This window comes from Diabrotica undecimpunctata, chromosome 7 (assembly GCF_040954645.1).
Source record: "Diabrotica undecimpunctata isolate CICGRU chromosome 7, icDiaUnde3, whole genome shotgun sequence".
In the NCBI taxonomy this organism is placed as follows: Eukaryota; Metazoa; Arthropoda; class Insecta; order Coleoptera; family Chrysomelidae; genus Diabrotica; species Diabrotica undecimpunctata.
This window is the reverse complement of record NC_092809.1, coordinates 35,093,239-35,159,426: the sequence shown is the minus strand read 5'-3', so window position 1 is coordinate 35,159,426 and position 66,188 is coordinate 35,093,239. Positions and strand designations below refer to the sequence as shown.

The 66,188-nt window shown below is 34.1% G+C and overlaps 2 protein-coding genes across 3 annotated transcripts; one reads left to right on the top strand and one right to left on the bottom strand.

Annotated features, from left to right (window-relative positions):
• Positions 1–15,867: 15,867 nt before the first annotated feature.
• Positions 15,868–34,669, bottom strand: LOC140445184 (uncharacterized). 2 transcript variants are annotated; one of them, XM_072537061.1, is made up of 5 exons: positions 34,335–34,669; positions 34,081–34,284; positions 32,946–33,199; positions 25,967–26,153; positions 15,868–22,643 (listed from the first exon to the last, which is right to left on the bottom strand). In XM_072537061.1, exons 1-5 carry the CDS (start codon positions 34,456–34,458, stop codon positions 22,342–22,344), a joined length of 1,071 nt encoding a protein of 356 aa, XP_072393162.1. In that variant the 5' UTR covers positions 34,459–34,669; the 3' UTR covers positions 15,868–22,341. The 2 variants fall into 2 exon arrangements, with proteins under 2 accessions (XP_072393162.1, XP_072393163.1); XM_072537062.1 differs by lacking the exon at positions 34,081–34,284.
• A 4,881-nt stretch (positions 34,670–39,550) lies between these two features.
• On the top strand, positions 39,551–64,203 carry LOC140445183 (uncharacterized). The gene is made up of 6 exons (XM_072537060.1): positions 39,551–40,003; positions 41,185–41,512; positions 41,719–41,842; positions 42,073–42,395; positions 49,021–49,187; positions 57,803–64,203. Exons 1-6 carry the CDS (start codon positions 39,884–39,886, stop codon positions 57,986–57,988), a joined length of 1,248 nt encoding a protein of 415 aa, XP_072393161.1. The 5' UTR covers positions 39,551–39,883; the 3' UTR covers positions 57,989–64,203.
• Positions 64,204–66,188: the final 1,985 nt, after the last annotated feature.

The window sequence follows — 66,188 nt, the reverse complement described above, 5'->3', positions numbered from 1 at the left end:
TTAAAAAACGATTAGAAATATATATAGAGAAGAATCTAGGAGAATACCAGGGAGGATTTCGGAAAGGAAGATCAACAACCGATCAAATTTTTATGCTAAAACAAATCCTGATCAATTGCTATGAATACAATATTTCAGCACAAGTACTTTTCATTGATTACAAAGCCGCCTACGATACCATAGATAGAAACAAATTAATAGAAACGCTAAAAGAATTCCAAGTGCCAGAAAAAATAATAAGATTGGTAAAAATGGCCATTAGACAAACTATTTGTGCTGTGAGATGCAACGGTACAGTCTCAGAAGAATTCGAAGTAAAAAAAGATGTTCGCCAAGGAGACCCGTTGTCTACATTGCTATTCAATATAGTTCTAGAAAAAATTGTAAGGGTTAGTGGGATAAATAGGTCCGGAACTATTTTATATAAGGAGCACCAATGCTTAGCATACGCTGATGATGTGGTTCTCATTGCAAGAAAGGGAAAAGAACTATCAAATATAGTAAAAAGACTGATTCGGAAAAGCTCTAAAATGGGACTGAAAGTTAATATTAATAAATCGAAGTACACGGAGATCTCGAGCAAAAAGGGAATAAACACCAGGTGATCCTTTAAATTGGAGGTGGAGGATGGATCAGTTGTAGAATTCGAGAAGGTGAATGAATATATGTACTTAGGTACTCTTATTGATCAGACATGTAAGGAAGAAACTGAAATCAACCTGAGACTGACCAAGAGCAACAGGTGTGCTGGAGACATGAGCAAAATAATTAAGGCGAATGATATATCTCGTAATACAAAAATAAGTGTATACAAAACCATAATTAGACCCACAATGCTATACGCTGCCGAGATATGGACATAAACAAAACCATACAGAAAACATTGGAAGCATGGGAAAGAAAGATACTTCGCAGAATGTTTGGTGAAAAAGTAGTAGAGGGAGAATGGAGAAGACAAACTAATGCAGACGTGTACCATTTGTATGCTAACTGTACAATAACAAAAGTGGTGAAAAAACGTAGACTAGAATGGCCCGGTCATCTAGGAAGAATGCAAGGTAATAGACTAGTCAAGAATATTGCTTGGAGAGTGCCTGAGGGCAAAAAAAAAAGAGAGGAAGACCAAGAAAGAAATGGAGAGATGTAATGATGGAAGATGTCAGAGAGATGGGAATCAGAGATTGGAAGCTGATAGCTAAGAACAGAAAACGATGGAAATTATCCATCCAGCAATGGACCTGAAAGGTCTGTTAACGCTGTATGATCAATCTTAACCCTGACTAATTCGGTAAGACAGTTTTTCGAATTTTTACAAAGAGGTGAGATTGATCATGCGAGGTGAGAATGGTCACACTATTTTTATTGTACTATTCTTTATTTATACAAAAAAACATATTTTAATAACTAAAAATGTAATTGGAGGCACAGAAACTATAAAAGAAGCCGAGGACGACCACCGACTAGTTGGACCGATGATATAAAACGTGTAGCGGGAAACTGGCTACAAGCGGCCCAATGTAGAGAACACTGGTAAGAACTGAGGAAGGCCTATGTTCAGCAGTGGACGCCATTGGCTGATTGATGATTTGAATCATCACTGGACTCCTCTGATGGTTTAGGTGCTGTAACACTTTGACCAGGTTCAGCTGCTAACAGTTTTCCTTTACGTCTAGGTTTTTCAGAGCCGGAATTGTGCCTCAATTCTTTCAAAAAGTTAGTAAGAGAGCATCTAAGCTCGGCTTCTCCAATAGCGTCTTGTGGTAGCTTTTCCAAAACTCGATTGGGGTCGAATGGTGCAATGCCACATGCTTCAAAACCAGAAAGTAAATTTCTTTTTACAGCTCCTTTCTCTCCGTCTGGATTTTTAGGTGGTACTTTATTCATGATTTTAAGTGTTTGCTTTAACAGCTTACGAAATTCATTTTTCGGAATGCCAGAGGTTTTGGAATTTTGCATTTTCCATGATGTTAAAGTTTTCCTCCAGCTTTTTTTTAAGAGCCTGAAGAATGCGACATCCAATGGCTGGCAAATATTAGTAGATTTGGCTGGTAAGCATGCAAATATTATATTATTTTCTTCATATTGTCTCAAAACATCTGGATTAAAATGAGATGCTAGATTGTCCCCTATTAACACCTTTTTTCCATCGAGTCACCTAGCATGTGGTAAGAAGCAACTGACAAACCAATCATTGAATGTTGACATATCAATTTAACCAGGGGAGGTTCGATTATATCGTGTCCCCAGTGAGCAACATGGCTGTTCGCAGCATGGGCTGCCCTTGGAACCATTTTCTGTTTAAGTATCCCATAAATTTTCCGCCTTATATATGACGTAAAGTGGCAGAAGTATACCTGAGGTGGATCCAGAAATCATTATCGATGTAGCAGATTTTGAATGGTTGCATATTTTTTCGGGATATTTAGTACCTCTTAGGTAGATGCACAATTTTTTGCGGGGTCATCTGAGACGTTGGACTCATCGTAATTAAAAATATTTTCAACTGGAACATTTTCAATCGTTTGTTGTAAATTGTCACAGTATTTTTTAATAAGGTCCGGAGATACTTCTGCTCGGCTTTTTTAAATATTAGTTGCTAATCTTTTACCAGCAATACCTCCGTGTCTCTTCAACAAGCTATTTAACCAGTCAATTCCAGGAATATTCTCCTTAAATCTAGTTACACTTCTACCAGTTTTGTCCAAAAAACTTTTGACGAACATTCTCAAATCCATTGCACTTAGAGCTGCACACGTTAAAATGCTATATGTATATAATGGCTACTTCTTCTTCATATGGGAATACATATGTTTTCTTAATCTTCCTTCCTTGTTATTTAACGTTCCGTGGGACAATTTGTACTTTTTTGTGGCTTTTCTTAGCGATAATCCATTTTCCAATATATCGTGCAAAGCCTGATTAACTTGTTCTTTATTAAAATTGTCATACGTTCTACTCCCTAATTGCCTTTTGTACGTTCTTTCCATTTTGATTAATATTCTTAAATATCAATCAACAAATCATCTTAAATATCAAATCTGTAACAAAAATTATAAATTAATTTCTGGAACGTACGTAACGTGGGGTTAGATTGATCACTTGATCAATGTCACCCCATTCAATATTATCCGTCATCTTAAAAAAGCTGGCGTTAGTTAGAATGCTAGATACTTAAAATTATTATTACAAAACCATACAAAATAATTTTATAATACTAGAAATAGCGAACTTACCTCTGTTCTTTCTCTACCATCAAAAGTAAACAAACTATAAAAATAGGCCAAAAATTATGGTTAATTTCAAAGCCACATAATTTCTTCCCAATACCAATTGCAAACTAACAACGACGTGAACTGTGAACTGATCATAGTCAAGATCCAAGAAATGAATAGTGCCACGCCCAGAAACAATTTTACAATTGTTGCCGGTTGTATCTACATATTATATGTGATACAACGACAAATAATCAATGTCACCCCGGGAGATCAATCTCACCATATTTTACGGTATGGTTTGAATTTAAAACAAATTGTATTATTATTTCTTTATATACATATTTTCTAAACTACCTACAGGTTTTGTGACAAATAAAACGGCAAAATATACAATATCTTAAAATATTCTATTTTAACCACAAGATAAATGAGAATACAATAAAACAAATTTACATATTTTATTGTTATAATAAATAATTATATATTCATTCATATTTTCAAAATTAGAATAAACAACACATTTTTTGGCCGCAAAGACCAACACAAATATACAGTCAACAATACCCGTGGATAAAGATCTATGATAAATTATGTTATAACCAACAGAGATATACATCTATTAAAAATAATTGACTAAGATGCCTCAACTCAGCAGATGTAGGTGACGACTATAGCCTAGTATTATGTAAAATAAGAATCATCATGAAATACTTCACACTCAAGAGAGCGGGGTCAACACAAACAAAAATCAGAGTCGAAGGACTAAATACGGAATCCACGGAATACTTATACAAAACAAGAATATCAGAGATTGCTGGAAATGAAATATTAGAAAACGATAAGATCGAGGATAGCTGGGAAACTCAAAAATTGAAAAATAACATAATTGACGCAGCAACAGAATCACTTGAAGAAAGAAAAATAACGAACACTAGCATATCAAAAAAAACCTGTTGTTTAGAGAGGAAATGAAGACAAAATGTAAAGAAAAGAAGAAAGCCTTTTTTCAATAGAGAACATAACAAACACTACAGTCATACAACCACTGTATACTTTATACTATAAACGAATCAGAAATGAAACGAATTCGTTAGTTAGACAAATAAAAAGGGAACACTGGCAGAGCTTCTCAAAACAGATGGAACACGACTTTTACGAAACACAAAAAGAAATATGGAGAATGATCAGAGGACAACGAAAAGAGATAAACGAACTAATAAAAACTAAACACATTCAGAAGGAAACATAGCTAGACTACTTTCAATCCCTATTTTCTAAAGGTAATGATAATGAACCACCAACACCAGAGGTGACGACAAACCAGGAAATAAATATTCAGAAAGAAAAGGTAAAGGAAGCAATAAGGAAATTAAAAAAAAAAGAAAGTCACCAGGAGAGGACAGAATAACGAACGAAGTCCTAAAGTACGGAGGACCAGATTTGACCAAACAACTATTAAAAGTAATTCAAAAAATATTAGAACACAAAAAAATATTAGAATTCCTTAAAAATGGAGATCAAGCAACCTAATACCTCTAAACAGGAAGACAAATTGGTCCCGGAAAATTACAGAGGAATTGATTGATTGACTGATGACACAACACTAAAATTAACAAAATTATAACAAATAAATTGAATGAAATTATAACACTAACAGAAAAACAAGGTTTTAGGTCGGGAAGATCATGCACCGACGTTATATTTATAATGAGTCAAGTACAAGAGAAATCATTAGAATACAATAAACCGGCATATATATGTTTCGTGTACCTTAAGAAGGCATTTGATCGGGTCAAATAAAAGAATGTTATCCACTTATTGTACGCAAGAGAGATCCTCTGGAATAATCAAAACGATCGAAAATATCTACCAAAACAACACAATAAAAGTAAAAATAGAAGAACTAAGTCATCCTATTTAAGCTGGCAATGACGACGGAATACTACTCTCTTAGAGTGAAGATGATTTACAACGTATGCTGCATCAATTTAATATAACCTTCAGTAAATGTAACATGTTAATTTCCCCAAAAAAAAGACAAGATGCATGGTTATAACAACAAATTTACTAAGATGTAAATTGGAACTGGAAGGTCAGATAATAGAATAAGTGATGGAGTTTAAATATCTAGGCATCACTTTATCTAGCTACGGAAAGCTCGAAACAGAAGTGGAAAATCAAGTAAATAGATCAAACATAATAAGGAATCAAATTGATTAAATAATGGTGAATAAGAGATTCCGTAACAGTTAAAAGTTAACTCGGTTCTGACGTATCGTCAGATCATATTCCTGTAAAACAAAAAAAAAGAATAGTAACAAAATATGTGATATGAGAAGACTAACAGATAAGGAAACAAAGGAGAAGTCGCACGGATTCTTTCAGAAAAGCTAAGCAACATGGAGCAAACATATGATCCAGAAGAATCACTCCAGAATATAGTGAAACCTTTAACAAGAACAGAGAAGAACATCTAATAGAAAATAAAGAGAAGAGGAAATGTTGGATGAATGACAACATACTGCAGCTCATGGAAGAAAGAAGAAAATCAAAAAATAACAAAAGAATGTACAAAAATATTCAGAGACAAATAAGAACCGAAATACGAAAGGCCAAAGAAAATTATTTAAAAACGCAGGTGATAAAATAGAGTTGTTGGAACAAAAACACGACACATTTAATATGCATAAAAAGGTAAAACAAGCAGCTGGTCTTCAAAAATCCAACACAGCTAGCAAACTGCAAGATCAACAGGGGAACATCATCACAGAGGAAAATCAAGAAATATGCATATGGGACAAATACATACAAGAACTCTTTGATGATAATAGGTCCGAACAACCTCCATCCTACATATGTAATGACCACTTACCAATCACATCAGATGAAGTGGAAAAAGCAATATCACAACTAAAAGATGACAAAGCTCCTGGACCTGACAATGCATATTCTGAACTCATAAAGCTATTTAACACCGACGGTACTCCACGACTAACAAAAATATTCAATGACATATATTTAAATGTAGTAATACTAGGATCATGGCTGAAGTCAACGTTTATTGCTCTACCAAAGAAAACACAATCTGTATTCTGTAATGATTTCCGGACCATCAGTTTAATGAGCGACATTTTAAAGTTATTTCTAAAAATGATACATCAAAGGATATATAGACTATGTAAAGAAAAAATCAGCCGTACACAATTTGTAGAGATGTGAATTGCCATATTTATGCATTCTTCATTGATTACCATAAAGCATTTGATACAGTAAAACAAGACAAGCTGATGGAGATATTAACAAATATTGGAATAAACACCTGTGATCTAAGAATTATTAGCAATCTTTATTGGAATCAAACATCGTCTATCCGTACAGAGGCAGAGAATCCGATGATATCAAAATCAATCGTGGAGTCCGACAGGGATGTAGACTATCACCTTTGTTGTTTACCATATACTCTGAGGAAATCTTTCAAGAAGCAGTAGAAGATGTTGAAGCCGGAATTCAAATTACCGGAGAATGTATCAATAACATAAGATACGCGGATGGCACGGTGGTATTCGCTGACAGTTATGAAGCCCTGCAGGAGTTAATGAATAGAATCATAAAAGAGAGTCAGAAATATGGACTTTTACTGAACATTAAGAAAACAAAATGTATGATAATCTCTAAGAAGGAACAGCAAATTGAAAGAATCAGTGTGAATGGACATCCAATAGAAAGAGTAGAAACATACACCTTGGTACGAATGTCAATGAAAATTGGGACCATTCCCTAGAAATAAAATCTAGGATAGAGAAAGCAAGATCTGCATTTCAAAAAAATGGCTAAGCTATTCAAATGCCATGATTAATCAGTATCCATAAAAATTAGGTTACTACAATATTATATCTATCCTATACTGTTGTACGGAGTTAAGTCGTGAACTCTCACAGACGTTACCTGTAAGAAAATTGAGGCTTTCGAACTGTGGCTTTATCGTCGGATCCTAAAGATATCCTATACAGACTATAAAGAATCATGAGTTGCTGCAATTAATTGTTCAAGGAAAAGTAAAAGGAAAACGTGGACCAGAAAGGCCAAGAATTTCCCGCCTGAAAAATCTACGTACGTAGTTCAACACAACAACCACAAATCTTTTCAGATCCGCAGTTTGCAAAATACAGATTGCCATGATGATCGCCAACATCCGAAACGGATAGTCACTACAAGAAGAAGCTGTATGTTTAATTGTACTAACCGCGGAAAGCTTTTCGGGACATTATATATATATATATATATATATATATATATATATATATATATATATATATATTATATATGCGAAGAAATATAAAAATTGAAAATTACAAAGATCCCAATGAAGGCTGGTAAGCTGTTTTTAGGCGAGATAATGTGCTGATGATTATCATCGAGATAATGATTACCATCAATGAAAGGCTAAGCCGGATAAGCGAAAAATTCGGACTTCAGATCAACACCGGAAAAACAAAAATACTGATCGTAGACGGAGCAAATAATAATCTACCGCATATACACCAAGTGGCGAATTTCGAAGTGGTAGACAGATTTGTATACTTGGGCTCCCTGATAACCAACAATGGCGATTGCTCCTCAAAAATCAAGCGTAGACTAGCAATGGCCCGAACCGCATCAGCTGATTAAAATATGGAAAGACCGAACAATAACAAGGAATACTAAGCTCAGGTTGGTCAATGCCCTTATTTTTCCCATTGCTACATGAGCAGCTGAAACATGGACTCTCGAAAAAAAATCGATAGGAATAAGATCGAAGCCTTCGTAATGTGGGCCTATAGAAGAATTCTACGCGTGTTCTGGACAGAACATAGAACCAACCTGCCAATTCTAGAAGAGCTTCATATGAAAGACAGGCCATTAAAAAAAAGTAAACCGAGCATACCTAATTTACTTCGGCCACTTAGCTAGAAGAACGGGGACCATAAAATTATTGGTAGTAGAAGGAAAGTTAGAAGGCCGAAGATCAAGCGGAAGATCTCCAACACGATGGGTAGACCAAATAAAGACTCTGGTGGGAAAATCCCTACATGAAGCCCTCCATACGGCACAGGATCGCAGCCAATAATATTTGGGGAGTGTCACCACGCCCTGACAAGGGCTCAAGGAATGAGGGGGAGGGAATGTGCTGATACTCTGAAGTTTCGATCAGTCTCATTCGTAGTTTTCGATGCGTTTATAATTTTTTTCGTTTAGACATATTTACACGATGTGTAATAAGACATGTAAATTTCAACGGGACATCCCTTCAAAATAGCTACTGAAAAATTGTTAAATTTATTTTTTAAAATTTGTCGTTAATAACTTTGCGAGAAATAAACATTTTATAATTCTGTTCTAAAACTCATTTTGCTATTAATTTTTCATGAATTAAAAATAAGTAGGATTATATTTGATTTTAATTTATGTTTATTTATTAAAAATAAGACTTTAAATTGCGGCAATAAATCATTCAACCCTTAATTCACCCCTCTAAATTGATTCGTATTTTTAATATGACTAAAAGCTTTTTGCATATAATGCTGTTGTATATTGGTATATCCTTAAAGTGATATAATCATAAAACACATTACAAATTACAAAGCCACTGGTAAACACGATATTCTATATAGATGAAAAAGATATTAGCAGTAAGTAAAGATCTCGAGAGAAAATTTCTAATATTTGTGTCCGTTTTATGTAAAAATGATTTCTTCATGGTTTTGGTAATCTAATAATTTTAACCTAGTTGTTGTCATTCGAGCGTTCATGATTTCTAGTAAAAGGTCAATGTATCTCGATATTATAATAGAATAATTTTTTAAATGATTTATACGCCAGTGATGCGAGGTGCAAAACGACAATTTTCCTATTTTATTTTAAAATTGACAATTAAAAGCCACAAATGAGATGGTCAGATGGCTTGAAGAAACAAGCAGGCACGAAGTGGACATAAACTGCCTACAATAGAGAGACGTGGAAGAAGGAAGAGGAGGTCTATGTCCAAAATTGGACAGCAAGGGCTGTATAGATAGATAGATTTTAAAATTATATATCTTATCAGTTACTTTCAAATATAAATAAATGTTTAATATCTCTATTAAAAAAATTAGGAAACTGATGGAGATCGGTACCAATCGGAACCAGAATATTGGTTTATATACAAACACTTGTTCTTAACCCTGCAGTCGTGACATGAAAAAAGTTAAACCAGTCATCACTATGGTCTCTCAAACCGTGTTTATGTTTTAGCCTTGTATTTGGAGAAAAAAGAACAAACATATATTTTTCTTTTTTAAAATATTTATTATACGTAATAATTTATGTGAAACACCTTAAGTTATTATTTAAAAATTAAAATGTTTTAAACATGTGAGTAATGTAAATGTATAATTGAAAAAAATGAAACAAAAAATAAAACTAGGCCATTTGATCTGTTTTTTGCGTACTTTGCGCAAATACCGATCAAGTGTACAAGGCATAGAGATACACTTGCTACAGGAGAATTACTTTTTTGATTTTTTTCCAGTTGCATATTACACAACCCTGTTTTCTCTGGTTCGAGTTGTAAATTGGACTCTGAGGCACCAGTCAGTTCTCAGTCTCCCCCTCGTTATCTTAGGCAAATAAATATCAGCTGACCTTCTGAGCGTGTAGATGTGTCAGTTGATTGACAAGTGTATATGACAAAGTTCTTCGAGGTACGAGATTATCTTCTTCAGTGTTGAAATTATAAATAACGTAGCTATCAATTCCTGATACATTTATTAGATTGTAAAAAATACCATTGGCCACCTTATATTTCTCGAGACATTATATTTTCCTGCCGTCTGATCAAGTTTGTATGATTATCGTCAACGTCATCGTCATCGTGTCTCATGGAAGAAAAAAATGATCAGGACATCTTACCTTTTTTTTTTTGAGACATGAGAAGTTACGAAACTGCGGTTTTTTTGGAAGGTAAACATGTTTCAAAGCACCGGCCTTATGCTTGTTTCCAACTGTGGAGGTAGTTCTGTTTTATTACTGCGTATAGTTCCTATTATAGTTAGCCCATATTCATTCAACAATGTCTAGCAGAGGGGAATACTAGTAAACCATATATAAACAGATACATTGCGTTTGCTTGCTCTAATCACATTATGATAACAGGATCATAGCGACAATGCGCTGTCCTGAGTTTTTGCAATCGGTTAGGAAACCATGTTGGGGTTCTATTACCCAGGACCTCCACATGAAGAGCATTTGGCTGATAGTTGTGCCCCTATCGCGCATCAGAGTGCTATAGGGGGAAAGGGATGGTCTAGACATTGGAGCGCGGTGGGGTGACTCCTGTATTTACACGAGTTAACACACCTCGCTCCAATGAATTGTTACACCCGAACGTAATTCTTAGGGGTGAACATGTCTCATAGGCTGGGTTTAATCAAATTGCTTGCTTTCTTGCTCTAATAGTTTTAACCAACCGAGTAACTACGTCCGCTGTGAAGTTCATCATCATCACTTGTGACCTCTTTAACGATAGAATAGAGGTTACACAAAGAACGGTACTAGGCTCGGGCTTCAGTCTGGTAGAGGTCTCTTGGTCGGGGCTCTTATTACAGCTCAAATACAAAGAATCAGTTAGAGAAGTACTGAAGACAAAAGGAAGAGAAGTTAGAAGATAAAGAGAAGAGAAGTTAGAAGATAAAGGGAAGGAAAATAATTGGGCAGCACCCTATTTTTAGAGGAACAGAGGAACCTACGACATATAAAATAAGATAACGAGAAAGGCAAGGTACGGTTAAGATAATCACGCGAGAACAAAATAAACCGTGAGAGAAAAGTTATTATGATTTTTCGGTACACACTTAATATTTAGACACATATGCATTGTTTATATGATAAATCAAATAGTAATATGTCTGAAAGAGATACATTATGCACAAAAAAATAAAATTATATACATAATAAAAAAATAAAAGGCAAATAGTTCATCAACAAAGTTATATTGAGGTATAGTTAAGGTAAAGCACTATAGCAATTTTTACTGAACAGTTAAATGACACAAGATAAGTTATGGCACAATTTATTATTAAACACAACAAAAAATATCTTTTTGAAAAATAATTATGAATAATTTAGTATCCTCAAGAATAAGAAAAAAGCAAGGAATATTATAATTGTATCTACGTCAATATCTGATAACTTGAAATAAAGCAAATAAGTGATTTTTACGCCTTGAGAATACGTAAACATGAAGTTAATAAAAGTTTGGTCGTGATCACCTCAAATATGTGTATAGAATTTATCATAAAAATATAACCTACATATAAAACAAATTGTTCGTAATTTATACGTGTATATTATACCGTAGTTTTATACTCATAACGGTTCGTTTGTTGGAGTTAAAGTAAATAACCATAAATAAGTAAGATACACTGAACTGGAGTCATAAATCAACTCTTAACGATTTAGGTAAAAATGTTGGTACTCACAATTGAATAATCTGTATTGTACTTGGTCGGCAGCAAGTAGGCACAGGTAATGACGTCTTTCATAGAACGGTCTCAATAATAAAGGCACTTGACGCGTTGCCCTCGCAACAGGTACTTTGGGACAGCTCAAGCGGCGTGGATGATTCAGGTACGGTAACGAACCACGGCGGCTTCAATCCGCAATCTCTCAAATTGATGTAGGCAGAACAAAAAGGGAAGAAAGAAGAGCAGAAGAGAAGTAGAGAAGGTAGAAGTACAGGTAGTAGTAAATATGGCAAACAGAAGTTACTTCGTGTCCTCGAATTGGATGACGTCTGTTTGACAAAAGAGAAAATAGTTAATATAGGAAGCACTGTATGAAGATATATATTATGGATAATGGTAAATTGAAAATACACTTTCAGCCATTTGATGAAGACAAAACCGCTTGTCACAGGAACCAACTCGGAAATGAGCTCGAATTCTGATCTTAGACAAGTTAAGGATAAAAAAAGAGTGGGAGTATTGGCCGAAGAATGCCACGCGAAAATGATACTTAAATGACAAGGGGAGTGTGGTCGTATTTGTAACCTAACCACTTTCTCTCGACGGGAAAGATTATTTCATCGAAAACCAACATCTCCGTTTTTCTTAGAAGGTAAGCCGGGTACTCGACAATAGAAACTAAATTCTTTGATAAGAGGAAGGGAAGATAAAACGAGCAGGGAACATTTGGCGAATTATTTCGTTCTTTCGTAAAAAAAGGCATGAAAAATCGCTCGTTGCTTTAGGGTTATTTTTAAGGCTTCTAGCAAAATATATATACATAGGTGGCGTGAAAGTAATTTTCTAAGGGGAATAATTTAAAGAAATTTTAAACATGCTTCACACTGCTGGACATAGGTCTCCCTCAGCTCTTTTCATCTGTCTTTTTCTTGTGCGGCTTGCATCCAGTTATTGCTAACACGCTTCAGGTCGTCAGTCCATCTAGTTGGTGGGCGTCCTCTGCTCCGTATTGCTTCTTGCCTTGGTCTCCATTTTAAAATACGTTTTGTCCATCGGTTGTCTGATAATCTGGCGACGTGTCCTGCCCAATTCCATTTTAACGTCGCGATATTTTCGATAGCGTCTTTTGTTTTTGTTCTACGACGTAGAACGTCGTAGATTTCGTTTGGGATCACCTCAGACACCCTATCTTAATATCTTTTACGATATCAGGTACCTGGTATATTCTATAAAGTTCGATGTTGTATCGTCTTCTCCACACTCCATTGTCATTCACTGCTCCATAGATTCACCTTAGTACTTTTCTTTCGAAACATCGTAACATGTTTTCATTATTTTTTGTTAGAGTCCAGGTCTCTGAACCATATGTTAGGAGTGGGCGTGTTATTGTTTTGTAGAGTTTTATTTTTGTATTTCTCGATATAATTGTGGATTTAACGAGGAATTGAGCCCAAAATAGCATCTGTTGGCCGTAAAAATTCTGCGGTTTATCTCTGCGGTAGTATTATTTTCAGTGTTAAAGAGCGCTCCCAGGTATACAAATTCGTTCACTGATTCGATGACGTCGTTTTCTATAATGAGTGTATTAAAATAAACCCATTTTTGTAGCTGATTCTTTTAATGCTACATACGCCTCTCGTACAGCGTTTTTCGTTCTCCCAACAATATTGATATTATCAGCATATGCCAGGATTTGGACTGATTGATTATATATTGCACCAGTGGTTGTGATTTGTGACATACAGGAGTATACAGGAGAGAGGGTCTCCCTGGCGCAGCCCATTATTTGTTTTAAAAGGTTCAGACAGTTCCCCCTGAATTCGTACTCTACATTAAACTTTTTCAAGAGTTAGTTTTGTTAAATTTACCAACTGATTTGATATTCCTAGCATCTTTTATTGCTTTGAACATTTCTCTTCTATTCACAGAGTCGTAAGCTGCTTTAAAAGTCTATGAAAATGTGAAGAGTATCAATGCCATATTCCAGTGTTTTTTCCAAAATTTGTTTCGGGGTTGCAATTTGATGAATTGTCGATTTACCACCTCTGAAACTAGCCTAATATTTACTGTGAAAAATATTTTATACGCTGCATTTAGAAGCGTTATTCCTCTGTGGTTAGAGCATTCAAATATATTTCCTTTTTTGTGTATGGTGCAAAGTATTCCAATATTCCAATCATTGGGGAGGGATTTCTGTGTCCATATTTCTTTTATACTCTGCTGTAATGCCATAATAGTATCATGGCCACCTTCTTTATATAGTTCAGCTGGGAGATTATCTATTCCGGGTGACTTGTTTCTGGCTAGTTTTTTCACTGCATCTTTAACTTCAAGAATCGTCGGTGGCTCCTCTTCCTTCTCGTCTGCTCCGCTTACCTCATCTCTGTCGTCTTCCAGGTTTTCTGCTTCTTCCTCCATATTAAGTGCCTGGTTAAAGTATTCCACCCATCTATTCAATATATCTTTTCTTGTTGTTAATTGGTCGCCATTTTGACTTCTGCATTGTCTTGTGGTTGCCTTAAATTCTTTTCTGTTAATGTTAACTATCTTATAGAATGCTCTGAATTCTTTCTCTCTGTTAAGGTTTTCTATATATTTAAGTTGCGTATTTAGGTGGTTTCGTTTTTTTCTTTTGTGTATCCTCTTTTCTTCTTGAACAGATTCGAACGTAGTTGAATCGTTTTGTAATGTCCTTTTGTCCGCTTCTTCTCGATCGACGATGATAAATACAATAAAACGTTGAAGTTGTGGAGTAAAAATTATGGTTTTATTGACAGCTACTAATAATTACACTATAGATGTTAACTGGTTACTTTCTACAATAAACTGCGCTCAAATCCCAATTTATAATCTCATAAATAATGTATACCTCAGCACAGAGGTTATTGCTTCTATCATACTAACAAACTTTGAACTATGAGCTTACAATACAATTTAATCTAGGCCGTAATTGCAACACTTAGGAAGTTCAGTTGGAAAATATATTATTCGGCAATTTATTACGTTGTAGGTAAATGAACTAATTATTAAAATCCACAAGAAAACTAAGTTCCTGTAGCTGGCTGTATACCATGTATGACAAAAAATTTGTTAAAATCCTTTATAAAAGGTTTATAAATTAAAAGCATGCCATGAAGACAAAACGTTTTCGGAAACTATGTTCCATCATCAGTGTCTAGGTGTACATATTTTGAGCCACTAAATATCTGGGTAAAAACCTGTTAAAAGTTTTAACGTGAGAGCCGAGGGTAGGAGTGGTAAACTTTTTTGCATCTCTTTTGGGGTTCCAAAACTGACATTATCAGCAAAATTTAGCGTGTTCGTATGATTTTTGGTTCCCCCTCTAAGAAAGTTTGGGAAAAACTGATCGAACTGTATCGAAACGAATTTCTATTTATAAATATTAGGTTAGGTTTAATATGTGTGGGGGCTTAACAACCCTTCCACTCGACCTAAACTTTTTGAACATCGTCAAAAAGTGTGAAATAATGTTGAATACGCATCAAAAACGTTGAATATGCAAAAGCCACGAAAAACGGGGTCGGTGAATAATAGTTCTTCTTCATGTACCATGTCCTTTCAGAACGTTGGTTACCATCATAGCTATCTTAATTTTATTCACTGCTATCCTTAATAGCATGCTTGTATCAACACCATACCAATCTAGCAAGTTCTTCAACCATGAAGTTCTTCTTCGTCCTGGACTGCGTTTGCCTGCTATTTTATAGCAACCTATCCTCTCATTACATGTCCGAAATACTCCAGTTTTCTCTGCTTGATGCTTTTTATGATCTCAGTAGTCTTGCTGAGAGGTTCTAGTATTGTGGAGTTTCGATTCTTCTCCACCCAGAAAACTTTTAAAATTCTTCTATAGCACCACATTTCGAAAGCCTCAAGGCGATTTAGATCGATTTTACTCACAGTCCAGGACTAGACACCATAAAGTAAGACCGAGAACACGTAGCAGCGAAGTAGGCGATTAATAGTTGCGACATTTAAATACTCGTGTTTCTTTTATCGTGTTCCAAAATAGTCTTTCCAATGTTTTGAACATCGCTGATAGTAGATACTTAAGTGTGTTTAAGTTAATTTCTGTTTGCGGCTTTTTTAATTTTTGCGTACTTATCTTTGTGGGAGAATAAATGTAGAAGCGAAAATAAAAACACTTTTCATTCAAGCATATATTTCCAAATTAAAAATAACAAAAAGAAAACATTAGAACAACTACGCCGTAGTCTTAAATATACAGAACTTGAAATGTAACCTTAACGCTATAAATATATAAATAAATAAATGATTAATTTCTAATGAATAATAAATGATAAAATTACCCTTTTAAATGATTTGTCGTTAAGTAAGTACATTTTTAAAACAAAATATACAACAACAACGCTGCCTTCAGTCAATAATTATCCTCATCTCATCATTATCGACTACCAGATAACTTTTTATATACAACAAAACTGCCCAAGACTTTATTAATGTGAGTATCTCCAGTTTATAATCAGTTGTTCACAAAAATATCGAAGATTCATCTACCTGATAGCTGTATGGAGCCTTTATTTACCACAAATTCGGATTACTGATCCAAATAAGTGCAAACTATTATTAGCTAACCACAAATAATCGCAAGGATTTAAATCTGAACATATTGGAGGATAAACTGCTAGATTACCTCTATTGGATTGGCGGATGGCCCAAGGTGCCGTCTATGTGATGAGAAAGACAAAACCTCCTCACATGTTCTCTAGAAGTGCTCGGCATTGGATAGAGGTAAAAGATCATGTTTATGGCTTTTATTTACCAAAGGATAAGACGTTAGGAACGGTAGGAATTTAAAGGCCCTGCTGAGTCTTGCAGATATGAGAGCCTGAAATAGCCTAACTCCCAGAAACGCCGAAAACCAAGTCCTTATAGGCCTAGTCCGGACGATAGCGGTAATATAACGGATCCGCTCTATTAAGTCTAAGTGTCTGAAGGGCTCACAAATGGGCCCTACCCTATGCACCATGACCATGACTAAGAAACAGGAGTTAACTGTCTTCAAAATTAAAAATGTGACAATTTTGTACATTAAACGATTGAACAATCTATATAAACAAATTTTTAATATTTTCACGTATTTCAAAGCAGAAAAAAATAGAATATGCTAAATACTTATCCTCTAGTAAACAATAGAAAGGCCTGCAAATGTTTACAAATAGTACCTGGATATAATATCAGGCTGTGTCAAAAAGATATTAAGTTAGGCCCCAAAAAGTCATTGTCAATAGTGCGAATAGATGTTCACAAAATTCTCAAAAGATGGTCTGGAAAGTTATGTGCTGCTATCTACAGTGAAATTATTGCTTTTCTTGTGCTTTTTAAGGTTCTTAGGTACTTAAGACTGAAAAACATTGCCCCATATAGGTTAAGCTCAAAAATAAAAGCCACAATGTCATAGTAACTAGCCTATAACCGGTGGAGTGCCACTACGATGATATTAAATAGAAACAGTCTGAAAAGATGGCCTGAGAGGTATGAACTGCCACATATAGTGAAATAATGGCATTTATTGTACTTTTTGGTCTTCTTACGTAGTTAAGACGGAAAAATTACTGTACATTCATTACATTTGAATGCCCACCTAAAATTAAGAAGAAAAACAGATGGGTTAAACAATTCGGCTTTAGTAAACTATAGAAATGGTTAGAAATGGGTATAAATGATATCTGGATCTGAACATCTAAGTATAAAAACTATTGAGTTGGGCCCCAAAATGAAAGCTAAAAAACCATCGCCAATAGCTATTGAATACCACAACGATGATATTATTTCGGAAAAGACCTAAAAGATGGCCTGAAATATAGCATAATCTACGAGGCATGTTTTTTAAAAAGTACCGTTTTGCGATTCCGCCGCCGCAGCGCTACGGTCGGCGTTCCGCGCATGAGCGCTGGTTACCTACATCTCTTGTCTACGCACTGACGCCATTACAGTCTGATTCTTCATTGTATACTTGTTTACTCCAGTGTTTAAGATGTCTCCAACAATCGTGAGTCACGCTGATTGTGAAGTACGGGCTGTTATACGATTTCTTAGTGCTAAAGGCGTAAAACCGATCGATATTCATCGTGAGATCGTTGAAGTTTACGGACAAAACATTATGAGTGATGGAATGGTAAGGAAATGGGTGAGAGCATTTAAAGATGGCCGCACAAATGTGCATGATGAAGAACGGAGTGGGCGTCCTTCGGTCGTTAATGAAAATTTGGTGCAGAAAGTGGACGAAAAGGTGAGAGAAAACAGACGCTTTACAATTTCATCATTGTCCGACTGCTTTCCTCAGTATTCTCGTAGTGTTTTGTATCGCATTGTTACCGAGAACTTGAATTACCGGAAATTGTGTTCACGTTGAGTTCCAAAAATGTTGACGGATTTGCACAAAACCCAACGTTTAGGCAGTGCATTGACTTTCCTTGAGCGGTACCACAGTGAAGGTGAAGATTTTTTAGACCAAATTGTTACTGGTGACGAAACATGGGTGACCTACGTCACACCAGAATCGAAACAACAATCCATGGAATGGCGACATTCATCATCACCCAAAAGAGTGAAGTTTAAGCAAACAATTTCTGCCCGGAAAATCATGTGCACAGTTTTTTGGGACAAAAAAGGAGTATTGCTAGTGGAGTTTCTGCCTCGTAATGAGACAATCAATGTAGCGTCAATTGTGAGACATTGAAAAATGTGCGTCGTGCAATCCAGAACAAAAGACGTGGCAAGGGTATCGTTTTGCTGCATGACAATGCCCGTCCACATGTGGCTAATCAGACCAAAGATCTCATCAAATCATTTAAATGGGAAACTCTAGATCATCCTCCATACAGCCCTGATCTGGCGCCCAGCGACTACCATTTGTTCCAGCACTTGAAGAAACACCTGGGCGGTCAGCGTCTTAAAGACGATAACGAAGTCAAAACATTTGTGATGCAGTGGTTAACAAGTCAGGCGGCAAAATTTTATCAGGAGGGTATTCAAAAACTGGTGCCACGTTATGACAAGTGCCTCAATATTCACGGAAATTATGTAGAAAAGTAGATTAAGGTACAGGCTTTCATGTAAAAATAAAATTATTGCCATATCTTTGCACGTCTTTTTTTAATTCCAAAACGGTACTTACTTAAAAAACACGCCTCGTACTTCCATATAAAGTGCATCTCACGTTTTATATTCAGTATGAGTTAAATACTTATATTCAGTATGAGTTAAATACAGATAATAGATGGACAAAGCGGATACTGGAATGGAGACCAAGAGATGATGCCTACCGAAGCAGAGGTCGTCCACCAACACGTTGGACTGACGATCTAAAACGTTGTCATAGGAATTGGATGCAAGAGGCACAAGATCGAAATAGATGGAAAATTATGAGGGAGATCTATGTCCAGCAGTGGATAAGCGAAGATTGAATGATGATGATGATGATGATGAGTTAAATAGGAAAATTTAACAATGTTGCTCGATGTAACTATTATAACCACTTCTGTCTGTGTTTATGTTCTGTGTCAATACAGTTATAGGTTCTATTATAATTGTGTCAATGCAATTATAGGTTGTTATTGTGAATTCAAATAAAAACACCCGATTTAAATTTATTCGGGCTCATTAAACTCATTCAGCGACGCGTAAACTATTTTCTGGAATATACGTGTAAAGATATATTGAACATGAAATGTATTAAGCTGGAATAACATTTGTGATTTGTAGTATACTAAACTTTTATTTATTTAAAATTAATTTTGTTAATTTCACTCATCAAAATGGAACTGGCAACAATACAACGAATAGTAAAAGAGACATATAGTTCATAAGTACCAGTAGTGAATATACTGAATATAAAACGTGAGACGGACTTTAAAATTATTTTATTTCTTGGGGTTTATCTTAGAATATCTAAATATAATCGGAGAAAACAAATTTTTAACCTCTATGTGTTTATTTTTATTATTTGATTAGAATTTTGACACACTGAGAAGAATAACAATGCAACAATGTTACCAAAACCTGAATAATGTCTAAGACTTTCCATAACACAAAAAAAAAGAAAAATCTAGTGAACACTGCACTTAAGCTTACCACAGAAGTCCTAACCAACATAAGCAATAAACTAACAACTTTATCAGATGAACAAGGATTCAGATCCGGAAGATCCTGCGTAGACGCCGTATTTGTACTAAGACAAATTACAGAAAGGCCCATCGAGTACAATAAGCCAGCATATCTATGGTTTATAAACCTGACAAAGGCTTTCGATCGCATACAAGTCGAAGACGTCTTACACCTACTGTATAAAAGAAACATACCAATCAATATTATACAAACCGTCGAAAATATCTACTTCCGTAATCGAACACAGGCGAAGATAAATGGAAAACTAACACAGTGTATACCAGTACAAAGTGGAGTCAGACAGGGTGACTTGTTAAGCCCACTTCTCTTTAATATAATGGACGAAAAAATACAAGCAGTACGTGAAGGTCATGGTTACAGAATGGGGAACAAAGAAATCAAAATATTACGTTATATAGACTTCTTCTTCTTAAAGTTCCATCTCCTATCGGAGGTTGGATATCATAACGGCTATGGTCACTTTGTTGGCTGCTGCTCTGAAAAGTTGTAGTGAACTACAGTTAAACCATTCTCTAAGGTTCTTCAGCCAGGAGATGCGTCTTCTTCCTATGCTTCTTCTTCTTTATATAGACTACGCGGCATTAATCGCTGAGACAGAAGACGAGCTCCAAAGATTTACACATATCTTCAATACAACAACCCAGAAATATAATATGATAATATCACCAGAAAAAAACCAAATGTATGACAACACCTAAATAACCACTACGATGTAAAATCGAAATTGATGGAAAAATAATAAAGCAGGAAGCAAGGTTTAGACATCTGGGAATAGATATAACTAGTTACAGAGATGTTGAAGAAGAAGTACGACAACAAAGCTTAAAAGCAAGTAAAGCGACGGGATCCCTTAATGACACAATCTGGAAGAACAAACACCTAAGACAAGACACAAAAACAAGAATCTATAAAGCAGCAATTAGACTTATATTAACAAAGACCTGAGACGGAGACAAGACCTGACACTTATAAAACTAGACGACTACTAGAAACAACAGAGATGAAAATACTCCGAGGAATATCAGGGACTCACTCATCTTAAAATTTTCACATAATCTGACCAATCACAAACCAAAGACAGCTTGTGTTATCGCGAAAACACCAACTGTCTTTCAATTCTGATTGGTCTATCAGCTTCGTGTTTTCAACGACGTAACCATGGATACCGATCGCAAAGCAAAGTTTGACGTTTGCCAAAAAAATTTGTAGCTGTATACGTCAAAATGAGTCGTTGCGGTGGTACTTCAAACGAAGTTATAAACCAAAACATTGAAGAAAATATACCGAGTAACACAAGAAAATCTAAATCTTATATATGGAGACAATTTATGATGTTCTGTGTTTATTTAATTTATGATATTATTATTAAATTCCTTCCTCTCATTCTACTGAATTTTTGACCTATCACTTTGTTCATGAAATAGTCTAATAAAATACCACTCGTGATTTAATTTAGCTTATAAGTCTGTCTTTTATTTTTAAACTCAACTGAGTGTCTTAAAGAAAAGACCACTCGTCCTACGCACTCGTGGTGTTTTCAAGCAACTCAGTTTCGTTTAGAAGTAAATCGACAGACTTATTGCGAAAATTGAATCACTAGTGGTATTACTATTGAAAAGTCTGTTAGATAGGGAGAGAAGCGAAAACATAGAAAGAGCATGCAATATAGAAGACATAAATGAATGGGTGACAAAACGAAAACAGGAGTGGAACGAACACATTAGTAGAATGGCAGAGTATAGGATAGTATGAATAGCACGAGATAGTCACCAAATGAACGAAGAGGTATCGGCAGAATAAAAAAAAGATGGTGCGATAATTTAAACAATTTAGCAGGCTAATATTGAAGAAGAAACAGGCTTAAAGCCTACATACAAGAAGGAAGAAGAGAAGAAGACTTTCCATAACAGTAGCATTATAGGATAGGCCCTCATTAAATATGACAGTTCTAGTTCATCCATTACGAACAAACTTTTAAAAACCTCATTAAAATTAAAAAATTCTAAAACTAAAATAGTACCGTTCAAAATATATTAACAATATACAGTATCTGTTAACAAATTTTATTAAAATTAGTTAATAAGGAAGATTATTATGTCAACTATACTTTGAAATACGCTCTTCTGGTCAAAGATGATGCTGCAATGAAGGTGTTCCCCAAGAAATCATTGGGTTCAACTACCTCTACATCTGGGGAAAATACTCAATATAGATGTAAAATTATTTATTAATCGAGATTCTGTTAGATACTCTTGTAATCAATACATTTAGAGTATAAAAACAGTGAAAATGGATCATTTGTTAAAAAAAAAAAAAAGAATAAAAAACAGTATAATACAATATCCGCTTAGTAAAAACAAAACGTTCATTCTTAATTCCACATTGACAAAACGTTCATTCTTAATTCCACATTGACAAAAGGTCAGTGAAGTAATTAAATTGTCAATATCACATTCAACACCTATTTTTAGAAACTAAGAGATCATACGATGGCTTTGGGTGCGAATCTTCTTGTGCACCGCTGACAATCCAGAATGATGTCTTTGTGTCGGCTGCATAGAGGGTGTCCGGTTAGTTTTCCGCAACAAAGTCGAACTCGGCGACTCCACCCACAACTCGAGCGAATATAAGGCGGCCAATTGGCCTAACTTATCCTTCTCGGCGCCATACAGTCTCAATTCAGATTTGGAAGTGTCTTGTAAAAATTTTGATACTCTTTCGTTGGCGCTCGTGTTTATGCTGAACCCAGGTCGTTCTTCTCTTAATCTTCTGCAACCTAATATTCAAATAAAACAATTAAAACTACAATAGTTTATGGCGTAGACAATATGATAACTTTGATAAAAATATGTAAATTTTGTACAATTTTACTAATACACTGCGCGCCAAAATTAACCCATAATTTGAAAATTATAATTTGAGTCGTAATGAAAAAAATTTTGTTAGTTGTCTTGTTCTTTAAGGTTGCTTTTAGAACATCTGAAATAAAAAACTTTTCTTTTTTTACGAAAAATAAATTGCAATAAAATTGAAATTTCATGAAAAATGAATTGCTGTTGGACGGATGAAGATCCGAAAGGCACCTGGCATAGATGGAGTCATGCCGGAGACAGTAAGACTCTCCTAACAAACTGCTTGAACAACCGAAGTTTTTAACATATGTTGAAAAAGCTAAGGTTGTCCTTATCCCGAATGGTAGAGGTGAAGAGGAAGAGGTGCGATTTCGGTCAATTTGTCTTCTTACTTCGGTAGCTAAATTGTACGAGCAGCTAGTGAAAGGCCGCCTTGAGCGAGAGCTGGAAGAAAAGCATGCGCTGAGCGACCACCAATATGGTTTTAGAGCCAAAAGGTCCACCATGGATGCGGTCACAGAAGTAACCCCTTTAGTCACGCAGGATACAAAGAGATGGGTGGCTCTCAACCTGCTTGACATCAAGAATGCCTTTAACACGGCATCGTAGCAAAAAATCATGTTCAGGCTGTGAGAGTTCAGCATCAGTTTGTCGCAGGGTGTTCCGCAGATTTCAGTACTAGGTCCCGTCCTGTGGAATGTCCTGTACGACGAGGTGTTAAAGGTACAGATGCCAAGGGGATGCACTCTTGTAGTTTATGCCGATGATCTCGCACTGGTTGCGAAGGCGAGTCAGAAAACGGACATGGCTAATGCGGCTAACACAGCCCTGCGTCGTATTAGTAGGTGGATCAGAGAGAACGATCTACAGCTAGCGCCTCAGAAAACTGATGTGTTAGTTCTCAAAGGGAGCCGGGACAAATCCTCTCTTCGCTTTTAGTGAAAGGTGTGGAAGTTGCACCGGTTAAATCGGTTAAGTATCTCGGAGTTTAGCTGTCGGAAGGACTGAGGTTCGGAGTACACATCCAAAAGACGGTAGAGAAGGCTGATTCCAAACATTGGAGGCCCAGTTAGCACCAAAAGAAGGGTGCTAAATGGAGTTTTCCAGTCGGTGGTCAGTGGTAACCTATGCTACCCCCGTGTGGTGTAGCGCACTGAACACTGCGAAATACGCTAAGCTGATGGAGACTTCGCAAAGACGAATGCTCCTCAGGGGATCCCGCATACAGGACCGCTTCAAACGAGGCTCTGTATGTCATTAAAGTGATACCGATCGTTTTGTTGTGTACAGTGCTAGCGAGGGTGTATGCGAGGAGGATGGATGGAAATATAGATGAGAATGAGAGAGAAAGAACGATCGTGGAGTGGCAGAGAGAATGGGCAAATGATAGCGGAAAGGCAAGGTGGACGAAGGAGCTTATTCCCGATCTGAGGGCGTGGTGGGAATGTAACTTTGGGAAATTAGACTACTTCCTGACGCAGTTTCTGACCGGACATGGTAGTTTTGGCACCTTAACAAATAGAATAGGCAAATTTGCCTCGGCAGACTGTACTGTTTGTGGGGTACCGGACGGTCCCGCCCACATTTTTAACTGCCAGAGATGGGCAAACGAGAGGGGCGATTTCGAGAGGGGAATGGGATTCGGGCTGGATGAAAGAAACATGGTAAACATAATGTTGAGAGGAGGGAAAGAATGGAGAGAAGTACACTGTCTGATTTATGGGGTGATGAAGAAGAAGGATCAGGAGGACAGAGGAGGAAATTGAACCAGGGATCTGAAATGTATGGTTATTATTATTTATTAGTTTATGGCCTAATGGAAATATCTTCTGATTTATGGTAACAGGTATGGTTATTTGTAAGTTTTTAGTTTTTCATTTAAGTTGTTCATTGAGTGGCAAGACCACCTCTCTGGAATGGTTGTTAAAGTTTTAGCCGGAACACGGCTAATCCGGCACTACCCTGGGTCTTCTGGCCTAGTATCTTACTCGGCCGAAAGTTGCCAGGGTGTCAATGTTAAAAGACATGACGTTAAATGTCTAAAAAAGATTTCCCCCACCGTTGGATACCTTCTTAGGATCTTACTGGAATCTGGCAATACGGCAATTTAAAAAATAAATAAGTTCAAGCAAATTAAACTAGTAGCGAATATTGACTTCTATTGCATTTATTACTGCTTGACAACGATCTCTCATACTGAGAATTACCGTTTTTATTTCATCTTGATCAATTTGATCCCAAATTTCAACTATCGCAAAAACAGTTGATCTAATGTGTTTTGTGCGTTAGGTAGTTGTCGTAGTCGTCTACCTACGATATCCCAAACATGTTCTATTGGGTTGAGGTCAGGACTTTTTCCCAACCTCCTGACAATATTGCTCCACAATTCTTGCAATATGTGGCCTGGCATTATCTTGCATAGGCATGAAATTTGTAGCATTTCTATTTCTCAGTCTAGCGATTCTAATACAGTCACTTACTGAAAACATTTTGATTTTCTTGTTTTTGGTGGTTCATTTCAAAGGAGAAAACACGGAATAAACTAAAAATGCCTTTGAACATTCAGAATAACGTATTCCAATGAAGCACAACTAGCATGTTTTTAATTTACTTGCAAAAAATGATAAAAACATCAGCGTTTTTTACCGTTTGTTGTAAAAACAACCTATTTATAATATTGTAATCGTAATATAGTTATTTTACCAACCTTTACGCTCAGCTCGTCAGCTCTCGTGTTAATATGTGTGCGACCGACACTCGTATAATCTCTCCCCGCGTTATATAACTTAGGACAGTACGAATTTGCCTCTCGGCAAGTAAAGACGGGGGTGTTGGCGATCCCGAAAAGTGCGAGTTGCGTGAGTGATAGATGCGCTAACGTTAGAACCGGTGTTTTGTGTTAAAACGTATACCAATTTTGTTTCTCTCAATACTCTGTATCTCTGTTACTGCCTCATAGCACTGTAAAACTAATGATATTTGTAAATTTTTTTATGTGTTTAATTGCTTCAGTGGTCCTTAATAAATATTTTGAAGCAATTAGGTGTTCAACTACGCCTCTCTAAAATGTGGAAAGTTTGATATTAAATTTATCCGTTCCACCGTTCTTTCGATAAATTTTACAATATACCGGAGGTAACAATAAAATTATCACAAAAATCGAAACATTACAATTATTTGATTTTCCACCATTTTTAAAATTATGCGTTAATTTTGGCGCGCAGTGTATTATCAATTATTAATTTACCTGCTCTTATTTCTCGTGGATCAGAGTCATTAAAAGGTGGTTCCATTGCTGAAGAACTCTCCATAGATGGAGCCCAATCTGTAAGCTCATCATCGCCTTCATGGCCTTCTCCCCCACTCCAGCTGATGCTACTTTCGCTTGCTATTTCACAATTTTCATCATAACTCTGTATTTCCATGGAGTTGGTCTAGCAACAGAAACGTATATGTACTATTTGAAGACAAATAACTTTACAAGGAATCATTTTATATAACTCATCATAAACGGGGGTCGGCATAAGTCTGGCAACGCTCATAAGTCTGACAACGCTGTTAAAAAAGATAAAAACGAAGCATGTTCGTGCTTCAAACTTCAAACTTCAGACTTCAAACAGTTGTGTCGGTGTCATGATAGCACGTGGTCGTCGAGTAGACGCGTTTTCAGAATGAATAACCGATACAAGTTCACGCTTCAAGAAAGAGTTTTGTTACGTCGCGTCGTATCTTCGACGAACAAGAATTACAAAACTATGTTTACCGAATTTCAACAACAATTTTCGAACTCGCCGCTACCAAATCGTTCAACAGTGTGGAAAATTTACCAGAAATTCTTAAAAACGGGCTCTGTTGAGGACGCGCCGAGTTCTGGACGACTGGTATCTGTAACAACTAACGAAAATATGGAAACAGTATCGCTGGCGTTTGTTGAACAGCCGAACCAATCTGCAGTGCGGCAATTGGGAGAACTTTAAATACCCGATCGTTCTTTACGACGAATGCTGAAACTCATGCACTATCGTGTTTACCGTCCGCGTCGGAATCGGAATAATTGCGTGTACTGGAACGACTAGAATCCTCACGTCTTCATTGAAGAAGAATTAAACCTGCCTGGAGTACCTTAAAGTTCAATTTGCAGAATGGATTGGCAGACGAGGAATCGTTGAGGGGCCCTTACGGTCATGTGACTTGACACCCTGTGATATCTTCCTGTGGGGCCTTCTCAAGGACCACGTTTTTGCAAGAGGACCATGCACCCTTCCCGACCTCCGAACTGCAATTTAAGAAGAATTTAAAAATCTTCGCCGACTGCTTGACGTGCTTCACCGGACCAGCCTCTCCGCTGCGAAACGTTGCAGTAAATGCTTTGATCAATTTGAACACTTACAGTACCCCTTTTTCGAATCCATTTTGTAATTTATTTGAAAAAATTCATTTTGACACTACATTTTTTCTCTTAATGAAAATTTGTTGCCCGACTTATGCCGACCCCTGTATAATAAGAGTCCAGGCGGTATTTGTTTAAAATAACCATTTTTGGGCGTGAAGCATATAAACCCAGTTTTCTGCATAAATCACTCCAAAATATCACTACAAACGATAATTTCAATATCCGTGAGTTGTAAAATGCGGGATTAACTAAATATGAAAATAAATTAAAAAATTCAATATTTTCTCCTTTTTTTGTATATATCTCAAGAACTATTGGTTTTAGAACAATTTTGTATCAGGCATAAAAGTTCTGTAATTGAATTTTACATAAGATAATGGTAGTTTCAAATCTTAAAAATGATTATTATTGAAAAAATACTAAAAAACACAAAAAAACAGTTAAAACAAAAAGGTTTTTTATGAGTTTATTTCCCATGCGAAAATTAAACTTGGGACCTTCATATTCCGAGAAAGAAAACTTTTTAATGTTTAATCATCACAAAAAATTTCATTAAAATCGATTCGATAGTTTTTGGAAAACAATTTTGCAGTCTAAATTAAAAAAAATGAATAAATTTCAAAATTATGCAGATCAAAAACTAAAACGTTTCGATTCTTGAAAATTTTTTACATATAGAAGAGCATTCAAGCTTTCAAACCCATTTTGAAAAGTGAAAATCCATCAACTATACTAAATTCATTTAACAGAAAAGTAGCCGTCAACAAATGCATGTGTATTTATATAATTGTACAGGGTTTTATTAAGATTCTAGCAGTCTATAACATCTAAATTTGAAATGAATTATTAATTTATAATTTTTAGGATTACTGTTAAAATAATAGTAATCAATGATTAATCTTCCAAAGCAGTATACTTTAATATTAGTTTTTGTAAACTGTCATTCACACATCATTAGATAATTGTGGTATTAATCAAAAGGCAAAAAATAGAAAGTTGTTTTTATACATTTTACGTTTTAAGACCAATATTTGGAAATAAGTAATAATATTATCATTAATGATATAAAAAGAGACCTCTTCTTGTGTAAAAGTTAGGGAAAATACTTATACATATATTATTGGGTAGATAGACTTATACATTTAACATTACATTAACATTAAAAAATAAAATTTATTAAGTCGACGTTTCGATTTCGATTTAACATTTATTTGTGTCAGCAGAAACGAATGTATATTTAGAAGAATTGTGACGTCACTATTTTTGACTTTGATGCCGGTTATGTCGAAGATGGTTCGACATATCAAAATTCCGTTTTCAGATTTTGATTCAGGAGACAAAACTATATATGAATCCATTGATAGATCGTCCCCAATATTGCATAGGCGACAACGCACAAAGGAACATACTTTGCGGATGTAAAACGAAAGGTTTTCTTTGAAAATGATGAAAAAAAAAACGAAAAATAAGTACTGGAAAACTACATAGGTACAATGAGTAAAATGGGCTACAGTTTTTCATTTTTAAAATATTCCATTTTGTTTATGTAATTTCGAATAATTTCGTATCTTTTATTTATCATTGCTACTCATTTCCACATCAAAAGCTAGATCCATCTTCAACCGGATGGGGGCCTTCTTCAAGAGCCACAACCTCTCTCTTGCTATAAAAGTAAGAATGCTGCGATGCTACGTCTAATCTGTTCTTTTTTATGGCGTTGAATCGTGGACCTTGAACGAAGATATGGGAGCAGAACGCAGAAAATTGGAAGCATTTGAGATGTGGCTGTATCGGAGAATACTTAAAATGCCGTGGACTGACCGAGTCACCAATGAGGAGGTCCTCAGAAGAATGAAGAAGAACCGAGAGGTACTGACCACCATAAAATCTCGAAAGTTACAGTACTTTGGACACATTATGCGAAATGAATCCAGATATGCCCTTCTATAAGCCATCCTGATAGGAAAAATATTTGGACAACGGGGTCCAGGAATTACATGATGGATTTTTCAGACCTGTCGAGAGTCCATCCAAAAATGCTTGTCTTGATGAGGTGACTGACTTATCAATCCATGTTTTTCATTTAGTATGACCGGCGTTAATCCAAGTCTCATCTAAATAATATATTTTACGATTGCCATTCCTATAATCTTTTATCTGCCTTAAAAATTCTCTTCTCCAGATTACAAGGTCATCTCTGTCTGTAAGCATACTTTTCCTGCTACGTTTTTCAAATTTGAATTGAAGTTTTTTCAAAAGCTTGTAAAAAGTAGTACGTTTGAAATCAGGTAGATTGGGTCGTCGTTGACCTGTTGTAGAACTCTATCTATCGTGGGAATTTCATTTCTAAAAAAGAATTGATGCACTATTCTTCTTATCGCTCTAATAACTTTAAACACAGAACTATCCGATACTCCAACTTTATCGGCTACTCTTTTCTCAACAGCGGACAATATTAACGCCAGATTTTCTTGTAACTCGTGTTTATACACGTTTACAATTATTTCTTTAACGTTTACGCTTAAATGGCCTTTTTTCAATCTCTTTTTGGGGGGAGTTAAAGGTATGTTTACGAGTTCATCGGCAGAATCCGTGTCCGACATATTAATTTGTTTTAGTGACTGTGTATACAAACCTGCAAAATATTATTTACAGGCTAATATTCTAATGAAATAATAGATAATAGATAGATAATAGATAATTGAACAGATATATTAAAAAGGTCAATACTCAAAATCTTTATTTTCCAGGTGTTACAGAAGCGACCGATTTCGAGGCTTACAATATTTGCCTCATCCTCAGGCAAAGCAAAAAGTTTGTTTTGTTAAAAAACAATAATATAGATATCGGCAATAAGAAGTTTTCCGCTTACATCCAGGGTACTGTCTGTCTTCATCTTTTCCTTTATGACTCTATCTATTGTAGTGAGCTGATATGTTGATCATTATATATGATGTTGTTGTCAAAGTTTTTTTATTATTAAAAAGGTAGGATTATCTTCTGGTTTGTAATAAAATTAAAAGTAGTTAAAGACAAATACACATACAGTATAAGCTGCCACATCCGGACTTTATATAGTTTAAAAACTTATGGAAGATGGAAAATCACATATTATGCAGTATGATGTCCTTTTTTTGTTGTTTTTGTCACAGGTTCTCAGGTTTGTCAGGCTCTTTACTAAGTAAGACCTTTTATTTACATACGTATATAATGATCAACATATCACCTCACTACAATGATAGTGTCATAAGGAAAAGATTAAGACAGACAGTACCCTGGATGTAAGCGGAAAACTTCTTATTGGCGATATCTATATTATTGGTTTTTAACAAAACAATCTCTTTGCTGGGCCTGAGGATGAGGCAAATATTGAAAGCCTCGAAACCGATCGCTTCTGTAAAACTTTGAAAGTAAATATTAGATTGTGAGTATTGACCTTTTTAATATATCTTTTCAATTATGGACTGACACTTGCAACCCTTTTATCATCATAACAATTATTATAATAGAGTCAAAATAATATTAAATTTACTTACTTCAGTTGAGAGAAAACAGCAAACACCTTAAAAATGTTCACAGTTCTAAGTTTTTTTAAATAACACTATAATTATAAACCGACACTATAATTATACCAACACACACACACACACACATATATAGAGCTATTAAAAGTAAAAATTATATTTATATAATTAAATTCAACAGACATAAATGTGATTCGTAAGGATTACTGAATCCATATCTGTTAAAACTGCAAATTATGCGTCTTTTTTTAGAGGTGTAGATTGTCGTTACTTGTGAGTTTCTACTTGTTACTTTTGATATGCTTTTGTATATGTAATCAGTTACAGTATAAGTGATTTTGTAACAAGGAGATACCTCTTCAGCATCTCTAGATTTTGGGAATGAATATATCACGCGTCCGTAGTGTTGATATTCTACTTTTCTGTTAGGCGAATATAATATAGAAGAGCCAAGGGAATTTAAAACAAAAATGTTTAAAATTTTAGGCTTGAAAAAAACAAATTGAATAACTTCATCAATTGTTAATCGATTTTAATTTTCAAACCGGATATTATTATTTTTTGTTTAACAAAATATATAGAGTGCACAAAATCAAATGAACATGAGAATCTGAAGGTAGACAACCATACCTACAAATATGCCTCCACTTTTCCTTACCTAGGCTCAATAATAAATAACAACAACAACATCAGTCAAGAAATGCAAGCACGGATTCTTAGCGGTAATAAGTGCTTTTATGCATACAAAGACTTAATGAAAAGTAAGTTACTGAATCGTGAGTCTAAGCTGAGAATCTACAAAACAGTAATTAGACCAGTGGTCACATATAAATGTGAAACGTGGACCCTCTCAACCACTGATGAAAATCAACTGAGAATATTTGAGCGCAAAACACTAAGGAAGATATTTGGACCAACCCAATGCAGCGATGGTTCGTGGAGAATTAAAATGAACCACAAGCTTGATGAACTAATGCAGAACGCAGATATTGTCAGATTTGTAAGGTCACAAAGACTAAACTGGCTTGGTCACCTAGAAAGAATGCCAGATAATCGAGCTGTAAAAGTAGTCCAGAGATGGAAGCCTCAAGGAAACAGAACAAGAGGAAGGCCCCGTAAAAGATGGATAGACGACATAGAGAGGGATCTTAAAACCATGAACATCAGGCAGTGGCGAAGGAAAGTATCCGACAGGGCAGAATGGAAGAACATTGGTAAGCAGGCCAAGACTCACAAAGGGTTGTAGCGCCATTAGAAGAAGAAGAAGAAGATTTAAATTAATGTGTCTTGTCTTCTGCAATAGCCATTGACACAAACAATATTGTGTACAATAATTACAATAATGACATATTACTAATTGCTATGGTCAACCTATAAGTTTTAATTAAGAACCTATGACTAAATACAAGTTTTCTCACAAAGTTATAAATTAAAGGTAAAGTAAATGGAAAACAAGGAGTCATATTCTGTTAAATAACTGAATGTATTTCAAGAAACCAATTAGGTTAAAGACTGGATCGGGTGAGTTTAAAACGTCTTTAATATTTGACTTAAGTTTATGTTGCACTCTGTGTTTCATGTACAGGAGGCATTTGATAAGGATGTGTTTCACAGTTAATCTACTTGACGCGATTTGGCAATTGGGCTTCCGTTCAGACTTCATTAAATAATCATGTGTGAATTGGGTTGTCCAATTCTTAATTTTTGAATGACAGCTTTTTCTTTTCTAGAGATTGTGTTGTTTCTTGAACATTTGCTTTAGATCATTACGGATTTGAATATGTTGCGCTGTCTAAATTTTATTAAATTTAGATTACAAAATTATTTTGCAAAAACTATTGAATCGATTTTAATGAAATTTTGTTTGATGATTAAAAATATTAAAAGGTTTTCTTTCACAGAATACGAATGTCCTAAGTTGGATTTTAATATGGGAAATAAACTCGAAAGAAATCCTTTTTTTTTTGTTTTTTAGTATTTTTCCAATAATAGTAATAATTTTTAAAGTTTGAAACTACCATAATCTTATGTAAAATTCAATTACAAAGTTTTATATCTTATACAAAATTGTCCTAATACCGATAGTTCTTGATTATATGGGAAAAAAGGAGAAGAGAGAAGGATAATAAAAAGTTAAGCAAACAATTTACATTTTACTCACGCATAGTGAAATTATCATTTGTATATTTGATATTTTGGACCGATTTATGCAAAAAACTGCATTTATATGCTTAACACCTAACTAAAACTGATACTGTCTGGAGTATAATAATGAAGTATATAAATAAATTATATAAAAAAAAACTTACCAGAAGGTTGGGTTGGTAACAGAACTTTTCTATTTTGTCTACTAAGCTCTGGTGAAGTGGTTTAATTTTTGTACTGTGCCTAAGAGATTTTCCATTGTCAACAATTTCCAATCTCTGTGGTCTCTTTCTCTTTCCACATGGTGGCATAGGCGTTTCATCTATGCTCATCCTTTTAAACTTTCGTTTCCTTCTTATATTGGGTCTTGCTGGAGAATGTTCATTAACAGAGTCACTTTCTAGACATTGGCTTACACCTAGAAGAACATAATATGCCATTTATATATATTATCATATATTTTATTAATAATAAGTATAAAATAAAAAGTATTTTTACAACCTTTACAATTTTAAAAACAGATTATTAATTAATTCTTATAAGTACTTAGTTTTCTGTGATTTTCCATTGGAAAATATGACAAATCTATTTACCAATTATGTGTTTGTTCCAGATCTATATTATTTTATTCCAATTTTTTTTGTGGATTCTTGACTTTCTTTCTTTGAGAATAACTTTCATGTTAAATCCCTGTTTAAACTCAATTTTATTGCTAAAACATTTTTATTTTAGCAATACAAAATTCTTTGATTATAGATTTTCAAGAGAGTTCAACAATTTGTGCTTACATACATTATTTATGAAAATCCAGTATTTTTAAGTTCCATATTCATTTGATTTTAAAAATGTACAGATTTTGCAAATATAATGTACAATATTTGAATTAAAATTGTTAATGTGGTCACAAAATTTATTAGCACAACCTTGCATTATTTCCATGATTTTGATATTGAACAGAATACCTACAGAAAAATAACAAAAAACGAAAACTGAAAAATAATTCAGAATTTGAAGGCAGTTATTATGTCATGTAATGTCCCATACTTTCATATTTGTTTATTAACTATGCAAATGTTTTGTCCACTTCTACAGAAATTGTTCAGATCTTAAAATATTTATGAAATGTTGTTGGAATAGACCTATATTAAGTACTTAATGAGATTTTTATTTAACCCTGAGACTAAATGAATGAAATGACTAAATTTCTTTGTTCAAATTTATGCATGTACTTGATTCAATAAATAATACCTATAGACAATAGACTTCTAGAAAAGAAGGCATAAAAAGTCATAGTATTACCTTTCAGAAAGTTGTACATTGGGTGTCTCATTCTTAAAGTTCTCTGATTAAATGTTTTATCTACTGTCATGCTAAATGTCATATCATCAGAGTCGGACTGGTGGAAACTGACTAACTTACTACGATGTTTCTCGCTTCTAATTTCTGAATTACTACTAGAACTATCATCAGAACGATTTTCTCCAGCTTTATTTGTGTACAAATCTGAAAGTCAATGATAAACTAAAAGGCATAAGATTGTTTGGACGACTTACGCAAATTTCCGGCAGATCTGGTCCTTCGCCTCATTCCCCATTTTCCAACATTAATAATGTTAAGGGACCCACAACTTTCAGTTTCTTCTAGAGCAATTGACAAATCTTGAGCTAAATGATCCATTTTTTGTTGATATTTAATAGCGTTTTTATATCAACAGAAAGTACATTCTGCTAAAAAATAAACAGTTTAATATTCAATATAACTTAAAAAACCACTGTTCACTATTTATATTTAGCAAATTCACATCAAATACAAATACAGATTTTCACAAACTTTTATCTGTCAAAAGGTCGTTGTATATAAACCTGTCAATCCTGTCATGTCGACCAGATATAGAAATGTCAAGAATCTACCAGTTTTGTACAAGTTCAGTCACAAATTTCTCCAGCGTTGCCAGTTCATCAAATCAATTGCCAGTATATTTATAAATACGAATTAGTTGATTTAGATACATTCTAGGCTTGAATAATGTCAGTTCTTTATTTTGTCTATCAGATAAATCTATTTCTATCTATTTAAAAAGTCAACAATAAATATATAAACTTACAGGAATGAAAATATTTTGAATAAAGTCCACTTTACACTACATGATTTATCATGTGATTTGTCGTATGATTTGATCATGGAGTGACATTTACATGTTTACACTGTGTAATTTGTCATAAACACTGTCATGCGGCTCGTCATAGCTTGTCACAGGAGAATGGGACTACCAATTCCGCATGATAAAATCATAAATATGATTTTCGGTAATAATACCGGTAACACCAACATATTTAAATATCGCGCCTTCTTCTTATGTCAATTCAGCGACATTCCATACCGAAAGACAACATCCTTTATTTATTTATTTATGGTTTGTTTGTTGCATTGATATTGAGCCTATTGTCACAGAATAAATAACAATCAGAATGCCCACTATCAGATGCAGCCTTTGAAGTGTGTCTGCACTCGACCGCCACATTTTAAACGAAAACATAGACACGGATTGAGAAATTTGTGACAAGCTACGACAGAACTGTAATTTAAATTTTTAGAGATTAATAATTTAGTAAATTTAAAATAATTTAATCTATTCTTCAACTAAAAGTACGAATAAAATAGTACATATTATGTCTATGGTTGCTTAAATAAATTAAATCGGGTTAATTTTTCTATGCACACCAGATAAAATTTGCCTGATCAGCACTGGTTCCGTTTAAAACATGGCTGATTCCGTCTGCGCGAACGAGATGAGGCAGGTGATTTGTGAACGAGATGCGCGTACTTATCTTGACAAGCAGAGTGGGCATTCTGATTGTTTATTATTCGGTGCTATTGTCTAATCTGTGCTATTGTGTCGTATTTTTTTTTGTTATTTATTATTTAGTTTATTTTATTCTTAGTTTAGTGTCTTCTTAGTCATAATTTTAGTTTAGTTTCTTTATTAACTATTTTTAATTTGGTATAGTATAAACACTAAATTTAATATGCCCCGTCCACTATTTCTTCGTAAGAGCCACCTGCGAGCCCAAAGGCGTCTGATCTTTTTCTTCTTACTATTAGCTATACGCAGTTGTTGCCGGCGTATTATAAAAGTCGGGAAGCCAATGCAAGCAAAGATTTATTTTCCATTATAATAGTTTAAAAATCTAATAGTTGTTACCTATACCATAGAATAAATAACAATTGTTTATTATTCTGTGTCTATACTGTGTCTTATATCTCTATGACCATAAACAAAAAGAAAAATCAATAAAACCTCATTGTCACTTATATCATAAGTCATAACTTATCATTCAGTGTAAACCATCGATGTAAACACAATTTTTAAAAACATCATAGAAACGAGGAATCATAACAAATCTCATATGATATTGTCATATTGACGGTTAAACAGCAAAACCTCGTAAGTCGATTTTTGGTCAATTATGACTTTTATACTTTATTGGTTTATATTTTTCCATATCTTTTAAACTACGAAATCTTGTAAGTCTATATTTAAATTTAATGGTACTAGTGACATCTACAAAAACCTCGTAAAACTAACCGTTAGCAGAAAACTCTTAAGTTCGACTTGCGTGGTTTTGGAGTTTGATTTTGTGGGACTTCCAGAAACTATTTCATTACTTGAGTGGTGGTTGTCAATTTTGTTGTTGTGTTAATGAGATTTTGAGAAGATAATAACTATTGGTATTACATAATTTGGATAATGAATTCAAGAGGAAAATATATCTTAAGCTGAATAAAAACAAACAGTGCAGATTGCCCAAGAGGGGTAAGTTTACTGTTGTATAATTATTTTTAATGTAATATTAAGGTAATTTGTTCGTAATCAATAAAGCGAGGTTATCGTTTTAGTATACAAGATGGTCAGGCATCAGTTAATGATAATAATTACGCAGATAAAAGCCATGATTTAAAATCTTTATCTCAGAGTTTGAATAACAGTAATGATGATGCTATAAATTTAAATTCTGAAGAAACGGAACCATTTGAAGACAGTGGACCTGAATATGTAGTGTCTACCGATGACACTGATTAAAGTGACCAATTTACCAATGAAGCTGAAACTGACAATAAAAATCAAACCAAAAAAAAAGGGCAAAAAAATGGAATGTACACAAAGAAAAATGGGGTCGCTCTAACAACAGAATAAAAAGAATGCGAGGTGAGAAATATGATTCCAAAATGTATGAAAAAATTACTAAAAAGTACGTAACCGTTGAAAGAAATCAAAGACAAATGGGTCCAGCTTGTGAATGCAAATTGTCTTTCAAATCATCAAAACTCTTTTGCAGAACATTTAGTCAAGAAGATAGGTTACAGTTATGCAATAACTTTTGGCAGTTGAGTTGGGACGAGAAAAAAACGTTTGTAAAAGACCTTGTTGATACAGCACCAATTAAACTACGCAAAGCAGGTAACTAATAATATTTTTAAACTCTATAATAGGTTTACTAAAAAATTTGATTTTAGAAGCCATTGAGAAACAGCGGAAAGGCACCCTATGTTTTCATTTAAAAAAGAATAGTATACGACTTCGGGTATGTAAAAAAATGTTTTTAGAGACACTATGTGTAGGAGAGTGGAGTGTAGCAAGTTTGGTAAACGTAACCCAAACCCAAAATATTGAGCAATTGAATACTAATTGTAAATCCAAGCCAACGGAAAAGAAAAAGTTCCTAATTAACTTTTTCCAGAAGTTGCCTAAACTTGAAAGCCACTATTGCCGTAAAGAAATATCTAAATTGTATTTAGAACCAATCTGGTAAAATATAAACGAATTATATAGATGTTACACTAATGAATGTCGATTAACCAACGAACATACCCCAGTAAGTCACACGTATTTTAGAAGACAATTTGAGGACCAAAATTTGTCTCTGTTTAGGCCAAAGTAAGAGTTTACTTATTGTTATTTTTTTGCCTCCAATAAATCAAGGACCAGTGTGACATCTGCACTAGTAACACTGTTGGGACTGTAAGTAATGAAGATTATCAGTTACATATTATTAGAAAAAATGCTGCTCGCCAAGAAAAGGAAAAATTAAAACAGTCCACTAAAAACGATTCAACTAAATTGTTGTTCACTATGGATTTACAAACGGTTTTAAGTGCGCCAAAATTGCAAGTATCTGTTTAGTACTATAAAAAGAAACTTAATGTTCACAACTAATGTGACTGTTACATCTGGCATGAGGGAGCCGGAAATATAAAAGCTTCTGACTTCACATAAATTGTCATTCACCAGATTAAAAAGTATGTAACAGAAGAAACAAAAAAAGTTATTTTTTTTTCTAATGGCTGCAATTACCAAAACAGGAATTCAACTTTGAGTAGTGCTTTATCCAATTTTGCAGCAGCAAAGAATATTCAAATTTACCAAAACTATTTGGAAAAAGGACATACTCAAATGGAGTGCGACTCGATGCACGCCTGCATCGAGCGTCAGCTGAAAAATAGGGACATTTATGTACCTGGTTGTTATGTTTAAATTTGTAAAAATGCAAAATTACAGCATCCTTATGATGTTCATTACCTAGATCATCTTTTCTTTAAAGATTATTCCCAGATTGAAGCATACCCCTCAATTCGTTCAGGTAAGAAGAAAGGTGATCCTACAGTCACAAATTTAAGGTGTCTAGCATATCGTCCGAATGGTCTTATAGAGTACAAATTGTATTACGAAGATGACTGGAAACTACTACCGCAACGACCCAACAAAGAAAAAGCAAATAATGCTTCGCCATTATCATATCCCACTGCACCAAAAATAACACTTTCTAAATTTAATGATTTGCAGGATCTTAAAAACTTTATTCCTAAAGATTTTCGGCATTTTTATGAGTCTCTTCCTCATGAGTAAATAGAGGGTATTAGCCAGTTATAAAGTATCACAATTTTTATTTTTTATAATTTTTTTTTTATTTTTTATTCTTTCTTATGGACAGAATTTAATTTAATAGTGAATATTAGCAAGTTTTATAAACTACGGCAATTTTGGTTTTGATTTTTTTTACTTTTTAAGTATAAATATTGGTTGTCACTACTCGTTTTTAAGAATATTTTATATTATTATATATAATATATATTTTATTATAATAATTTAATTAAAAATAATTTAATTTATTGCTTTTTTTAAACCTCGGAAGTGGTTTTTTTATGAGACAAAACCTCGTAAGTTTACTGACAGTTTAAGATTTTAAGTTGCAAAACCTCGTAAGTGGCTTTTTAACAAAAAAAACAATGTTACTGACTTTTACTCAAGAGTAATGTAATCGTTACCTAAAAAGAACCCTACACACAAAAAACTAAAAAACTGAATGTTAAATCAAGAAGCCAAAACGTTTTTCGTGTCTCCTGTAAAGTTACATAAAACTGACTTACGAGGTTTTGCAGTTTAACCGTCGATATGATAAATCATGTAGTGTAAAGTCGACTTAAGACTTGAAGTTTGTTATAACGGGAAAAGACATATCAATTTTAAGTAACTCTTATATTTATTTTTGATCTTATATATGTTATGCAAAGTTGTTTATGTTTGCTAATATATTTACAAAAACCTTCTTTATGTTCACATATTATAAAATAGAAAAAAAATGTTTCAAAACTGGCAACTTTGCATCTAAATTTATGACCGCCTTTGGCATCCTTTGAATTCAACCAATCAATGCTCAGCATTTTCCTATCGTATATTTTATTATCTTTATTATTGCGTCTGTCTCTGTCATCCATGTCATCCCTTTGAATAAACAAAACAATTGGGTTTTTCAATATTTTCATTGCACAATTTTCAATTTTGAATTGAAGACAAAGGGATTCAAAAGTGCTTGGTAGTTGTTATCGTTATATTCTTTTATTGAACACGAAATGAAGTATTTTAAGAATTTCCTTTGTCATTTGTAAACAAAATGAAATAAACCACCTTAATTTATAAATAACTCCCAAAACAAAAAAATATGGGTAGTAGTTTCCATCACAATTTTTGATCTGTGAAGGCTAAGATTTATGCATCATTTTTCATTGTTTGTTCGTTAGTGCAAAGCTGGTATTTAGGAATAAAATGGACTATTTACCTACCGAAATTATTGAAAGAATTTTAAGATATTGTGATGGGAAAACGTTATTAAATGCTAGGAAAACTGATGACAAATTTAAAGCGGTAGTGGATTATTTAACGCAGGTACGTTTCTGTTCAATAGCCAAATATAAACATTAAAATAAAATATGATTGTAGTATCCTGTGTAGAGGATATTTCATAGTATTTCATTTACACATATTCTGCCAGTTGTACAACAAAATCTTTGTTAAATTTTTAATCGTTAAGAGTCTACACAATCAAGTCAGTATAGGATTTATATTAGAATTTTTTATTTAATAATACCTGAATACTTTAAAAATTAAACCCAGATGAAATACTGATGCAATGCAAAGATAAAGTGTTCAGGGAGTGATTAATGTCCTGTAAATTGTTTCAGTGCTTTCTGCTTCTTTGTGATGTCTCGTTTATTTTTATATCTCTTTTGAATATAGCAAAAATTGTAAAACCTAAAATTTCTACAAAAGACAGTTGAGATTTAATTTCAATACAGAGCACCACCATTCGCTTATACATATTTTGTTATTTTGGACTATTCAGAGTGAACTTTTAGTAAGCACTGAATGAAACAAAATCTTTCTGTCACATTACCAGTTATTTTAAAAATAATATGCCCTAGATGCTACAGCAACATCTGAACGAAGTTCTATTGGTTTCTAAAATTTGTAGTTTATGTCCAAGAAATATGTAAAAAATGCTGCTTGTGATGTCATTAACAGTAGAAAAAGATCTTTATTTAATAATATATATAGCAGGAGTGTTTAAAATAACTCTAAAATATACTGAATTTCACAAGTATCTTAATGTTCCAAGTAAATGCAAATGCAAATAATACCAAAGCAATCCTAATAGTGAATCTACATAAATGTGGAATGATTCATCTGCATAAGTGATAATATGTTAAAATATGTACTAAAAATAGCTTTAATCCTTTTGTATTATGCCATATTTATTGTGTTATTGTTAATTAGGTACTGCATTTTTGTTTAGCTCATGTTCTTCTGCTGTAAATGCAATAAAGAGGATCATATCACTTCAGACTTACTTGAAGCTTATCAGCTATCATCAGATATGATTTGACATTTGATCCTTTGTTACAATCCACATTTTATATATTCTTCAATAAGCTTTCAAATTCACTTTTTTCCTTTATTATTACTTAGTATTGTAAGTAATAACTTTTTTGTAGAAGTTTTAAGCTCTGTTAGTCACTTTGTTATAGACAGTTTTTTTAACAAAAATCATTATAACCTTCATTTTTCAGAAAACACAAATCTGGAAATGTTGTTGCAATGAAGATATACCAAAGAATCAACTTATAGAATATTTGCAACGTTACAATGAAGAGAGCTATGATAAATGGTTAAATATTTACATAAATTGGAGTTCTTGGGAAAATCCTAAACAAGTAGTGTGTGATATTATTTTAAGTCCAGTAGAAGTACCTAAAATATCATGTATGGCTGTTTCTCGTCATTTTATAGCTGTGGGATCCCAAGATGGTCGACTTAGGATATTTACCAGCCAGTGGAAGACTGTTTTTGCTGCTAGGCTTTTAGCAGTAAAGATAAATAGCCTCACTTTTATTGAAAGTAATTCAATTTAGTTAATACCATAAAATGCGAAAGTTAGAACTCATTTAATATCAAAACCTCCATTAAAAACCATATTTATACCATACAGTATGTATACTACGGAAGTTTTCCTATGAATCAACATAAAATGAGCTCTAAAATTCGCTGTGTTTGAAAAAATATGTAAGTAAGTCACCAGAAATGTAACACGCAATTACTTTTAGGTGAACATGATGCGAAAGGGATGTATATGTGTCTTGCACTTTCATTTAACAATGGTCTTAATATATTTTGCTTTGATGGACTGTATTCAAATCAACTGGAAGTCCATGATGTAAAATCTCACAGGTAAATAAATTTTTCTGTACATTTTTACACAGTAAATATCTCAATCATGTTGCTATTATCTGTCTTTAAGTAAATTAATCTCGAAAGTGTTTGTTTTCACCTTAAAATACTCTTTATTTACAAATGCCATTTTAATTCACCTTTTTAAAGGAATAGTAATTCTATTTTATGCGCACTTTTCTTATGATCAGTAGGACAAGTATTTTTATGATTTTTCTTTGTATTTTCAGTGTTTACAAAAATTTTATTTGTTACGAAAAAATAGGAGGACGAATTACGATAGCGAAATTAACCAGCATTGAAGGAGGTAGGCGGGAATTGTCGGAAATTTGGTTTTCCAGGATTTACTCTCCGTCATGTTTATCATGTATGAAGATGTGGGACGGTGTTTGTACGTTCCTAATCAATAATGAAGTAAAAATAATAGAATATGGAACAATAGAAGGGTACACTATGGATTTAATGAAGAAGAAAACAAAAATTTCGTTTAATTTTCCTTTAAGTGATACTCCCGTGACACAGATATTAAGAAATGATGTAATAATTAGTTTAAGTAAGTATTATGTTTTCTTAAAATTGAATTTTCTACTTCTTTGCCATCTCAAACAGAGCATTTTATCAGATTCTATTAATACATTCTTTTTAATTGTTACTTTGCTTTTGGCTTAGTTGATATATAACAGGTTGTTCAATAAGTTTGTCATTCGATAAGAGATGTTGCTATGAAATTCGTTGTTTTATGTTTTATAACGTTGCACTACTGTGAAGTTTTATACAGATCTGTCAAGTCATTCATATTTTCACAGCTGTTTGGAATAGAAAAAAATTGGAAATCCATAGTGTAGTGTTAAATTTTATTTTTGGAAGGTGCGGTACCAAAACAAATGAATAAATGGTCATTGAAATTGTATATGGATTCATCACCATCAATTAGAACAATAGAATGACGTTTTGCTGAATTTAATCATTGCTGGATAAGTCTCCCACTAAACAATGCTCACAAAATGGAGATTGTTTTTATAATATTATTGATTAATCAAGGGAGTTTTAGTAGAAGTCCTTGGAATCTTGTTAGATATTGTGTACAATATTTCAATGCAATTTTAAGTTTCAAACACTGTTTGTACAATATGTGTCGTATTTGAAGCATTTTAGAAAGTATAAAAAGTAGACAAACACTTTTTTATCAATATGGATGGTTTTACACCCAAATGAACAGCTATGGTGTGAACCCTGTAGTTCGGTTTATAAGCGAATTAGGATCCTGGTACTTCGACTCAGAAGTGAGTTATGGTTTATATATAGTCAAAAAAATTATCACAAAAGTATGGATCACAAAAGAAAGTGTTAACATTAGTTTTTTGGGTCTCAAAAGTAAGTTTTTCTCTTTGATTACTTTTAAACTGTTGAAATAGATGGCGAAATAGCTGGTAAAATGAAGAAGCTGGCTTCTACTACAGAAAAAATAAATATGTATTTTCTAATTGTAAATTCAGTTTATTTTATTAACTAAATACAGGAAATTAAGTCTACATATTTAAGGTTTATAATGTATTTTTATAGAACAGAAAGAGACCGGTGATCTTCGATGGCACGTAAATTTGGTCTTGCATGTGCAATAAGCATTTGAAATGTTTCGATCTCACGAAATTTTTGCAAAATTCTTCGCCTTAGCTGATCATCATTTTGGACTTCCCAGCCATTATTATACACCATTCGATTCAAAACAGCCCAAAACTCTTCTATAGGCCTCGCCTGAGCGCTTGGGAACAAAATTTATATTTTGAGCAGTTAACCAATCTGTCGTTCTCCTGGCGTAATGGCATGACGCTAGGTAGGGCCAAAATATGATTTCATCATGGGGTATTTATAAATTAAACAAGCTTTGTAAGAAACTTGTCAACGTAATTTTCAGCATTGAGAGCTTCACCGCGAATAATAAGTTTGTATGACATCTTAACGAACCGTAATTGTCAAAACTGACATTTTTATATCGTTTAAGTTGTTTACTAGGTTTGGGTTCCAATGGCAACTTGATCGAATGCTTCCGCATATATATATATATATATATATATATATATATATATATATATATATATATATATATATATATATACGCCGGTATATTAGTCGTCACGCCCTTCCGGTAGGGATCTATGGAGTATCACCGAGCCGCAAGCACTTATCCCTTGCCGTACTGCTCCACCATAGGCCAATCAGACACCAGCATATTCTAGTCTAAACCGTAAATTCGTTTTAGAATTTTAAACTGCTGCGTTAGCTTTTTTTATTTTTCTGTACACCGAGCCAGAGTATGAACGCACATCCACTTAACCATTCGACAGTGAAGTGAATGAGAGTCGGCCGCATGACCCGCTTGGCTATCTGACTGACGCTTCCTACTAATAATACTTTTAAATCTAAAAATTTTCCGAAAACTTTAGGGACATACGTTAGAATGAACATTTCAGAGCAGCCGTCTCAAAAGTTCGAATAGCTATGATGATTGCCGACCTCCGCCGCGGAGATGGCACTTGAAGAAGAAGAAGTTAGAATGAATCCGGTACTTCGCCTCAAAAGTGAGTTAGGGTCCATGTATCGCCAAAGAAAGTGTTAACATCAGTTTTTTGGGCATTAAAAGTAATTTTTTCTCTTCGGTTACTTCTAAACCGGTGAATTAATAAACTCAGACAATTGCTGAAAGTTTTCGGACTAGCTAATGAGGCTTTTGCAGTTTTTTGGCTCCAAAAGACATTTTGGCTCTTGAATTACCCATAAACTGCGGGGTCACAAAACTCAAACAACCATCACAAAAGTCAGTGAATGCAAGCACGAATATCTATTCTATCTGTCATATTTAGTTCCTTCTGACCAGTGGCGGCTCGTGGTAATTTAAAAATGTAATTACAGAAACGGTGAATAACCGCCGCAGGCAATTGTGTTGCTGGCGAAAAATTTTTAAAAGCCTCGTCCTTTTTTGTCTAAATTTTATATTATTTATTACTGTTATTCCTATATAAATAAAACATAAAAGAAATATGAGATAAGTTTATTGTCGCATACAATTCATTAAATAAATGCGACTTAAAAACAAAATTTAAACTTATAAACTTATAAATAAAAAATAATATAAAAATGTCTGGGTGTTGTTGTGTTAATTTACTGAGTTTATTCATTTTATTTGTACAAAAAATCCATTGTTAGATTTTTGTCTTTTGCAAAAACATCGATAGCACGAACCTTAAAGTCTGAAATTGTGGAAATCATCTCCTCTATGCTTAACATAGCAAGTGAATTTAATCTGTTCTGCTGCATTGTTTTTCTCAGTAAAGAATTAATCCTTTTTAATGTAGAAAAACAACGTTTCCTTTCGACACTGGTCATTGGAATTGTACAGATTAATTTTAATAAGATGACAGTTCCACTAAAACATTCAGTCAGGTTTCTATCGATAAGAAGTTGTAAGATTTCTAACGCCCTTCCCGCATGATGAAAATCTTTTCTGTCATAAATAACAAACCATTCACTTTTAAGGTTTTCTTTTTAAAAAAGTTATAGGTTCGCATAACGGTATCAAAATCGTCAGTAGGAAAGTCGTTTTCATATTCGTTGAATTTTTCAAAAAAAAAAAAGTTTTGAAACCAAAAAATGTTCTGTAAAATGAAACCTATCTTTGAACTGATTAATCAGAATATCACACACTTTTTTTGTTTGTACAGAATATGATACTGACCGCTTCTTCAGTGGTGAAGGTGGTCCATCTAAGTTACAAATATTTGCAAGGGCTTTGTCAAAACTGTTTAAAAATCCGTTCATTTTAACGACAAAAGTGTTTCACACTGCGGCATTATTTGAGCGAAACATGTAAGCCAATGAATGAAACTTGCATTATTTAAATATCCCACCAACGCCTCTGCTTGGTTTATTGTGGTAAAATCATTCCCGATGCTCTCTAATATACTCTCTAGACAATTTATTTGAAGCTTTGTTTTTAAAAATTTTTCTGACGGTTCGTATGTTAAAATTTCATCTTGTTGCAGGTGCTGTCGGAATCCTTTTTTTCACTATGTCGTCTAGCATGCTAGTTCTTTTTGCTGGTCTTAGAAAAAAGGCGGAAATGCATGTGAATTGGCAAAAAAGTTGGCTACATTTGCATGAACACAATTACTTTTCTGCATATTAAATTAAATTAATGTGCATAAAAATGTACATAAAATACGCAAGGAAAATCTTTTCATATAATACTTTGAACGCCATCTTCCCTTCCTGACAATACAGCCGCACAACCATAGCTGTGACCTATTCGCTGATTTACTGAAATATTAAGCAGTTCCAACTCTTTTCTAATTTTTGTGGCTATGTCACTGGTACTATGTGAAACAGGTTCTAAAAATTTCCAAAAACGTTCGTAAATTTGGCCATTTCGCTCATATCTTAAAATAATCAAGTTGCTGATGGGTCAGTAGTTTCATCACACTGAATGGATACAAACCGGCCTCTGAACCTGTTTTTTAATTTCTTCCTGGCAAACAGATACAATACCATCTGATGTCATTTTGACGTACCTTTAAAAACATTATTTCTCTGCAAATCTTGTTTCATAGTCATATCGATTTCTGATACAAAATCAATGAGACCCCTGTATATTCTTGGATTTAAGCTTTCTGATGACTCGTCATGTATCTACAAAGTTATTTCGAATACGCCACAAAATTTAACACAATCGTTAATGTTAATGATATTATGATATTTGATTAAAAAAAATTCATCATCATCATTGGTGCTACAGCCCTATAAAAGAGCCTCGACCTTCCCAAGTCAATTACGCCAGGCAGTTCTATCCATTGCCAACTGTTGCCATTTTGCTGCGCCTATTTGTCTACCATCCTCATCTACACCATCCCTCCATCTGAGTTTTGGTCTACCCCTATTTCTACTTCCCACAGGTTGTGACATAAGGATTCTTCTAGGAGGGTTGTTCTGCTGTGATCTTGCTAGATGTCCTGCCCATCTTAGTCTTCCTATTTTTATAAAGGATACTACGTCTTTACCACCAAATATATGTTTATATCTGTGATATATCTCGTAGTTGTACCTCCTTCTCCAAACAACATTTTCACAGATGCCACCAAATATTCTTCTCAGGATCCTTCGTGCAAATATAAGCAGGAGATTTTCATCTGCCTTGGAAATGGTCCATGTCTCCGATTCATATGTCAACACTGGTTGTATAAGGGTTTTGTATATGGTTATTTTTGTTTTTGGGCTTAAGTTTCTGCTTCTCATATGTCTACTCAGTCCAAAATAGCATTTGTTTGCTAGGATTATTCTTCGCTTGATTTCTTCCGTCATGACGTTCTCCTTGGTGATTAGGGAGCCTAAGTATGTGAATTTGTCCACCACTTCAAAGGTAGAATTATCAACCGTGAATTGGTGGCCGATGTTTCTGGCTCTATTGTTGGGTGTTGATGCCATTATCTTAGTTTTATTTTCATTTACTTACAGTCCCATATTTTTTGAGTCGTTTGACAAGGTGGTATACATTTCTTCTAGCTTGCGTGTTGTGCGGGCAACTAGATCAACATCATCTGCATATGCCAAAATTTGGGATGATTTATTAAAAATGTTTCTGCTGTCTATTTGGGCATCCCTGACCGCCTTTTCCAAAGCTATGTTGAAAAGGAGACACGCCAGCGCATCTCCCTGTCGCAGCCCAACATGCGTTTCAAATGCCTGTGATTGTTCGCCCTGTATTTCGACTTTGCAAACAACTTTACGCATTGTAGCCTTAACCAATCTTATCAGTTTATCGGGGATGTGGAATTCATCCATGGCTTCATACAATTTATTTCTTAGGACACTATCATAGGCCGATGTAAAATCTACGAAAAGATGGTATGTGTCGATATTGAATTCATTGGTTTTTTCCAGTATTTGCCTTAGCACAAAGATCTGGTCTGTTGTTGATCGACCAGGCCTAATACCACTTTGATATTCGCCAAGAAGCTCCTCTGAATATTCACTCAGGCGACCATATAAAATACTCGAAAATATTTTGTATGCTGTATTAAGGAGGGTTATTCCCCTATAGTTTCTACATTCTAATTCATCGCCCTTTTTGTGTAGCGGCAAACGATCCCAATACACCACTCTTCTGGGATTTGTTCCTCATTCCAGGCTCTCAGTATGATTTTATATATATGATTAGTCAGAGTAGCACCTCCAAATTTGAGGTGGAGGTTGTCATTAAAAAAAATTAATGATACTATAAACTGAGAACACATCTAAGCGACCACGATCGCGTTCGCGTCCACGATGGCGATGGCGATCTCGGTTTCTGTAGAAAGCGAACACATCGGACCGATAGCGACCTGCGATTTCAAATACAGTTGGAAATGTAGTTTATAAAATGTACGATTTATAAGAAGACGCATTGCAAAAATTTAATAAAAGGTATGCGTAGGCGTTCTATTTTTTCCACTTACAAATGCAGATATTTATGCAGTTTATTTTGCAGTAAAAGAAGAGATGTTTGGTTACACGATATTAACCTAAAAGCGAAAGAAACAACGAGAATTTCATAAATTGTACCCAGAACTTCGCAGAGATCAGAACCGTTTCTATACATGTTTTAGAACGAATTTTGAAAGTTTTGATGAAATTTTAGATCAGACCAAAAATCACCAAACAACAAACAAATTTTAGGGAACCAGTTGATGCTTTAGAATGATTTTATTTTTAATATGTACGTACTTGTATTCTGGGTGGGACAGATCGAAAAACATATATTTTTTACAATTTCAATAAGTTTTTCGATATACATTTTTATTTCCGCGAACTGCTGCCTTCTGAACGCTAAACTAATTATATCGCCGCGATTGCCGTCAAAACGCTGCACAAATTTCTTTGATCGCCAGCAGGTCGCGACCAGTATGTGCTGATTCACTTGTTTGTTTCAGACGAGTCGAATCGCGGTCGACATCGTGAACGCCATCGCGTCGTGATCGCTTAGGTGTGTTTTTCACTTAATATTTATGACATTTAAGAAAACTGTATTTTAATGAAATTATATTGTGTTTTCACTGTACAAGTGAACCAATGAGGAAATCGCCCCTGCTTCTGACTATATTATTTATATCGAACTTTAAAATTTATTGAACCACCTATTGGTATTTTAGGTAAATGTGAAGATTTCCTTAATTGTAATCTTATCGAATTTTTTCTACTGGGAGAGAACGACAAATGCAGCAAGAAAGCATTCAGTATCTGGGAAATATTTAAATGCTTCATCACCTGCATTTACGTTTATGGAAACACCTTAATTTTAGGCACCGACGTCGGAAGCGTAAGTAAACAACTTAATGCCTAACTATTAATTTGTACTACTCTTTTAATTTGTGTTTTGTAATGGAAGGATCCTTTCGCGCATTTTCCAAGTTTCTGATTGAAAAAGTAACAATTGTCACACCGCAACTTTTTTCCCCTTTCTCCTAAACTATTCAGACAGCTAACAGAATAGTTACTATAACAATAATTTTATAAAACTAAACTCTTCAAAAATTTGATGGTGTGCTTACCACTTAAACAACCAGTATCGAGATCTGACTGGAGATCAAGACTCGATCGAGTTCTTACATTTAAAAGCCATTCCCAAGATGCAAAACCCAAAATTTCCTCAAGAAACAACATAATTCGAAAGTTCACTGGTACAATTTGGACAGTTCACTACTACTACTACTACTTGTCGGTTTATAACGTTCTCCGCCGTTTTCCGACTTCCAATCGCCACTTAGACCGGTTGTTCCATAGATCTTCTTCTATGGCCCGCTCTCTCAGTTCTTTATTTATTCCTTCGCTCCAACTTTTTCTCGGTCTACCTCGTTTTCTCTTTCCTTCTGGTTGCCACTTTAGTATTTCTTTTGGCATTCGTTGTTCGTCCATTCTTTGTATGTGTCCGAACCAGATAAGTTGTTTTGTTGTTAGGTCATCTGTGATTGTTCGTTTGATTCCCATTATTTCTCTAATGCGTTCGTTGGTAATCCTTTCTCTTCTAGATCTTCCTGCGGCTCTTCTCCAAAAATCCATTTCCGTCGCTTTCAGCGTTGACAGTGTTCTTTCTTTCAGTGGCCATACCTCACAGCTGTATAAAGTGATACTTTTTACTATAGTCTCATATATCCTCTTTTTATTTTCTTTGCTGATGGATTGGTCCCATAAAATGGTGTTTAACATTGTGATGGCTTTTCTACCTGACGTATTTCTCTCTCTTATGGCTTTGTCTAATGCTCCATCTTGTGAAATAGTGATACCTGGGTATTTGTAGTCACAGCAGTGCTTTATCGTAGTGTTATCGTCTAATATGAGATCTTTTTGTTCTGCTCCAATGCACTAGAGATGACAAAGTCAGTTCCATCAAGGGATCAGGTGCAATGACTCCGATTCCGACTGCAGACTCGGTTCATTTTTGCAGGTGCAGGTGCACCTGGTAACCTTGACAGGTTTCGACAACAAATTGTAACTAGAAATCACGTTCTACTTTTCTCAGATCAATCTCAATTTTTCGCGCTTTACGCTATGAAAAATATAATATCTTTCTACGATTTAAAGTATACAGAAAAGTAAAGAATGTCTCTTAAATATATACTATTTACGGAAGAAAGGTCAAAAAGACGTATACACTTTGCAGTCAGTGTTTACTGTTGTAATATGGACTTACAAAAACTATTATGTTTGTAGCCATTAGTATTACTTTAATTTTATGTTAATAGTATATTAAAAATATGAACCCAAACTATTTTTATTCTCTACGGAATGTTACAGTTGCTTGTTTAAGGTATTAAATAAATACCATATATGTACACTAATAGATGGCAGAGGGCTGTCACACGACCGGTAATTCCTAGGAAATAATTTTTCTAACAGATATGAAAGCTACCCGATAATAGTGGGGTTTTTTTTTAAAGTGGTAAGTTTTGGGTCCAAAAAAGTATAATGTGAGAGCGAATTGTTTGTATGCCTGAGAATATCTTCTGGCCTTTGAAACTTTTTTCTGCAACAGTGCCTGAGTTTTTACAATTTCGGCAAATGATTTATTAAGAAATTTGTTTGTTTGTGACGTTTTGTTTTTTACATATTTTTCTATCTAAAAGTTTCTATTTCAAAAAGAAAAAAATTCCAATAAGCCAAATCAATTTACCACTCCGATATAAGCGCATGTACTGTCTGAATTACAGTGTGGTTATTCAAGAACTGATAAGAAGCTTGAGCCTACGTACTAACTCAAATCTTTTTTGGGTAACTGAGAGTGGGCGGAGTCTACCAAAACTCGGTACCCAGTGTTGACGCGACTGTTTCGCATCTGTGACATCTGTGTGTTCTGTTAATCTGTGGTTGTAGTAACAAGTTAATTTAAGGGTATTATATACTTGTGTATTTGTGTGCAATACAAAGTAAAATGAGTCTAAATAGAAAAACAAGTGCATTATGGAACTTTTTTACTGTAGAAGATAATAATTCCGATCATGCAAAGTGCAATATGTGTGGCCAAAAAATGTTTTACAAATCTTCAACGTCTAATATGAAAAGACATGTAACACGAAAACACCCGACAGTATCTCTTGATTCTCTTAGTCGCTTCCGCGAGCCTGAAAATATTACAAAAATCAATGATACAGATTCAACATGTTCACAACCAAGTACTTCTAAGGAGGTAAGAAAACTATATAATATGTTAAATTTAAAATAAAACATTATTTTTGAAATTTTCAGTCCGAAAATGAGCCTGCAACAGAGGTAAATGAAGAAAAGAAAAGAAAATTAAGCAGCCATTGTCAAAAACAAAGCTCATTATCATCTTTTTGTAGACCAAAGCAAATAACTTTAGCAACAAGGAAGAAAATTGACGACCACCTGTTAAAGTTGTTCACTTTAGATTTTCAGCCTTTTAGTGTTATTGCAGACAAAGGTTTTAAATCATTTGTTCAGGCACTTAATCCTGGTTATGAATTGCCTTCCAGGCAAACTATTTCACAAACTATGATACCAGCTATGTATGAACAATGTTTAAATAAATGCAAAAAATTTGTTCAAGAAGAGGAAATATCCAGTGTTTGTTTGACAACGGACTGTTGGACTTCTATAAATGGTGAAAGCTTTTTGGCAGTAACAATGCATTTTGTAGATAAATTGTTTAACGTCCGACAAATGTTACTAAAATGCCACCAACTTAATGAACGACATACTAGCATTAATTTAGCAAGAGCATTGCAAACTATTATAGAAGAATGGTCACTAACAAATAAGGTATCTCTCATAGTTTCTGACAATGCGGCGAATATTAAAAAAGCAATAGAAGATTTAGGTATGAAGCATCTAGGCTGTTTTGCACATAGTTTAAATTTAATTGTACAAGATGCTTTAAAACTAGTTGAGCCGACCATCACCAAAGTAAAATCAATAGTGACCCACTTCAAAAAAAGTTCAGCAGCTAATGCTAAATTAATGCAGTATCAAAAAAATTTAGGAACAAGTTGCCCAAAAAAAATTTTGCAAGACGTTTCTACAAGGTGGAATTCCACCTTTGTCATGTTACAGCGATTTGTGGAATTAGAGGAATCAATACGATCGACAATTGCTCTCTTGAACATTTCGTTACCTATAATAACGTTAGAAGAATGGGACTTGATTAAAAATTTGGTAGACATTTTACGCCCTTTTGAAACTGTAACTTCATCAGTTAGTGGAGAAAAATACATATCGGCGTCATTAGTAATTGTATTTACTGCATGTCTATTAAATGTAATGGAGGAAATGATTACTTCTGGCGAACTGAAATCGGATTTATCAAACCAAGTTATTGCTAAACTAAAAAATGGACTCCAAACACGATTCACCAATATTGAATTTAATGTTACGCTGGCTGCCAATACGTTTTTAGATCCACGTTTCAAGCTTCTACCATTTCAAAGCGCTGTAGCTGCAGATCAGATAAAGAAAAAAGTGACAAATATGGCTGCAGATCTCGTTGTACAAATTAGGGCTCCACCGCAGCCAGAAATGGAAAAAGAAAAAGAACCTACTACTGGCAGTGAATCAACGAGAAGCAAATATTCGCTTTGGTCTTCTTTAGATAACAAAATATCTAAAAAACAACCGATAGGGACAGGTATCAGTAAAGCTATCATTGAAGTGCAGCGTTATATTGAAGATGATATCTTAAATAAAGACGAAGATTCCCTTCTTTGGTGGAAAAACAATCGACATAATTATCCCACTTTAAGTTCACTAGTCAGAAACAAATTTGCTTTAGCCACGTCTGTTCCATGTGAACGTCTATTTTCGAAAGCTGGACAAATTTTAAATGAAAGACGTACGCGATTAAGTGCTCAAAAAGTAGAAAAATTATTATTTTTGCATATAAACAATGACTTTTTAAATTTTAGATATTCTAGCCTATAAATATCATTTTGCGTATTTGTTTTTTATACTTAATATTGTAATATAAAAATATTTTTAATAAAGAATTTATTTTTTAATAGCTATTTATTTTTTTGACACCACATTAATTATCATAAAAAAAACAAACTTGCTCAAATAGCATCCTTGCCCATGCCCTAACAGCTATAAGTAACCCAATACCAACCGGATTTTACTATCTCGAATCAGAGCATACAACGGACCAACTCAGCAGCAGGGCCAGGCTATAATCGATTCACTATTCAGTTATTAATCCCAGTCGAGTTCCAAATTCCGTTCCGATTCCGACTATCCGATCGGCCGTTGCCGAACGAATCCAAATATTCCAAGTTCCAAAACATGATTCGAAGGAATTGGTTGCTCTGCACCTGCACCTGCCTATGGACAAAAGACGAACTAGGTCCACGGAGTCACGGCGGCGAACTCGGTTCAAAAGAATAGGTGCACCTTTTGACAGTCATCTCTACAATGCACAGGTATTCGGTTTTCTTTTTATTTACTTCTAGACCCCATATATCATACTCTTCAATTAATTTTCGTGCCATATAGTTTAAATCGTCATAATCTTGAGCTATTATTACTTGATCGTCTGCAAAGTTAAGCGTATATACCATAGTATTGGTGAGCGGTATCCCCATTGTCCTGCATTTTTGTTTCCATCTTTTTAAAACACTTTCGAGGTATATTTTAAATAAAGTGTGAGACAAGCAACATCCTTGCTTTAATCCTTTTGATGTTATAAATTCTGTTGTTATTTGTGTCCCTGCTTTTATCTTTGTTATTGGTTGGTTGTATAGCACTTTGACGGCTTTTATTAATTCTATATTAATATTCGTGCATTCTTTTGATTGCCACAGCTTCTTCAGTGGAATGCTGTGATAGGCTTTCCGTAGGTCGACGAACAACATATGAATCTCTTGATTCCTTGCCATCTTTTTTTTCTATTATCTGGGTTAAGGAGAAAATGTGGTCAATAGTGGATCGACCCGTACGAAATCCTGCTTGTTCTTCTGCTTCATAATCTAAGTATTCTCTCTCGATTCGGTTCTTTAACACCTTTCCATATATTCGACTTATAGATCCGGTTACAGCTATTCCTCGGTAATTTTCACAATTATTTTTATCACCCTTTTTATGTATAGTTTGGACAGTTCAACCCAATGTATTAAGGATCTTAACTCTGGCTTTGTGTTTCTCTATAGTCTCTAGGATATACAATACAATAAGAATTGCTCCTCACAATATCAGAAAACCCGGGAATTTTGAAATTGCAAAGAAAGAACAAAATAGTGACCCGAGCCATGCTATATTTGGTCAAAGAAGGAATCCAACGTGATTAACATCTCGTAGTATAAGTTTCATTAGTTCCACGACTTCATCTAAATATACTCCTAGATAACGTCGCCTTCAGTTTTAAAGGAAAACTTTGTCCGTTGGTGGGACCTAAAGAACTAAAGAACTCGATCCGGGATATTTATTACCTTACATCAGCATCATCATTCTGGCTTTACAACCCTGCATGGGTCCTAGCCTCCTCAAGAATTTCTCTCCAGTTGTCCCTATTCATCGCCTTTCTCCGCCAAGCACGTATTCCCATATTTCTCATGTCTTCATCGATGTTATCAAGGAACCTTGTTCTGGGTCTTCCCCTTCTTCTCTGACCAATGAGTCTATCAAGGAGCGTTTTTCTAGCTGGGTCATTTTGTTTCATCCGCATTACATGTCCTATCCACCTCAGACGTCCTTAGTATGTTCTACGATATCAGGTTCCCGGTATATTCTATAAAGTTAAAAGTTGTATCGTCTTCTCCACACTCCATTGTCATTCACTGCTCCATAGATTGGACTTAGTATTTTTCTTTCGAAACTCACAGGAAATAAAATGTAGAATAGAGAAGGCTAGGAGTGCATTCAATAACATGGCCAAACTCTTTAAAAGCCACAATCTTAATCTGGAGATAAAAGTAAGGCTCCTACGATGTTATATCTTCTCAATATTGTATTACGGAGTTGAATCCTGGACACTAACTGAAGCAATGGAGAAAAAACTTGAAGCCTTCGAGATGTGGCTATACAGGCGAATTCTAAGGATATCATGGACAGACAAGATAACCAACGAGACCGTATTACGAAGAGTGAGCAAAGAAAGAGAGGTGATGTATACCATTAAAAGGAGAAAGTTGGAATATCTCGGACATATAATGAGAAACAGCACTAAATACAGATTACTGAAGGTAATCCTACAGGGTAAAGTATTCGGAAAGCGAGGAATTGGGAGAAGGAGAATATCATGGTTGAAGAACCTGAGGAAATGGTTCTCCACAACAACAACGAATCTATTTAAAGCATCAGTCAATAAAATAATTATCGCCAGAATGATTGCCAATATTCGGAACGAATAGGCACTGAAAGAAGAAGATTATTTTTTGTTAGAGTCCAGGTCTGTGAATCATATGTTCGGACTGGGCGTATTATTGTTTTGTAGAGTTTTATTTTTGTATTTCTCGATATAATTGTGGATTTAAGGAGATTGAGATCAAAATAGCATCTGTTGGCCGTGCAAATTCTGCGGTTTATCTCTGCGGTAGTATTATTTTCAATGTTAAGGAGAGCTCCCAGGTATACAAATTCGTTCACTGCTTCGATGACGTCGTTTTCTATAACGAGTGGTAGCAGGATTTGTGGTTGCGTGCTTATTTTCATATACTTCGTTTTGTTGGTGTTTATTATTAAACCCATTTTTGTAGCTGATTCTTTTAATGGTACATACGCCTCTCATACAGCGTTTTCCGTTCTCCCAACAATATTGATATCATCATCATAGGCCAGAATTTGCACTGATTTATTATATATTAAACCAGTGGTTGCGTAATTCCTCTGTGGTTAGAGCATTCAAAGATATCTCCTTTTTTGTGTATGGTGCAAAGTATTCCATTATTCCAATCATTGGGGAGGGATTTCTGTATCCATATTTCTTTTATATGCTGCTGTAATGAATAATTGTATCATGGCCACCTTTTTTATATAGTTCAGCTAATCGTTGGTGGTTCCTCTTCCCTCTCGTCTGCTCCCCTTACCTCATCTCTTTCGTCTTCCAGGTTTTCTTCTTCTTCCTCCATAGTAAGTGCCTGGTTAAAGTATTCCACCCATCTACTTAATACATATTTCCTTAGTGTTAATAGGTCGCCATTCTGACTTCTACATACCTTGTCTTGTGGTTGCCTTGAATTCTTTTCTGTTGATGTTAATTTTCTTATAGAATGCTCTGAATTCTTTCTCTCTATTAAGGTTTTCTATATATTTAAGTTCCGTACACCGGTAAGTTTATTACCTTACACCGCACCGTCTCGAAAAGCCGATACGTTACATGTTACTAAATTTTGTATAACACTCAGTATATAGTTTATTTGTTTTTGTAAGTATTTCTTAGGAAATCATTTTATGCCGTGTTAATAAAATTTCGGTATCGAAGCCCACCATCCGGTCTTAATTCGATTAACAGATTATTTAAATTGTTGTGACTACATTCTTAATATTCTATTCTTATATTTTTAATTAATATTTTGTATAGTCTCTATTTTAAATACGTTGAAATCGAAATGAATTAACCAACAAATCAATTGTGTGTTCTTTGTACATATCTAATCTTTCTCATTTGATTGCCTATTTTTTTTAATTTTCAACACAGTTGCAAAGAGAACTTGGGTTAATTAATACCGTATTGGGTACTTGGTATGATATTTCTATTTCGTTAACATTTTTATCCCATTTGATATCTATATCAGTTTCTGAGTATTTCTCTTTGATTTATGAATATCCCATTTCTGTTTTTTTGAGATTCCAATATTTAAAAACAGTAGCGCACTTTTTTTAAGAGTTGTTCTCTTCCCTGTTCTGTTTTGTTGTTTGATGTCTATATTTCTTGTGTTTCAGAGCTCACCCCTATAAACGATCCCACTCTTAGTGTATCTGGACTGAGCAAAGGTTCCATCAAGTAACATAGTGTGTTAGCGTTCTAATTTTACTTCTTAGCAATTGGTACAACCGTTCGGAGATCCCTACATTTGACTTTGTCAAGGTAAATTCTTATTTTTTGTCCAAGGAAAAAAGTAAAGTTCGTGTAATCTTCTGGCTCATGCCTAGTGATTGGGTTTTCAGGTCGCGCAAGCGCCCATTACATAGCTTAACGACCATTTAACGCCAGCCGAGACTGACGTTACGTACACTCCAAAGCACGCTGCTGGTTCGGTTACATTAAAAATCAAAAACTTTCTGTTGCCAGTGACGGGGATCGAACCTGGGTCGCCCGGTCCGGTAAGCCACTATCCTAATAGTATCCATACTCATTCGGAAATGTCTTCTAGCCTTACTACTATACCATTTTTTATCCCTTTTCTGTAAATATTCTGTATATCGCTTGTCTACAGTGTATAATCTTTGTTAACTTGATCTGTTCACAAATTAAGCAAATTTTTTGTTATACAGATATACATATATAGCGTGTCCAGTTGGAAAAATTTGGATTTGCGGAATTACAGCCACAAGTTGTTGATCGGCAAGCATCCGATCACTTGCATGGACGTAAAGGAGATGCAGAACGAACGCAGAATATACGTTGCGACCCGAATAAACATCCACGAAGTTTCGGGTTTCTTACCGAATGTTTACTGAGTTTAATGCGCTGAAGATTTTTGTATTTTAATATGTTTAAGCATTTGGACTGTTAGAGATTTAGTATTTGTTTTATCGGTATTATCATTGTATCAGTGTTAACCGTCAAAATATAATTGCTTACATACACCGAACGGATATTATGGTGAGGTGTGTGGAATGACGTATTTCGACAACGATTCCTCGGACTCCTTTGACCGGCTCAGCGTAACTATCGCCAAAAAGTTCGGCATTCTTTTAGTGCCGTATTTGCTATGTATTAGTTACTGCTGTTGTAGGTTTTAGATAAAGGAGTCGTTTGGCCTTGTACACCTTACCTGAAAGACCCCTTGTGCATATTCTACAGCTGTGTCAAGCTTTTTTTGGATAAAGTCTGCTTCAACCGATCTTCGGCAGCTGCCCTTCACTGGGTTTGACTTTTTAGGTTTGTAGCGAGATCCAGTTTAATAGTTTCTTTATTTATTTTTCTTTATATTTTTTTCTCGATTCTAGTACTAGGAACATGCTTGATAGGGCTAATGAAACTTTAAGGTTATCCGATATCGTAGTTAAGGCTTTTTATCTTCCACCATAAGATTTTAATGTTCTCGTAGATGTTGTTAAGCATAAGTTAAAGCCCTTTGGTATTAGGTTGTTGTCTCTACATCTTCGTAAAAAAAATTTGATGGAATTTTGACAATGTGTCAGTTTCTTGTAGAGAATTTCCAATCTCCGAAAATTTTAAATAACGCTGGGCCCATAACGGATTCTTAATATTGTTCTGAAGCTACTTTCTTGTGGCATGTTAAAGTAATTACTATTTAAATGGGAATAAGCCACAATTAAAAGTTAAAGTAAGTTTATTGATGTTTCAATTTCCACTTCGGAAATCGTTCTCAAAATACAAACATTAGTAAATTGTAATTTACCAATGTAAGCATAAGTTAGTTTTATCTCCGCTGCGTGAGTTTTTTGGTTGTTACTCAGTTTCGTCGCGTTTTTTTTGACCAATTCTGAGTAATGAATGACTGGTGTGTCCAGACCATATGCAGTTTAACACGGAGTTGGGGCCTTCTAGCTTCCACGACAAGATTTTAATATTCTCGGAAGAGTTTGCCAAGCATTAGTTAGTGTTACCTGCGCTGCTTTTGCTTTCTCCGTTCTTACTGAGTTTCGTCGGGGTTTTGCTGACCAATTCTCAGTAATGAACGTCTGGTTTGTGACGATATTCATTTTATAGTTTCTTTGTGTATTATTAGTCTATACTACGAATAGGAACATGCCTGATAAGACCTTAGAGGTTACCTGTTATCCGAAGTTAAGGCTGAAAGGTTTTTAAGTATTAGTTAGTGTTATATGCTGTCCGGGTACTGTTGTACCCACTTTCGTTCCACGATCAGTCGGTAAAAACGGTGCTTTTAATAGCTTCGCAAAAAAACTTGCGTTTGTGGTAAACTATACTATACAGCTATAGTAAATTGAATATTTACAGTGCTATTTTAGCCTTAGTTGCCGTTTTTGCTCTCAATAGATCATTGAGTTTTCTACAATCGTTTGATTTAATAATAATTTTTAAATACCATATGTAGTTCGCAAGGATGCTAGTGAGAGGGCTATCAGTCACAAAATTGAAGAAGACAATAAATGGATCTTGCTACTTCATCTTTTATTGAAGATGTTTCCTATCACACATAATCAGTTCATCGAAAAGTAATTCGATGAACTTACATCCATAGAGAAAATTACAAAGAAAACTTACAAGAATTAGCTGCTCTAAAAAGATGGAAGTGAAGCATAAGTACAACTCAGGAACCATGAAATTAAAAGTTCAGTTAAAAAAAAAACAGAACTACTTAAGTCAGTTTCTGTAAAATTTGCAAAGAACAGGAGTATATAAAAATTGTGTAAAGGAACAGTATACTTTCTAACATGGGGGACAAACAAAATCCCAAAACACTTATAGTATGATTTAATAATCGTTAATAAAAGATTTGTATTTACCTTTAGGTAGCATAGTATGTCCCCGTTATTTCAAATTAAAGCAAAGAAATAGTTATTATACCAGCGTATTCACGACATTTTCTCTTCTACGGTTTAATAAAGAAAGAGAAATAATTAAGTTATTGCTTTTCAATGTATAGCGAATCTTTATCCTAGCATCACACAATCAAGAAACGACATTTCGTTTAACTCCGACAAAAAAGGCGGTAATTGCAAAAAAGTAAACATATCAAGGTGCTACTTCTAGTAATGTGAGTTAACACAATCAATGCAGTATACGAGGCTTCATACACATCTATCATTAAATTAGATATCAACATAACCATACCAGATGAGGACACAATTTGTGCTAACAGTAAACGCAAACAATTTAAGAAAATAAACCATAGTAATTAAACTGAAGTTTACTACGCCAATCAAATCAAGGTCTATGTATGTACAATTTATATATTTATTAGTTATTATATATCTATTTATTTCTAAGAATGAAGGTAGTATGTATTTCAAAATTATCATTAGGTAAATTTATGGAATCTAAGTTCAATCAAAAGTTCAGTTCAATTATGTAAAATTAAAGGGTGATATATTTAATTCAAGTTACTAATATTCGTTCTCTTATTGAGTGCATTTAAACATTTAACTATATACCTATTACATTTCCAAAAACTGTATTTTACTGTAATTCTTTTCATAACAAAGAATGTTTACTTCTTTAAAGTTAACCCTGTGTTTAGATGTGATAGCATGTTATGCTAAGGTGCCGGAGTGTTTGGATAAGGTAATATCACTACGATGTGAATTTAGTCTACCTTTAAGTAAACACACGGTCTACCCTATGCAACAACTGGTACATTCTGCACAAGGAATGTGGTAAACAACATTGATTTGTTCAAGAAAAGACAAAGAAGGACAAAGAAAGTTCCTGACAGTCGTAGCGTTCTTAATCGCTACTTTGACTGGTATATTTTTAAACAATTTAATACATGTGTCTGTCACTTAAGGTAAGAATGTGTTTGTTTTCCATAACTAAAACTCCTTTGTTTCCTAAATTGAATTTAATTAAACTTTTGATTCAACTTACAGATTTCATAAATTTATTTAATATTTTGAAATACATACTACCTTGATTATTTACAATAAATAAATGAGTACATAATGAATAATAAATAAATGATTAAACAATAAATGTATAAATTTTACATTCATATTCCTTGAATGGATTGATGTAGTCAACCTCAGATTAATTACTATTGTTTATTTTCTTGAAACGTTTGTGTTTATTGCTAGCACAAATTGTATCCTTATCTGGTATTACTTCATTGATTGTGTCAAATTACATTACTATTAGTACTACCCTGATGTTGTAACAATTATTTTGCCTACCACATAGGGTATTACTATAAGGGGTTGAAAATTGGGGACATAAATTATGGGGCTAGAGATAAGGTAAGCAAAACAAACCGAAACGTTGCGAACGGCTACTCAGGGTTTCTCTGGAGAACTGGATCGTGGATAAGTTGAATGGCAAGGGGGCTGGAATGTGGTAACTACTAAAATGAAACAAAAGGGATAGTTACATGAGTCTCCTGGACAAACAGAACACAAGAAGGTTCTCAAGCTATTTAAAATAAGGACGCCGCTTAGAAGAATCTTCCTGCTGGATGAAAGAAAAGGCTCTTCCTTCCTAAAAAATACAAAAAGGAGTTAAAAACTTTTTAAAAGAAATAAACAAAATGGTTTAAGGAAAAAAATTAAATATTTATTGTTATCTCACCACAAACAGTTACAAAAATAAATAGTAATAATAAAATACAAAGAACAAACTTACTATATTACTATCCCTTTACAAACTGTAGAAGTTGGATATACTACAAGAACTTACAATTGTTAATGGGCGATATTTTGTAGCAGAAATAAGTTATTACAAAAGAAAAATATCTTTTTAAATGAAACTATGCATAGAGGTTAACCTTTTTTTAAAAAACAAAATAATATCTCCATTATGATTAGGTATATACCAAATGTCAAAAATAAAACTAGCTGTCAGATGTCAATATTGAATTTTAAAACTGAGAATAATGGACCGTGGAAGTGATGACGTAGATTTTATTGACATCTGTCAGTTTCACTTTCCAAACAAACCTTGTTTAGTGTGGATAATTTGTATTTTTCGTTATTTTTTTATTTTTTTTTTGCAGAATCTTTCCGCTTTTTGCAATATCTAAGTATTCTAATAGTTACTTCAACAATTTTACAAGGTTGTGTAAATAATAAAGCATGTTGTTTTATAAAAATATCAATAAAATGCATGTATCAATAAAGTAAGGTTAGAATGTCTTTAATTTAAATTTTTAAACTATATTTCATAGAAATAGAACACTGAATTATGATGGTATTATCGTAAAAAACACTATACTTAAAAAAAAGCAGCAGAGGAAGCAAAATGTTAACTTTATAGAATTTAAAAAGTCTTGAGATTGGGCATTTCAACTTTTGTTTGGAAAGTAATTGACAGTTGTGACGTCACACTTCCACTGTCCATTGATATGACAGCTAGGCCACACCCTAACATTAAAAATTACATGTTTATTACAATTTCTTAACCTGGTATGAAAGTAATTATTAATAGAAAATGTCTATTTTTACTTTAAAAATTCAACAAAAAAAAGTTACTTGATTTCACTAAATGTTATTTTTTTTCTTTATACATTTCTGGGGTTGAACTGGACTTACATTGCAAACACAAACAAATGCATCTTCAAACTGCTACTATAGTTTGAAATGGCTTAAGACAAACAAAATGAGGCTGGAAGTTGGGCACTGGACGCAAACTTTGAAACTGGGCTTCTTTAAAAACTGGAACACATGTGGGTATCTTTCTAAGTTGTTGTAAACGCCTTGTTTTCAAATATCTCAGATGAGAAACGACATAAAAATAAAAAACAGATTACTATTTCAAAACTGACACATTACATTGAGTATAATTCACTTTTTTCAACAAATTTGTCGGCTTCTTTTCCGACTTAACACACCGCCGTCTGCTCTCAACAAAATCTCTTCTAAACCTTGTAACTACACATACTGCACAATTAACTGCCACAATACTACACATTTTCTCATGAAAAGGGACGAAAAACGAAAAAATTACGAATTTGAAGATAAATTTGGACCAATAAAACTAAACGCCTTTAACAGCGGCCGGCCTTACCGAGAGTGATGTAATTCTCTACCCCGCAATACTTTCTCAGCGATCTAAATGAATGTTTATTTGAATAGCAATATTAAGCGGAAATGATCAAAGAAAATACCAAAGAAATACGCGTCCGTGATATATAAACAATAAAATTTGTTTATTATCAACTCCAGCGATGCAAAAGAATTGAAAATACTTTTTCGGTGTTTTAATACATACGAGGTGATTTCAATATATACCAAAGAAAATAAAAATGCTACAGTGTGTTAACTTTTTTTAAAACTATCGCCTTGTTTGATCGAGTTAAACGAAATGTCGTTTCTTAATTGTGTGGCGGCTGGATAGAGTCGTTATATATATTGAAAAGTAACAACTTGTTTATTTCTCTCCATTTATCAAACCGTTAAAGAGATCATGCGAATACGTTGGTGCAATAACCATTTCTTTGCTTTAATCCGAAGCAACGTGACCATACTATGCTACATTAAATATAAAATCTTGTTAAATAAATTTAAATACAAATCTTTTATTAACGATTACTAAATCATATTATCAGTGTTTTGGGATTGTTTGTTCTTCATGTTAGAAAATATACTGTTCCTTTACACAATTTTTATATACTTCTGTTTTTTGAAAATTTTACAGAAACTGACTTGGTTCTGTTTTTCTTAAAAAAAACTTAACTTTTAATTTCATAGTTCCTGAGTTGAACTTATACTTCACTTCTATCTTTTAGAGCTACAAATTTTTGTAAGTTTTCTTAAACGTCTTCAATAAAGGATGAAGTAGTAAGATGCTTTTGTTTTCTTCTTCAATTTTGTGACTGACAGTCCTTCCACAAGTATCCTTGGAGGAGGGTTATAGGTTTGCTAGATTATATCTTGCTTACGGTTATATATATATATATATATATATATATATATATATATATATATATAATTATATAATTATATATGACATTTCAAACACTGTTCTATGTTCATTTACACCCAAAGAATGTTTTGTATGTTTATTATTTTGATAATAAAATTATTTTATTGTGTCTACCTGTTATTATACGTAACCTTAACTATACCAATGAGGAGCGAATAAGGAATACATATTAGGATAAGAAACTATCGTTAAATGTTCTTGCGATCGCCACACTGACTGAGTCAGGATTAGAGAGCACATCCGCACAAGCATTGACCTTACCTCTGTGAAAAACAATCAAATTGAAGACACACTCTGCGAAGGTAAGTAAAATACATAATATGTACCATTTAGGAGGCATGCAAATTCCACTTCAGTAAACATTAATATTATTATTATACATAAGCAAAGGCAGATGGACAAGTCCCTATTATGCCCAAAAACAAAAAAATTTCATTAGTAACATACTAGTAAATTACAAAATTACAAAAAAAAAACAAAATTACAATTTTTGGTTTAAAAGAAAAACAATATTTTAACTATAATATAAAACGGTCAAGTCTGTTTTTGAACGAGTTGGTAGAGGGAGCAGAGACAATGTTATCATTAAGGTTATTCCAGCACTCAAAAACTCTATTTGGTAGAAAGTTCTGTCTTGATATTGTAGAAAAGTTTTCTTTTTTAGTTTAAACTGATGACCTCTGTGGCGTTCATTTTGATTTATGGTAAACATTTCATCGAGATTTCCAAAATTGAATTTTAATATTTTAAATGTTGTAATTAAGTCTCCACGTTGTCAGACAAGTTAAAAAGAAATTAGTTTAGCTATACTAAGTCTTTCTGCATAACGTCCCCTCGGTTTCAAAGGAATTAGAGTGGTTTTTCTTTGAACGTTTTCCAACAAAGTCTTGTCTTGAACCAGAATAGGATACCACGTTGGTCAGCGTATTCAAGTATGGGTCTTACGTAAAGAGTGTAAAGTTTACAGAATGATTGCATTGAAACTCTCGAAAAACACCTCCGAATAAGATACAGACTTGAGTCTCAATTAGTGATAATCTGTTTACCACCAAAGCTGGCCGCTATTTGGTTTAAAGCTAGCGAGGTAAGTAATTACAAACTAACACGGTTTGGGCCTTCAAGTAATATTATTATTTTTATTATTATTATACATAAACAAGCAAGAAGTTTCATTAGTAACATACTAGTAAATTACAAAATTACAAAAAAAAATAACAAAATTACAATTTTTGGTTTAAAAGAAAAACAATATTTTAACTATAATATAAAACGGTCGTCTGTTTTTAAACGAGTTGGTAGAGGGAGCAGAGACAATGTAATCATTAAGGTTATTCCAGCTCTTAAAATCTTTATTTGATAGAAAGTTCTGTCTTAATCTTATAGAAAAGATTTTTTTCTTTAGTTTAAACTGATGACCGCTGGGGCGTTCATCTTGATTTATGGTAAACATTTCATCGAGATTTCAAAAATTTTAATATTTTAAATGTTGTCATCAAGTCTCCACGTTGTCGGCGAAGTTCAAAAGAAGTTAGGTTAGCCATACTAAGTCTTTCTGCATAAGAAGGTCTTCTCGGTCCCAAAGGAATTCGAGTGGCTTTTCTTTGAACGTTTTTCAACAAAGTCTTGTCTTGAACCAAATCAGGATACCACGTTTGTTCAGCGTATTCAAATATGGGTCTTATGTAAAGAGTGTAAAGTTTACAGAATGATTGCATCGAAACTCTCGAAAAACACCTCCGAATAAAATACAGTCTGGAGTTCGCACGTTTACAAACAGAAGTAATATGATCGGAGCAAGTTAGCTGGTTTGTGATTGAATTGACATATATTTTTGTGTCATCGGCGTAGAGCGATATTTTACTTGAAACATAATAAGGAACATGGCTGGTATAAACCGTAAAAAGCAGAGGTCCAAGGACAGAACTCTGAGGCACTCCACTTTCCACTATCTTGTCCCGTGAGAAAGATTCGCCAACTCTAACTTTGTAATGTCGCTCTGTCAGGAAATCATCTATCCAACTAAGTAAAGTACCGCAAACTCCGAAATGTTCTAACTTATGTAGAAGTCTGCGCTTAGGTACACGGTCAAAGGCT

Excerpts from the sequence above, each read along its gene's own strand:
- LOC140445184 (XM_072537061.1), bottom strand. The coding sequence starts at position 34,458 with ATGGATCATTTAGCTCAAGATTTGTCAATTGCTCTAGAAGAAACTGAA. Across the intron at positions 33,200-34,080 it reads AATGTACAACTTTCTGAAAG|GTGTAAGCCAATGTCTAGAA; the intron begins GTAATACTATGA and ends ATGTTCTTCTAG. Across the intron at positions 26,154-32,945 it reads GTTACCAACCCAACCTTCTG|ACCAACTCCATGGAAATACA; the intron begins GTAAGTTTTTTT and ends TTCTGTTGCTAG.
- LOC140445183 (XM_072537060.1), top strand. The coding sequence starts at position 39,884 with ATGGACTATTTACCTACCGAAATTATTGAAAGAATTTTAAGATATTGT. Across the intron at positions 41,843-42,072 it reads CATGATGTAAAATCTCACAG|TGTTTACAAAAATTTTATTT; the intron begins GTAAATAAATTT and ends TTGTATTTTCAG. Across the intron at positions 42,396-49,020 it reads TGATGTAATAATTAGTTTAA|GTAAATGTGAAGATTTCCTT; the intron begins GTAAGTATTATG and ends TTGGTATTTTAG.